Consider the following 72,089-nt stretch of genomic DNA (forward strand, 5'->3'; position numbering starts at 1 on the left):
GTCCCATTAGATGTATTTTTAATCGATTAGGAACTTACCATTGACCAATGAACAGGTTTTTACTGTAGTATTGTCTGTTACTGTTGAAAATAGTATGAACTGTAATAGAATAAAATCATGATTTTACTCGCTTGTACTATTGCTAAACTCTATAATCTTCAGCGGACAGTAATGGAGGTCTGCAGGTAACTGCTGCAAGCTTTGTTAATGGCTCAGTCCATGATTACAATTGAAACTTGGATAATTGAAATGTGTCTGAATAGCAGTTAGGGTAAAACTTATGCCCTCTTTGTTATTCTTTGTCAAGGCATGGGAATAATTTTCAATGAGACTCTGTGGATTGTGGCCAACAAACGGGAGAAAACTTGAAGGATAAGTACAGGCCTCACACTTGTCTGAGGAGGGAAGATTGATGGTGGCACTTTTAACATTTTAGAAGGGGCTCACCCTCCGTTAAAAGGAGGCACTGAGGGAAATGTCACCAAATGAAAGCAGTCAGCTTGGAAATCCTCAGTAGAAGAGCAACAACATCGATCCTATAAACTCAGGAAAACAATGGGCATAGAAAAGCCAAAGACAAACACAGGGGACCCTGCGTCTCTGGATTAAATCGAGGGTCAAATAATAATGATTTTACAGCCTTAAACACAGAGCCATGAACAACATCACATCTCTGATCCAAAACCTGCTCTTGGGCAGATAATAGCCACAGTAATATACTTTCTGTCAAACTCCCTGTTCAGATACAATACAATACAATACAAGCATCATTTAGCTGAAGAGTTTATGGAAATTACACTTGTATAAGTAAATCTGCAGCTCTTATTGCTATATGGAGGTGAGAGAAATGCAGCACAACACATTTGTGCAACAAGTGAACTCACAGATGCCATAAGAGATGATTCAATTATCATAAACTATTCGTTTTTCATTGCACATAATTCACAGAGAGGGTAAACCAGAGTTGAAAAGTGGATATTTATACATTCACTCTAAGAAGATTACCTGAGAGATGTTTATATCTGCATCCACATTGTATATTCAGGAGGTAATTTGATTAGGTCTCATTTATTTTCAGGTGGCTTACAAAAGTCTTGAAGCAGAGGCACAGTTCAAAGATTATGTGTTGAAATCTGCTGCACTCATCAGTGGTTTTATGGCTGAATTACTGGCTCCTATAACTGAGCAACCTAGCACTATCTATAGAGGAAAACATGAATAAGAGCATTTCAGCAACTGAAGGACTAGATCACACAAAACTGACCATTCTGCCATTATTTACATAATCTTGCTGTTCCAAACCTACAATTTTTTTTCTATATATATTTTTTTTTTTTTGTGAAGAAACTGTGAAAAATCTGAACATAGAAATACGTGAAATCATCTTTGCTCTTCTCATAAGACAATTAAATCATTTTACTGAGTACAGTGTCTACATTTATGTATGTATATGTTTATTCATTTAGCACCAGCAGTACATGGTACAAAAATTACTGTGTTGACAAATGACAAACTATATTTCAGAAATGCCCAATACTGTAATTTTTGGTTTCACAATGAGGATGTAATGTTCAAAAATACTTCAATTTCACCTCACTGGAGAATGATACATACGCAATAACCCTTCTATCAGCGCACAACAAAACAAATAACAACCATATGCCAAACTGATAAAGCATTACGGCAAACAAAATAAATGCATTTTTTTTTTTTTTTTACGGAGCTGAGTGTATTGGTAAAGATTGCAATAACAATGCACCCTCAAATTGATATATTAATATCTTTAAATGTGTTTCACTTCATTTTAATTATTTTCATCTCAGGTTTAAGGCATGCTGAACTTTGCCATGATTTTTATTTATTTATTATTATTTCTCTGGACATTCTCTCTCTCTCTCTGTGAATGTGTTCTCCTTCTATTCTGTTGATGGCGACCATGGTTGAATCAACGTTGAATTACCTTTCGATTTGCTAAATTGGATCAACGTTGAAATCACGACGTGGATTCACCGTTGAAATCGTGACGTTGGTGTACGGTTGAAATCAGGGCTGGACTGGTAATCTGGCATACCGGGCAAATGCACATAGTATGTCGATATAATATGATTTTTTTTTTTTAATTGGCCAACGACCGGCCCATAAAGCAGGGACAGCGGCCCATTGGTTCATTTTCCATACTGACACTGGGCTGGCCCAATCATCTCTTAACAGGCTCCACCCCTCCTACTCTGTATCTTGTGTCAGATGCAGTCAGTGGCTCAGAGACAGAAATCTTTAGGATGGAGAAGCAAAAGCAAGGGGGGTGCGGAAAAGTAGCCGGCCAAAAAAATAAAAATTCAACATGTGCACAAATAACCGACATGTTTACTGCTGTAGCTTCAATTTCCAAGCCTACAATAGCTGACGACATTTTACAAAAACAGGTGAATATAGCACATGGAGGTGATTAGCCATGGCAGCAGGTGGAGCAGGAGGAGCAGGTGTCTAAGAGTGAAGTCAAGGAGAGACAGAGTGAGCACTGAGCAGGTATTCATGGTAGCTACATGATTAACAAGGAGGGAGGGTTAATCAGGGCGGGTGCAGGAGGATATGTGATGATTTAACGTTACCTCAATTAATTAATATTATAATAAGACAACATAATCGTTGTCGCTATTATAAAGTTTGTCAGATTGTCACCTACTGCACTAGCCACTCAGCAAATAACACCCAAAACAGAATGAGCTATTTTGCATTGTTTTTGTAGCTAGGTTAGCAGAGTTAACTTATTCAATTGAACTTCGGCTGACTATTCTAATGTTAACCCTTTAAACCCCATAACGGCCGTTCAGCCCTTCTGTAGAAAAACTTAAAATGATGCCATTTGATTATTTTAATTATTAATCAAAATGGCTGCGTATGGCTGAGAGAGAGAGTCGCCCACGACGAGTTACACGTTGGAAGAGAGGTAGCTAACACATGATATTTGGGGAATAAAACTCGCCTTGCATTTTGAAAGCTGTATATTTTTGTTTAGCTGTATATTCAACAAAGTAGATATTTTCTCATGTTTCTAATTAATTTACAATATCATTAATATGCAATATTAATGGTGAGTGAATAATATGAATATCATATATATTATTAGGACGTTTTGTGTGAGTAATTTGGTAGTATAGTTTCATTTTCTTTTTTTTTATGGAAAGTATCTCAACAATGAGAGGTAAATGTTGTTTGGTGTCATATTAAAGAGGGGTTTGTGCTCTTTAAAACAAAGTAGCCTATACTTGCAATTGTAAACTAGTTTTTCTGCTGTCTGGTGCATTGGGAAAAAAATTAGCAGAATTCTACATCCACATTCTATTGGGTTCTAAAGGATTACCTAGCTTTTATAACATGGAGCACATTGTCCATCTAGAAATCCTGCTCTTCAAGAATACAGGACTATATAACCAAAATGGATTCTTACTAAGTGTACTTTTAATAACTCTTCCAACAATTTATTTATCTCTGTCTCTCTGTCCTTCTCTATAGTCAAGCCAGGTTTAGTTAGCAGTGGAGGAGAGCACCTTTGATCACCAGGGAGTCAGTCAAGAGAGAGTGAGTACACTGGTCCATGGCACTTAGTTCTCAGCTTTGTAGGGGTTTTTGGGAATAGAACGGTAGATATGCACATCTACAGCGACCGCAAGGATGGTGTACTGGTTGGTTGTGTCCGACCGATTGTGGTGGGCCAGTCTGAGCAAAAATGCCAGGGCCCTTTTTTTGTCCCAGTCCAGCCCTGGTTGAAATCCCGACGTTGAATCAACGTTGAATTACCTTTCGATTTTGCAAATTGGATCAACGTTGAAATCACGACGCTGTGTCACCGTCTTACCTGCATTACGGGTGAATTAGAGTCGTGCTCCAGACCGGGGAGGAAAGCTGAATGAGGTGTTGATTTTGAAAAGTTAATCAACGTTGATAATACGACGTTCTTTCCCCATCGTACCTTGCACCGTGTATAAATACACCTAGATCCGAGTGGGCATTTAGATCAACAATGTACATGCAAGGCTAAAAATCGAATGACTGGCAGCAATGGCTTTACAGTCAACTTCAATAAACTACCACATGCTCAAAATTGTCAAACAGCAGTTTTATTTTGGAAACATACTGTATAAAACAGATGAAAATAATCCCACTTTATTATGCAGAGTATGTGTGATGGCCGAACCTGTGGCCACACATTGATAAGGGTAACATCAACGCATTCATTCATGATACATACATTCATTCACATACTGATAGTTCTTTTCCCGCATTCATTCACGATACATATATTCATTTACATACTGATAGTTATTTTCTTCCTTTTTATCATTCATTTATATTTGAATTTATAGTATAGGATTTAAGGTTTATGTATAAGAAAATCACTACACAGACTTTGTTTGACAAATTGCAAAGCTTTATTTATACATGTCAGTACTTCGTTCGTTGGTTTGGAGTGCACACTTACTGGCTTGCGTTGTACTATTTCTGTTTCCTTATCTTTGTTTCTATTTGAGTTTAAGTTACCGTGGCATGGAGGTTGGATGAATGGCGTTGACTCAGGTGTGCGTCTTTCCGTCATCGCGGTCTTGACTGACAAAAGACTGAGGCGCGTGCGGCAGTCAATATTTATGGTCTGAGCATTCCACTGGACGATACCAACTAGATGCTATGTCATGGGGGGGTGAAGAAATGAAGTTATATTTCTGATTGGTTCCAATTTATTTTTATTATTAATATTTGTTGTTTTGTATTATTAGATTTTGTTTGTTACTCTATTTACTTTGATTAGATAACTTGTAACTAATTTGTTGATTTATAAAGTGTTGATTGTATGTTTTCCCCTGTCTTGTTTAAGTGAGCTCACCGTCTGTGATAAATACCTGTTTGTTGTCTCATTTAGGGGGTTAGTTTTGTTTTGTTCAGTTCTTCTTAAGTTTCGTTATATTGAATTAAAACTTGTTTTGTTTACTTTATTAAAGTCTAGCTAGATTATTTGTTAGAACAAGTTGATTTATTTTGTAACTGAGACCTTTTTCTTATTTTTGGGTAAAATAAAACCCTTTTTTGTTGGCAATCCTGTGTCCTTGTGCCTTACTACTTGGCGATATCCGACAGTATGCATGGAGGTTTTGCTAAAAACATGTAGTAGAACAATCCAAATACAATTATATTTAAAGGTTTTTGTAAAATAATTTGGCAAATAAATGCATATTTATTGCAGCACTTACAAGACAAACCCTTGTACCTTTATGACCGAAACCAGTGGATCTTTTATTTGGGTGGAAAACTAGTTTCTGTCAAAAACATGTTTTAGTAATGTGTCTCATTACAAGAGTTGTGTACATTTGTGCCGTGAAAATGTGTTGCACAGTTTGAGAAGGGAACCTTCAACCAGTTGATTTCTAACGGGAAGTAAAAGATGAGTCTTAAGATGTTTCTTGAAAATGAGTAAAGACTCAGCAGTTCGGATTGAGATTGGGAGGTGATTCCACCAGCTGGGCACAGTCCAGGAAAAGATCCGTGAGAGTGATTTTGAACCTCTTTGGGATGGCACCACAAGGCGTCGTTCACTTGCAGAGGGCAAACTTCTGGAGGGCACATAAGATTTAACCAGTTTGTTTAGGTATGTTCACAATGTTTCACAATAACTTTGATATTGTGAAATATATTTAGCTGAAATCTGAATGCAAAATAAATCACACAATATTTTCACTTTACAGTTCAGTAACAGTGAGGTTGGAAACAAAGTGGACAACACTATTCATTAAACACTTATTTAATGTATTCAGATGAAAATGTACAATATTAACAAATTATTCACAAGCAGTGTTTTCAGAGCCCCCAGTTACACTGTTTTAATCAGAACACTAACATTACAGTGTAGTAAAATAAGTCAAATCTAATTCAGTAAATTTTTATTTAACTAAGTACAATCAAAACCTATCACAAAAGGTCAAAGCATCTCGAGCAGAAGTGACAGTGCAATGTAGCAGATGAACAATTTCTTACCAATGTTTCAAGAACAAGCTGGATCCTCGATGACTCTACAAGAGGAAAGAAGAAATGGTTTACTGAAAAGTTCTTAAAAAGCAGGATTTCATATTATACCATTTCTTTAAACCACTGGTTCTCAAACTTTTTATACCAAGTACCACTTCAGAAAATATTTGTTATTAAATATTAAGTTCCACCATAATGACCAACATTACATTTCAGCAGCGTAGTAGACCAAACTATTCAGCTACAGGTCTACAGTTAAAAAATGAGGCAGTTTTATTCTATTAAGAATATTAATTGTCAGACACTTTACCATGGTAAATACAGTTTGAACATTAACACTACAACTGTGCTTACATACACAGGTAAATGAAAAAAAGTTTAAATTAAAATGTAATTTTAAATGTAATTATGTAACAAAAGTTACAAAACTGTACTGTACTTTAACTCTAACATACTTAAAGAGTCATGAAACCCTAAACCAAAATTTCTGAGATTTTAACAAGAGGTATGTGTGTTGAACACCATTGAAGACGATGTTAGCATCTGTTAGATTTAATAGTAGGGGGAAAATGGTTAAATTTTAGTTTTTATACGCTATTTTCCTCTTCCGGGTTTAAAATCTTCATCCTGTCCACGTCACAGGCTGTGACGAGTAGATGAGTGAGGCTATCATGGGACGCAAGTGTTTGTTTTCGTGGTGCAAAAGTTCAAATGGGTTTCATATGTTTCCCCGCGATGCTGCCAGGGCTAGACTCTGGCTGCGGGCGGTTGGTTGGCCATCAACCACGGATACATCCAGATTATATGTGTGCAGCAAACATTTTTCGAAAGAGAGCTTCGAGAATTGGAGAATGGTGGACTTTGGCCTTGTTGACTACCAATGCAAGTTACGTCTTGCGATTGATGCGGTGCCAAGTCCCGAGGACTTTTCTATCCTTTCAGAGGTGTGTCTAAAACTTAAACCTATGCGTTTTACTTGCCTTTTGTTAAATAAGCGCTCGTTATAAAATTATTTGATATTTCGATAGTACCTCAATTGTATGCTTAATTCGTGTAATTAAATATGTAATATATTTAAATATGTTTGGGAAGTCTTTGGAAATTAATATGTTTGTATTGTCAGCCTAAACTGTGTTGCTAGATGGCGTGTCAGACCAAACAGCCCGCCAAAAAAGATGCTGCATGTCAAAACCATCCCGACATGAAGCATATGTTAACGCAACATCGCTGGAAACCTGAACAAAGGAGCAAGAGTATGTTGCACACTTTACAGTATTAAACATCATAAATCGTTAATAGTTTCGTAGTTTTTTTTAAGTGTATTAGGCACAATGTATTTATTTCATTTAGAAATATCTAATGTCATAGGCACTCAGGTGAAGCAACAGAAAAGGCATGTTGGTTGCTACACTTCCACACCATTCATACCACTAGAAAAAGGTCCTCTTGCAACCTCTACCCCCTTGAAAAAGTCCAGAAGAGAGGCTTAGGATTCTGATTGTAGTTTACAACCAGGAATGACTGACAGCAGCATCTATACTTCATTACATTTTGTATAATGTCTAAACTAGTGATTTATCGATATATTTTATGTTTTTACTTTTTTATTTTATAATTAGGTACTGCTGCATGTGAAAAGCTCACTCAGGTCTTCTTGGCACCCAAGTTGCTGAAAGACCTAGAGAACCTAAGTTCTGACTTCCAGACGTCAGGACTGGAGTCATATCACAGTCTGATCCTCAAGTTTGCACCAAAGAGCGTGGCATTCTCTTTTGTGGGGATGTTGTGCCGGTATGTTCTGGTTTTAATTCAAATTAAGTTGAATTGCATTCAAATTTTTCTTACAGTTTCCTTTTTTTCTAAACACATCTCTGCATCTTAACTGTTCATGCAGTACCTGATCTAAGGCCGGTGACACACTGGATGCGTGGCGTGTCCGTTTTTATTTCGGCTCCCATGTTAACAGGTTAGAGCTTGCACACTGCCTGCGTGATTCGGGTCTCAGGAAAACGTCTCGGAAAACGTGTGCATGCTAGAAATAGAACCGATGCCTATTTTTCATGCAACATACAAGCGTCTTGGAAGCGTTTCAATGCAAACCTGAATAGGAAAATATGTTTATATGTCATTTTGACACGAATACATATTAATACATGTAATTTTGATGTTTGAAAGTCTGTAGGTTTTGACAAACAAAAATATAAATGTAGCCTAATGTAAACACAATATTATCTGTTTTCAAATACTGCACCTGTCAATACAGAACAAAATATTCTATAGCCTATTTTGACGTCAACACTGCTGACGATATCTTTGCTGCTATATATTTATGTTTAATATGAAGTATAGACCTTCCACAACTCTCTCCCCATATTTCAAATAAATCACCATTGAGGCTCATCATATGTCACCTAGCAGCAGCAGCGGTCAGACACGCTTCTGGTGTGCAAAGACATGGAAAACACCTCGCAAACGCCACGCAGCTGACACACAACAGAAACGCCACGCTCACGCCACGCAGTCAGTGTGTCACCAGCCTAATGTTTCAGATCCTACTTTTTAGGACTCAACTTGCAGCCATGCACTACAATAAAAATAGCGGAAGACCACAAGCAACAACAGCTGCAGGGGAGCTCCGATGGCACATGCAGAATCCACGCTACAGAAGAGGAGAGTACACAGTACGACTTCTGAAAAGAAATCCCACATTTGGTATTATCTATCTATCTATCTATCTATCTATCTATCTATCTGTCTATCTGTCTTTGTCTATCTATCTGTCTGTCTATCTTTGTCTATCTATATTTATGTATCTATCTGTCTATCTGTCTTTGTATATCTATATCTATCTATCTATGTCTTTGTCTTTCTATCTGTCTGTCTGTCTGTCTATATATATTTATGTATCTATCTGTCTGTCTATCTGTCTTTATCTATCTGTAATGTACTATTTCTTTTTTTAATGTTCTGCAGAATATGTTGACAGATTGCAGGATCTGCTTTTTGAAAGTGTGTTGGAGCAGCCACAACTGTTTCAGGAATCTCTAAAAGGACTGCAAGTTCATGACCACCTCTGCACACAGTTTCAAAGACCTGAAAAGAGTGAAGCTGTTGCACAACACACGTCACGATTTAGACCACCTTCTGTCTGTCTGTGATCTAAAGTAAATAAACAAATTAAATGAAAAAATTGAAATGTAAAGTTCTTTATTTTAGTCGAGGGGAGGGGGTTGAAAACCTGAATAGGTTCCAGTGTTGTCAGGGAACTGCTCTCTGATGCAGGTAACAGCACACAAGGGAATCACCACCCTAATGTGTCTGCCAAGGTACCCCCAGCACCACTGGACAAAAATCCTATAGGCCAGGTGTCTGTAGCAACTGAGATTGAAACTTTAGTTTAACTTGTTATGGATCATTACATAAAATACTAAAATGCTACCTGTACTGTAAATGTATGTTAATCTGAAATGATATGTTTAGTTAACACCAGGTAAGAATGTTACTAACCTATTGAGGACTGTGTTCTCCATGTCACCGTAGAGCTGGCGATATGTGCCATAAACAGCTTGCAAAACAAATGTGTTTAGGGCGACAGGTTCAAAACCTGGATGAGCAGTTATGCATGCTGCCCCACCAACCTGCTCACATCTGTGCATCACCTACATGTTAGGAATTAAAAGTAATAATAAAATAAAAGGTGTATTATATGTATGTATATATATGTATATATATATATTACTGCTGTCAATCGATTAAAAAAAATTAACTAATTAATCGCACAATTTTTTAAAATTAATCGCAATTAAAAGACTGAAACTTTTTGGATATGTAAATGTAAAATGTAAATAATTAATGTAAACTCAAGACAAAGAAACTATTTAAATTCAAAATATGATTGTTTATTGGAATTTTTGTTTAACTTGTAACACAGATTTTCTCATGTAAACAACATACCTGCAATAAACCATCAATATCCTCCAAATTAACTGTTGGCTTGAAAGCCATATTTATTAAAGAAAAAAAACACAGGCATGTAAGTACCATTTGAATTTCAAAACAATCAATGCCAAAAAAAACAAAAATGATTTCCATGTTGAATTCTAAGTGGACTGCAAAAAAATTCCAAAGTATAGTCATTGCCAGTGCTTTAAGTGGGCCAGTACGCACCGGTACTCAGTACCGCCACTTCCAAATATAGCTCTTGAGCGTACCGCCACCTCTCCGTGCGCCCAGAACGTGCTTGTAGCGTACCGGTACGCTCATTTGGACATCTGTTTTAATCAAGGGGCAAGGAACTCGACCGGAAGTTGAAGTCGGGTGGGGGCTGCCATCTTTTAGCAGAACTTCACTTGCGTTAGCATTCCCATTGACTCCCATTCATTTTGGCGTCACTTTGACAGCGAATAACTTTACATCTGAGGCGTTTAAAGACTCTGTTTGTCCATTATTTATTTCTAAAGATACACGAAAATGTATAAAGGGCTCCATTACCTTCTATGTTATATTATGGCCCCGTATAAACAGTTTTTGTAAAAAATAGGCTAACGATTGCGTCATAACCACTCGTCTCTCTGTCGCATTACCGTACAGACAGGAGGAGAAGCTCGCAGGCAATTAACTTAATATGGCGTACTGGCGTTACATTTTAAAATACTATACAAAATAATTAATCAGAATACTTACTCCTGCTCACTCACGACAAAGAACTCCCCGTTCAAGCTCGCCGTCTCTGCAAGATTAACGATGGCAGTTTGCACGCACAGCTACTAGAAGATTTACATCTGGCAGACAGGTTGCTGACATCGTCAAGCTTCGTTTGAGTCTGCGCGTCAGAAACGGAAGTGCTAAAAAACGCTAAAACTGGGCTTCATTTGTCTCAATTGAGTTCCAATGGGGTCGCTGTGTCCATTTCTTTTACTGTCTATGGTTTTAATAGAGGTTTTAATCTTTTACCTGCACTGCCGATTTTCAGAGCGCCCTTCACAATGCAAGCTTCCTAATTCATCCCACCCAGAGCAGAAACTACATTACCCATTCACCCTTAAGTTATACAAGTGAATAGCGCATGTGTCGCTTTTCCCACTGTTAAGTAGTATATATTCATATATATATATGTATATGTTCATTGGCTGCAGCATCTTTTTTCTAAGTTCTAAAAAAATACCGTAGACGGCAAGGCACAAATTTAGATATTCATTTATCTAATTAATCTATAGCCTATGCACAAAGACAATATGATCTTTTTGTCCCCTTTTTGTCTTTTTGTTTTAAAGCTTGATGAAGAGAGAGAGCTCAAGTTGCTGCAGAGGACAGTGATGCACGCGCACAGGAGTGATTGACAGTTCGCGGCACTGTGTACAAAAAATACTCCGCTACACAATTATTTTGTTATTTTCGTTTAAGCTTATTAACGTTAGCGTTACAGAAAGGTCTGATTTACGCACTGTTACAGTCATTGTTTTTTTTTTTTTTTTAAACAATGACATTTGAGTTCATGATTTTAATGTTGCTGTTTCTTGTGGCAGACTAAATGAAGAGTAATGTTTCTTGTGGCAGACTGAAGAGTAATCCGGCAGAGTTTTATACTGAAACTTTCCGTCTAAAAGTCCTTCCTTGGTCTTATCCATATTTCTTTGCACGTTGAACACACCTAGGCCACAACTGGAAATAAAAAAAACTGCAACCGCGTTAATTGCGTTTTTTTTTTTAACGCGTTAAATATTTCAAATTAATCGAATGCGTTAACGCGCTAATTTTGACAGCACTAATATATATATATATATATATATATATATGTGTGTGTGTGTGTGTGTGTGTAATGGAAACATGCCCAAAACCTACATATGATAAAACGCCTATTTGCCTATTTTGACTGATTACATACTGAATTGCAATACAGTGAATTGAGTGTCAAGTTGCGTTTACCTGTGCCACCTACAGGACAAGTTTTCTCTTGGAGACAGCCTGGTACAGTGACCACAAGTACACCTGTTGCAAAATTATACGTTTATGAATGAAAACGCTAATTTCATGTCTAGTGCCTGCAGAAGAGTTTTTAGTCTTCTCTGATTAGTTAGCTAGCAGCTAGCTACCATTCTGACACTTCTCCCATCCGCACAGCCTCCGGTTCGTCCATGTTTTCGTCCACAGTCACGGCAGGGGCTATTGGCTCAAATTGATAGGGCAGAGGACCTGCACTGCCATCTAGTATGTCTCCATTTAGCCCTGGGGAATCAGGAGGAGAGAAGTCCTCCACCTCCACAGAGCCCTGCGTACTGCTGCCACTGCAAATTTCTATGTCACTGTCCATCTTTATTTGGGGTTCAGCGGGCGCGTAGATCTATGCTATGTACGCAATGTTTTTTTTAAGCGTTATTTTTTTTTCTTTTTTTTTCAAATATATGCATTCATACTGTGTATATAAACAACTTTATATTTTATAATGACTGTAATTACTCATGTACATTAATATGTTTTAAATAGAATTACGATTACTGTAGGATATGTGTAGCAGGGCATTCAGTAACTCTTGAAAAGACAAAAATAAAGTGTCAGTGTATTTAATTAGATTTTAACTTTACCAGTTTTTTTTTTTTAAATTAGTATTTCCTCACGTTTTACCACTTATTTTTAGTGACAGTCGATATGCATGGGCTACTGGCGATGAGAGTTTCCCCCCTCCCCTCTCCTCTCCTTTCCCATGCCGTACCACACCCACTCCCCTCCCCCCTTCTCACAGCCACCACGCCCATTTCAGTTGCATTTTTCAAAAAGATTGTGAGCTAGACTTGAGCTGAAAGAGGGGGGTTTCATGACCCTTTAACAATAAATGAGCCTGTAACATATTAAACTGAAACCGCTTTATTAGAAAAGGATAAACTGATTAGGAAAAAAAGGATAAAAATAAATAAAAATTAGGGAACTGCAACAAAGCAGAGAGAACGCACTTTCCTCATCTCCGATCACCTGTGAGGCTGAATAGGATTGGAGAGAAGGAAAAGGACAAAAAGACAACAAGGGAAAGACAAGAGCATTAAGGGTAGCTGTAACATATTTAGCTTAATAAAATAAAATTATCCACTTCGTTGGAGGCATTGTTTGTAGAAATTGAAATACGTGCATTTCTGTAGATTAGAGCGCGCCGCCTGCACGTTGAACGTGATATTACTCCAATGAGGGGGATAAGGGGGCGGATTCAGCGGAATGTTTTGACGAATGTTACGCCACAGCACTTATGATTGCACTGATTTGGCTATATCTGTAAGCAGACAGTCTCAATCAATGTATCAGTATCAATGTACACCATAGATGTAAAGAAAACGAAGTTGCTTGTCAGATTTTCCTAACAAGCAACCATATATTCAGTGTGAATCTACAATTTTCATAGTCATGAAAATAAAGAAAACTCTTTGAATGAGAAGGTGTGTCCAAACTTTTGGTCTGTACTGTACTTGTCTTGTACTGTAAAACACTATATTCTTGCACTTTTTAGATCCTGCATTTCATTAGCTCTGTACTTGTACCTCTGCATAATGACAATAAAGTTGAATCTAATCTTATCCAATCTTAAAAAATAAATAATAATGTTTGATTTGCCCTACATTCTCTGCAGCAATGTAGCCTAACTGTGAGCAAAATAGTTTCTTATTTTGTGATTTGCAGATGAGATTTTACACATTCAATGAAGAATTAGGTGACTACTAAAAAATTATTTTCTCTGTGACTTATAATATAATCAAATGCATGTGTGAATATTCTTTACAAATTACACTTTCACGGGTGCTCACTTTTGCTATAATAATACCTACATAGAACATGGTAATTGTTAGTGAGGTATTCTAGCAGGGCTAGTTCGTCAAGGGTTTTAGCCAGTAAACAGGATGGTGTATCGATCAGGACACAGGAATGAAGACGAGGAGATGTAATTTCTTCAATTAACTGTATTGAGATCCAGCAGTGTTCATCAGAACATTCCAATATCCTGCATTGTCATTATAGTCTGATAAGAAACAAATAAATCACCATTAGGTACTGATTACTATGCAACATAAATAATAAATCCACCCAAATAATACAAATCAGATTCATCAAACATAAAGATATCAATAAGCATTGCTATGTCCCTTTAAACATAATCTACTATTACATAATGAGGATATTATTTCCTTCACATAATAGCTTCACCTCCTAGATCACTGACCAGTTTACCTAAACTATATTAAAAAGGGATTTACAGAAGGAGAAATGGCGACATCCTCTGGCCAGAAAGGCTACTGCACAACAGCGTCTGCAAGTGGTCTCCTGAGCACGATATTAACTCTTCTTAATTCAATGTTATAAACGTTACAACGTAATTTAAACATCAGAAAGCTCACATCAGGTAAATTAGTATTTCCTACAGTATTTTACAGCATAAACATTGTTCTATCGCTATACATCTCACTCATCACGCTGGGCATGGTAATGCATTGTAATTCTACAGTGTAGAAACACGAACACAATGAAGTGACCACTTACTTTTTGTCATGAACTCAACACATAAATATTGGAAGCTGGATCGTTCAGAACAGATAAAGAAAACTACACAACACATGTATGTAGGCTGAACTATGCTGCTGAACTTGAACACTTTCCCGAACTCACTATAACCACACTAACTACCCAGCTAACACAGTTACGTCGTGACGACGTAACTGGACCAGACCATATTCGTTGCAGCGACGTCCCAAATAACGTTCCAGCGACGTAACTTTGTGATTCCCATATCCGTCGTGACGACGTTATAGTGGAACGTCGCTGGAACGTGATGAGTACGTCCCAGCGACCAAACTGTCACGTTATGAGGACGTTACTATAAAGTACCATATTGGTCGCAGCGACGTACCATATAACGTACCAGTGACGTAACTTTGTGATTCCCATATTCGTCGTGGCGACGTTATAGTGGAACGTCGCTGGCACGTGATGAGTACGTCCCAGCGACTAAACTGGCACGTTATGAGGACGTTCCTATAAAGTACCATATTGGTCGCAGCGACGTACCATATAACGTTCCAGTGACGTAACTTTGTGATTCCCATATCCGTCGTGGCGACGTTATAGTGGAACGTCGCTGGAACGTTATGAGAACGTCCTAACGACCAAACTGTCACGTTATGAGGACGTGACATTACAGGATCATATTGGTAATTCATATTTTCACCTCACCATTACCTTGAAATACATAAATAACTAATAAACTCAATCCATCTCTGGTGCAAAAAATAAACCTTATGAAATCTAATTGTAATCTAATTATAGGGGATTCATAGTAAATACATTAATTACATACATGCAATGCAAACAAATACAAAAACATTACATTCTAATATAAAATAGACAAAAACACACTGCATTCATTCACAAATCAACATTTATTCAGCACTACTTTCTACAAATACTAAAGTCAAAACTTTTTGAACATTGCACATGTTCTTTAACCATGCAAAGTGTTACTAAGTCATGAGCACAGAAAACTGAACATCAATTCATAGATTACACAATATAAACAATAGAAAATGTTTGTCTTATTAAGGATGGGGATAGTTAATGACATCAGTGAAAATTATATATAATTATCAGTACATTTATTGATACAACTGTACATAATTTAGTGCAACAAAAAATACATGATAAATAGATATGAAACAATTCAGCAGATACTGCACCGAGATACTGCACAAAGTAAAACTGTTTTCGTGAGCATCGTATATGAGGCTCCTGGTATAAATAGTATAAAAAACGAATTAGTAAATCATGGACATGACTTCTTTTTTTTTCTTGCATGTCATGATCAGGGCTCTGTGCTCACTATCAGAGGATTAACCTAAACAATAAAGCAATTACCAAAGAACCATAATTCTTGAGCTTCTCAGAAAAAAAGAAAGCGTAAAGATATGAAAAATGAACAATATAGAGATTTCTAGCATCTCTCCTGTATTATTTGTCCCACCCGAAAAAACAAAGTTTTTTAAGAAAATGAGCATATCGACTTTCTCAGAAGAATCTGTGATCTGTGATTACTGACTGTGGAGAAGACTCTTTCAGACAGTGCTGAGGAGGCAGAGTTAGGTGCTGGACAGCTGATAGAGAAGAGGAAGAGGGTGTTTCTTACCCCAGCAGCAGAAGACAGGCTCTTCTGAGGGAAGGACAGGAGGCTTGATGCAGTGTTTTGCTGTAGAACAAAGCTCCTTCTCAGCACCTGATCTTCTTCAGAAAAGAGTTCCTCTAGTGTAGAGTCAGACACTCAAATTTCTTGCAAACTGGAATCTTTTAATAACATTTAGCATATTACTGTAGTCATGTTCATTGTTTTTATTGTAACACATGGAAAGTTTATGAGAAAATTATTAAATGTGTTCTTCCTCCTCTTCTTCATCCTGGGCCTGCTGTCAACATCCTTCTCTGAGCTGAAAGGGAGGATCATCTTGTTAATGTTGCTCATGTTCACAACCAGTCAAAATCTGGAATCTTTTCTTTATGGTTTTCAAGAGAAGTCTCTTCTGCTCACCAAGGCTAAATTAATTAATTAATTTGAATAAACTTAAACGTATTTATTGAAATAATTATGAGGCAAAGCTGAATTTTTCAGTAACTTTACTCCAGTCTTCAGTGTCACATGATTTTTTCGTATTCACTGATTTGCTGCTTTTTCATAAACATTGCTGATTATCACAAATCAGTGCATTTACATGCACCTAATCACATTATTGCTCTATGATCAAAGTGTGCATCTGCAGTTAGCTTACTACGGTCATTAGTTCCACTGAACTCTATTGGTAACGAAGGAACTTGTGACCACAGTTGGTTTTAGGGAAACGCACCCCATATTAGAAATGATGGGGAAGAAAACTTAGCATTTCTGGAAAGTCAAATTTTTTCTCCATGATTATTTTATAAAACACAAAGTTCAAAACATTGAAAAAAAAAAGGTAATCTTTTGTAAAATTACAAAAGTCTTCTCTACCAATGGTATTCAATTTTATGCATTCTTGCTATTAGGCCCCCCCTCCCCCAAAAAAATTTAACTGTAGTGTAGACAAAAAGTTTGAGCAGCACAACTGTTTTCAACGCTGATAATAATCAGAAAAATTTATTGAGCAGTAAATCATCATATTAGAATGATTTCTGAAGATCATGTGACACTGAAGACTGGAGTAAATAATGCTGAAAATATAGCTGTGCATTATAGAAATAAATTATACTTTTAAAATATATTTAAAACGTTTGACCAACTGTGTACATTGCTACATTTAAATGAAAACTCAACTTGTAATAAACAAAGCACACATTCTCAAAGAACTTACATTCTGGTGATTACTTCCTTCCCTCACTGCTGTCAGTTCCCTTCAGTCGTTCCCAGACCTCCTTGTTTTTAATCTTTCCCTCAAATCTACAGAAACAAACAAATCATTTTATAGACAATTTGGATAAGTCACGAATTGCAATAGTTATATAACTATAATCACAATACTCAATTATATATATAATTATAAATATATATTGAATAGGCACACAAGTATCAGGATAGTATTGATTTGGCAGATTAGCATATCATCCCAGCCCTAGTTACTACAGTCAAAACAACTCTCTTCAAGAACACACAATAACTGAGATTTAAAACTGTTAAAAGAAAAGGCTCAAAAAATTGCACACATATAATACACAAAATCAATATCTCTTCCCTTGGTGTTTTGAACATTTCTATGAGTAATGCTACACGCTGTGACTCTGTGTTGCGTATTAATCTGCGCACTGGTTGTGTTTAAGCACTGCACACTGTATAGGAGCCATACCTTTTCATATTATAATACATTAGCACAATGAAAGATTATTAAGTCTTTCTTGTTCTGTCCCATCTGCCACGTGTTGCTGCCTTCATTACTGTGAAGAATGAAGAAGAAAGAAATGTATTTTACACACACATACATTATATACACACCCACATATACACACCAACATATACATACATACATACATACATATATATATATATATATACACAGTACAGACCAAAAGTTTGGACACACCTTCTCATTCAAAGAGTTTTCTTTATTTTCATGACTATGAAAATTGTAGATTCACACTGAAGGCATCAAAACTATGAATTAACACATGTGGAATTATATATGGAATTATATACATAACAAAAAAGTGTGAAACAACTGAAAATATGTCATATTCTAGGTTCTTCAAAGTAGCCACCTTTTGCTTTGATTACTGCTTTGCACACTCTTGGCATTCTCTTGATGAGCTTCAAGAGGTAGTCACCTGAAATGGTCTTCCAACAGTCTTGAAGGAGTTCCCCGAGAGATGCTTAGCACTTGTTGGCCCTTTTGCCTTCAGTCTGTGGTCCAGCTCACCCCTAAACCATCTTGATTGGGTTCAGGTCCGGTGACTGTGGAGGCCAGGTCATCTGGCGCAGCACCCCATCACTCTCCTTCTTGCTCAAATAGCCCTTGATGCCTTCAGTGTGACTCTACAATTTTCATAGTCATGAAAATAAAGAAAACTCTTTGAATGAGAAGGTGTGTCCAAACTTTTGGTCTGTAGTGTAAATATATATATATATATATATATATATATATATATATATATATATATATACATACATACATACATACACACACACACGCGCACACACACACACACACACACACTTTTGCACATCCTGTCATACCGGTGACTGGGTGTTGCTGCAATAGACTCATTTTGCAGCATTAAGGTTAACGATTAATCGATTAATTGATCGTTAATTTAAACTACGATCGATCATGGAAATTGGAACCCGTACACAGAAGTATAGAAATTCTATATTGATTTTAAAAAAATCCAAAAAACGACACTGATATCGGATCGGAATTACTGTCTCTTCTCACAGTGACAGCCAATCACATTAGTTTTCTGGTATTGCATGCACTTGATTGGCTTGCGTCTGCGCTAGGGTATTTGCATAAGATGTTCTGACTGGAGGACGGCTGCATTGGCGCTTGAAAAGTCTTCAACTTCTATTTAGAATTAATTTCTAGAATTAATTTCACCATGCTTGACGTCACTCCATTTAAAAGTAAACGAGAAGCGTTGACGCCCCGTGTGATAGGGCGTTATATGTCTGGATACCGCTGCACAAATCTATCAACAACGAGAAATGTAGTTCCAGCACGGCCTTACATCCAGAACAGCAGAATGGTCAGGATGACCTGAAACACATAACCAACTGAAATCAATTTAAAAGTATTTAGTCTTGCCTGAGTGATGCTGAAACAACCAGGTTTAGTTTTTCACCCAGGAGAAACTGCTTCCTGTGGAACAGTCTCCATGAAGAATGATCTCTTGATCCTGGATCCTTGCTGCCATCCACGCAGAGATGATTTGGAGGATATGTGGTTGTGTCTAAAGGGTAATGAATCAATGTTACAAGAATACTGATAGCAGCACTATTGATCCTGTAGCTTATGTAAATGTTTTCAGTACCGAACAAGTCAGGAACCAAATTAGTACCAGTTCTTGAAACCCATCTCTACTTGTAATAGTTGTCTTGTTGCTGCTGCCCAGACTGTCTGTTCCCCTGATGATAAATATATGTGTTCATTTTAAAGCAATAAATAATACATTTAAATTACTAGGTGCTAACAAATATATTTCCTTATAAGGAACTCACTGAATCATTGACTCAACTGGTGGCAGTAAGGACCTGTTTTTATACAGTCTATGGTAAAGACCTAAAAAAAAGTTAACAAATTGTTTACTTTTTGTGAACCGAAAGTATCAGATCAATTTGAGAATTAAACTAGCATTAAAAAGCATGCATGTGAAAAATGCCATCAACACCAATAATGAACAGATGACAGAATTTACAAGCCTGCCACTTGAGGGAGAAAAGGGGAAATTATTAATCCCGCATAACGTTACACTGAACATGATTTCGGCAGCCTCGGTCTAATTAACGTTAAACTTTATACAGCGGTTTATATTCAAGTTCACAGAATGGCTAGCATGAGCATCATCAAGCTCGAGCGGCAGGCATTCAAACAAACTAATTAACGTTACTACGGTTAAAAATTGAATAATTAGAAAGTGAATACTGTATAGTTTATAGTGTTAAATTTCAAATAATTTAAAACAGGTAAGGTTATATTCGATTTTAACAGTTAACGTTACCTTAGACCACCTCTGAGACTGCTTTTGAGCTAATTAACCAAACAGAGTATTTATTTATTAAATTGAAAGAGAAAACCTACAAAAATACAAAACACTACTCCTCTTTGATGGCATTTAACGTTATATCAGTTAAAATATATGAATAAAAGTAGATTTATAGGACTTACCTTTCCTCCGTGTCTGTCCGCTGGAAGTTGACCGTTACAAAATGACGGGCACGCGCACGTCGCGCACTTCACTCAGAAAGTGACGTGCGCTGCTAGTTTAAGGTTTAAATGTTCATTTGTCCCGTACTCTCTTTCATTAACAAACATTATCACCATTTGCTAAGTAAATTGTTTATTTTATTTTATTGTTCTTAAACTGATGGCATATATATATATAAAATTATTTTAACATGCTTGATTAATTTTTTTGTATATTTCCCAAAGAATATGCTGTTCAAATAGTATCTTAATAATAATAATACATCTAGTGCAATAATATTAAAAGTTATCTGAAGACCAGCTGACCACGTCGCTACAACGTCCCCAATGGGACTAACTAGCGACGTCTTTTGAGGACGTGCCCACGACGTTTCTGGGAAGTTAGCCAAGATTTCAAAAAATGGAACTTTATCACGACGTCCTCACAACGTTAGCATAAAGTAATGTCGCGCTGACCAAATGACGACTAACTGGCGACGTCCTCACAACGTTCTGTGTTTGCTGGGTACACACTTCCTCCCCGTAATCACCGAAGAAGAGTCTTAAAGCGGCAGGCACCCAGAAACGTCAGAGCCTTTTATACAGTAATAGTCAATCATCCAAGCAAAAGTAGAAAGATCAGTGTTGTGTACTGTAGGTACATCTGTCCAGGCCCACATCTGATGTCTTGATATCTTTAACTGGGGATCCCAGAACACCTGCAATAAAAATAGGACAGTTCAAAATCCCTCATTTTAGCCCATTACAAAGTATCTCATCTGGTACAAAGTATTACAAAGTATCATCCCATGTTCAATTTAAGTTTAAGTTTAGACAATATTTGTGGCATAAAAAAAATATTTTAACTCAATTAACATTTAACATGCTATTTTGTGAAAAGACCAGTGACTGTGTCATGTATTCTTGTACATGTAATTTTCATACATAAATTTCATAATTTTCAGATTAATGGTTATATATATATATATATATATATATATATTTATTTATATATAAATTGCATTTACAAACCTTATTTGGATAAATACAATGAAAATCTTGAAAATCTTGAATCATTTTTACATATGGAAGCCTTTCAGGGATGTGCTGAGTAGAATATTTGGTTTCCTGTTCCTCCCTAAAATCAAAAGAAAAGACATTGACAGCACACATCCATTTTCTTTCTCACTTGTTTACCTTTACCTAAACCATTAGCAAGTATTTACAAGGATACTTGCAGAGGCATGCATTTTGACAATTTCATGTGAGTGTTTCATTTAAGGCACAAATATAGACGTGGAAGTGAACAGAATCCAGTATTCACATGCATCTGCGTGGCTCTCCCCGTGTCTACACCGGAACCATCGTGAAAAAATACTATAGCACCCATTATAATTGGTGATAATGTATAGATGTGGCACGGCATGGCATTATACAACAAATCCCCTGCTGCTGCATTTTATTTATGACAAAATGACACAAAGTTCAAGTGATTTGCAATGATTTGCAACAAACTTTAGCTGTGGAGGTGTGGAGGTGTCACATCCGGTAGACACTTTGTCATGTGTGTGTGTTCAAATAAAACAATCAATATAAATATAATGATCAGTAGGCTATACTAAACATCGTACATCCCGCGATGTGACAATCGTTTAATTGTTGACCCACTGAAACACGTTCAGCTTTTATAAGTAAAAAGTATTTAGCAGTAAAATTATACATACATACCTTTGAGTGGAATACTGTACTGCATGATCTCGGTTTCATTGGCGAACACAGCAAAACTGACCTATAGACATAAAATAAAATATATTAACGACCACAATATCCTGTTGTCATAATATTTCAATGAATTAATATGACTAAGCTTATGACTAAGCTTTATCACTGGTTATATCATTATATTACATCATTATATTATATCATTATATTTGTAGCCTACCTCGTTTAACTGTTTATTTAGCCTACAGGCGTTCAATGATTTTAAAATGTTAACCTACAATCTTTTCAATACAGAAAGCCAAGAGTTCTCATCCACCTCAGATTCCAATACACTTGAATTTTACTTGAACAGCAATTTAGGTTATTTTTTACATGTCATATATTCTGTAACATTACATAAATCATATTTTAAAATAATTTCAATAAACATATAGTTATACTTGGCTTAACAACTCAAATTCTTAACAACTTGCAACAATCTCTTAACAACAATGTGCAAACAATAATGCACATTTATCAGTATATTAAGAATAATTTAGATACATTTGTCTATATACAGATTAGTTATTATTGATTCCTAAGCTGAGAGCTTACCATTCCCTAATAAACAACTCGAATTACTTAAGCAAATCAAAACAGTCAGAACAATAAAACAGATTATAAGATTTGTGAAACAATCAAAGAACTCATTATCGTCTGCCACATCCTCCCTCTTGGTCTGGAGCATAACGCAGCCATCTTTTGACAGTCTCCGAAAACACCGTCACGTCTTTACATTGCAGTGAATTTCGCAATGCACCTGAAACAATAAGGAACCAAATTAAACTTACATGACATGCAGGGGACATAGTTGCAGAATTTTGTGTCTTATGTCTTTTCTTCACACTTATATAATTTAGATATTTTTCTTTCAAAACCTGGTACCTTTTGTTTATTGGTGCAGTTAATGCAAGCTTATACTTCGGGGACGTTGAATACTTAAATCTGATTGGTTGGCGATTATTCTGGAACGTGCAATTATTTTCTGGGAAACGCACGGCAAACGTAGTTAAACATAGTTAACAGTAATAACGGTCACGCAGTTTGCATAAAACTGACAAACTTATCAGTTAGCATATATAGTGTAGCAACTTAAAGGATACACATGGCATTTCTCACTAACGGCGCCGTTTAGAGACGCTGCAACAGAAGATTGTTTAGAGACGCACAGAGGTAAGCTCTCTCTCCTTCTCTCTCTGTCGCTCTCGCTCTCTTTCTAATAACTGCATTAGAATGCAATCAACGGCTAAAACCTCTGTTACCAGCTTTAAAATTAAGTTTTGGAACCAGCAAAAGAGGCATTGGATGAAATGCGGAAGAAATAGTCCTACTCACAATATCGATTTAAGTACAAAAACCTGACAAATCCCTAAATGTATCATCAGATCGATGCCTTGAGGGGTGGTAACCGTAGTATAAGTGCAATAACTGACTCAGGACCGTTGAATTATAAAAAAAAAAAATAATGTGTCGTGCCCATTACACCTAGCATTATTTTTGCATTATTATTCTAATAATTCAATTAGGCTATTCCTTACATATACTGTAAGTCAATTATTCCTTACATATACATACCATATTTTACATGGTATATGCATTTGCAATTCCACTCTGATCCCCTCAAAAACCGTTACGATTCTCAAAAGTTAATATTAAGAGCCAAATTTGCTGAAAAAATGTGGTGGTCATAAATAAAATAAATTGTACTTGAAGAGCACAAGACAAAATTCTCTCAAAAAGTTCACCAGGAGAAGGTTTGGAGATCCCAGGTCTACTGAAAATTTAAACTCTTAAACATAGTATGAAAAGCCCTTTTAATGAATCAGGTGCTAATCTGTTACTTACGGAACATTATTTTTTGAAGATTAGAGGTTTCAAAGCTGCTCTTCTGTCCACGTCCAGCCCAATTAATGACGCTAGTCTGTTTGTAAGCATGTGGCTCAGCATTCTCCGGACAGTGTCCTCCAATTTATGACCACCCAGAAGCGATAGCTGGCGAATCTAATAAAATAGAGGTCAGTATTCATATAAATGCCCTACAAAATTCGCATAAAACCAGACTAGTTGCTGCTGATTTCCTGGGTTTTTCACATACATCTCTATCTAGAATGTACTCAGATTGGTGCCAAAAACACTTATAGACCCCTTAATCGCATACATCACAGTGACGTCAACGCTCTAGCTGGAGGCAAAACCTAAGGCAGAACTCATAGCAGGGGCACTAAAAGTTTGAGGTTTTGACTTTAAAATTTCTTCTCGTTGTGTTTTTGACTGCCAGAATAGAAGGAAAAGCACTCTGTTACAAAACTAAAGTTTTACCAGATCCCGGCAGACATTCCTTCACAGAAATCAATAAGACAATTGTGGTTGAATTAGATCTGAAACAACTAATTGATTTAATAGATTAAAATAAATTATTAAAATAGTTGTCAACTAATTTAGTCATCGATTAGTTGCTAACCAAATTTTATTTGTCATAAGCAGCTCATTTTGTGCATATAAATCTGCGGTGACCAAAGTGTGGCAGTAGTGAGCCACCGCAGGGTTGTATTCAGCCAGTACAGCAGTAGAAGTAGCGAATAGCCAATAGCTTTGTGCGGGATGTTAAACTACTTTAGGAGCTCTAGGGACTGCCATGGTGAAAACATTATTTGAAATCTCCTTGTGAAATTTACTAGAGTATGGATCAGTGTTTGGACTGCAGAAGAGTTTGACAAAGGATTACTAACACATAATAAAACAAAACTCCAGGTATATTTTTGATGAGGATATGACAATGCAAAATGGTTAAAATCTCTAAAAAGTCTATGTTGAATGATAAAAACCCTTTGTTAATAATTTAATTGGAAAAAATGGGCAAAACTAAAATATTAGTAAATAAATATTAATCATAAAAATAATCGACAATCAATTATCAAAATAATCGTTAGTTGCAGCCCTAGGTTGAATGCAATTCGGCATACAGATTGGATGGAGATGATCATAAATAATACTCGTGTTTGCAGTGCAGGCTTCATATCAGGTAAAATAATCTATGCATATGAACTGGTGTGTTGGTTTTATCTAGTAAATCAGCAAGTTTCTGTTTTATAGGTGAAAAGTCGCCAACCTTCAGCGCACTAGCTAGTTTAAATGTTAAACAAACATACAGTGATAGATGTGTGCTATCCTTTGAATGGTCTTTCAAAATAATACACATTGCTAATCATAGTTAGCCCAGCGATAGGTTACATTAGAAAATAAGCCTTGACAAAATTCCCCAAACCACCCAAAAGTAATTCATATGGCCGTATGGCATACAGATCAGTTAGCCTGCTTCCATCCGCGAGAGTTAATTTACAAAAATAGCCATCACGGTCCCGCAGAGTCAGTGACTGTACATATTCGGACAGTTCCGAACCTTCTTCTGCATCCATGTTTAATAAATCACTCCCAAAAAGTGCTAGCTTACGCTTATCAACATTGCACCCACGCCTCTTTTTGCCTCCAGCTAAGCCCCGCCCACCCGGAATCGTTGCAATGTTTACAAACTTTTAAGGGGCCTATAGGTGTTAGAAGTCACAAGAGAATGGCCTGACTGGTTGTAACTGAAAAAATCTATAGAGTAACTCAGAAAAAAATTGCATAACAGAATGCTATTCTTAGATGCTGGTTGGTGCTATTTGGTGTCATAAGGGAAACCTAAATCTGGCCACAAGATTTTTAAATCATCTAGTGTGTCCCGGGCTTAAGGCAAGTGAAAATTATTTGTAATAACATTACAAGACATACTAATCTGTTTTTTTCAGCCTCATCTTCCAACAACCTCTCAAGAGCATCAACATTTTCCAATGACTGCAATGGTAGTGACGTGCTGCATTCTAAGTCATCTGTTATGGGTACAGATGCTCCCTGTAGTTTTTGCAACATTGACCTCTGTTCTTTAAGCTCCGTTTTGATTTCTATTAAAGCCTTCAGAATGCTCCGCTTAAAAGGAGACAACTCTGAAAAGAAAGTAAATAAATGAATGCATATTTAAAGAGACGGGAACTCAAAAAGCCTTTAAACTCATTAATTAAATTAAAGCCTTTAAGAATAATTAAGTGGTTTACTGTTTAAATTAAAACATGAATAAATAATTTATGTTTTTGATTATTACCATTGATAGGCTCATTCTCTGGTCCTTGTTGTACTTGGTGCGCTCTACATGGATTTTCTAAAGAAAACACCACAACAGTTTTTCCATATACTTGAAATTCATCTGTAAATCATTTCATCTTTAACAGCTTAGCACTCTGAAAAACATACCTCCCGAAAAGAGGCCTGAGTCTGCTGGACTGGAAGTGTGGTTTATGTATCTCTCTTAAAAAAAAAAAAAAAAATTAAACAAGTAACATTTAGTTAACAACACAGTTGTAACAACACAGTTAATGGGAGCAGGAAAAGTTACGATGGACATCGAGATTTTACACTTACTTTTTATCCTGTTTCAGTCCCACCTAAAAATATTTTGCCTTTCAAATGAAAATTGGCCATGAAATTTAAAAAGGTGTAGTCTAGATGATCTATTTAAATTTTTTTAAGCAAAAACTCATGGACCGTTAAAAAGGGCATTTTAAAAAAGGTGTGTTCATTACCATTGACCAATTCATTCAGTGTTCCCTGATGTGTTCCGTAACGAACGTCCTGGTTTACTCCGTGGTGAGTGTCCTGGTGTGCGATCTGGTATGCTCCCTGGTGAGCTCCGTAACGAACGTCCTGGTGTGCTCCGTGGTGTGTATCCTGGTATGCTCCCTGCTGTGCTCCGTAACGAACGTCCTGGTGTGCTCCGTAGTGTGTATCCTGGTGTGCTCCCTGCTGTGCTCCATAGGATGTATCCTGGTGTGCTCCATGGTGTTTGTCCTGGTGTGCTCCGTAGCCTGTGCAGATAGCTAATTTGAAAAACTGCGAGACTAAGATTGACATTTTATATAAATTGTACCACATTTTATTTTTATAATGAAAACCACTGAAAGTGGTATAATTCAGCTTACTGTGAAAAACTGTAAAAGAGGCAAGATATTTTTTTCATAACAATATTGAAACACATACCAAGTGAAATGTGACTTGAGACAGCTGGAATGGAGTCAAAATTCATGTGACTTTCTGTGATAAATATGAATCAGTGAAATTATGAGCAGGGTACCTACACATTTTCCATTTCAAAATTCTATAATTTTTAAGAGTCAAATTTCCAAACCTCTTTGTAGATTTTCAGACCATATTTAACAATTATCAGCTTGATAATGTATATGTGATATCATATGTAATGTTAAATATGTAGATTTCTAAAAAAATTTATAGTCATTTACAAAAACTGATCTTGCATTGTTGCTTCAACACTTGTTGACATGTAACATTAATTTTGATTGTTCTGGGTTTCTTTAGACAGGCAGGGTAGAGTGTTGCATGAAGCTTGTTCGAGTAATTGTAAGGTAAGTGAGGTGAGAGTAAATTTCATTCATCATTAATAAGGGTACTAAAGGCAAGGCAAGGCAAGTTTATTTATATAGCACATAAATTCTTACACAATGGTAATTCGAAGTGCTTTACACTAAAGCAATTATAAGTAAGCTTACTAATAAAGCAAAGATTCATGAATAAGGTTTTGACATGCTCTTTCATTGATTATGGCAAAAATAATAATAACGATTATTTTGGTCAGTATTGTAATCGCGATTTTTTAACACGATTGAGTAGGCCAATAATAATAATAATAATAAAGTTTCTTGTGCAGGTTATTTATGATGAAGTGATTTAGAGCGTGCTCCATATATATTTAAGTGCATTTTTACCATGGCAGTCAGAATTGGTCTGTCTTGGGGCCTGATTTGCAGCAACATTCATGTCTAAAAAAAAATATATATATATCAGAATTCGAAGATAGAGAGACTGAATAGTGCTATTATTGCTACTATTATTAAACATTATTAAACTCTTATTAAACACAATTATTAAAATGAATAATAATTAAAATAACTTATTAATTAAATTAATAATTAATAAAAAACAGTTCAATGATTTAACATTTTAATGATTACCTGGAAAATCAATTAAGGGGACAGGTGCTAGACACATTTTTTTTGGTGCCACATCATCCTGGTCAGATTCATTATCCATAAAATCCATGAAGCATGAATTGGGCCTGTGAAGTTCATAACAACTCTTAACATTTATATTACTTCTCAGTAGGACAACACTTATACACAGATTTAGTATTTATCATTAGGTTAACCTCTTCTTCCTTTTGGTTATTTTGTCCTGGCCCTCTTCATCAGATGTTATTTCAGATGTATGGAGATCAGAATCCACATACTTTTTAAGCAACTTTTGTGCTTTCTCTAGGGTTTCTAATAAAGGTAATAGATGATCGATAATAAGATAAGATATATATATATATATATATTCAACAAAGCATGTATAGTATCAGAGCATTGAGATAATAAAAATGCAATTATTTGCGTCCCATTCTTACCACACTTTTTGAGAAGTCGAACAGGCTCAAAGAGTTTCCATCCGTCCTGTACGGATTCTTTTTTCTTTACTGCTGCCTTTAATTTTGGTTGGTTGTAATTGGGCCAATAACATTTTTGTTGGCCGGGGCCACCCCTGAAAGCTCATTGGCCACCCCTGTGGCCACCCAAGAAATGGAAGCTTTAGCCTAAGTTCTGCCAGGAAGACTCAATCACTTCGTCATTAATTACCTTCATCATTATCCAATCACGTCTTTATACTCCTGTATAAAAGATCGTACTTACACATGTTTGAGTTCGCAGATGCCAACGCGACAACAACCACAGATTCCGACGGGATTGTACTTGCTCAAGCTGTTGTGTTTATTCATCTCCTTGCTGTAATTAAGTTCGTGCCCCGCAAACTATCTAGAGTTTGACGTTCCTCTAAGATGCACACGAGATCGTTGGCTTAGCTCCGTGTGGCGGCGATCATCTGCAGTCGTTTGTGTTGGATGATTTACAAGCTTTTCTCGGCAGAGGATGTGAACATTGGCGGAGTTCCGTGTGCTTCCAGGCCAGGGTTGCCAGGTTCTCAAAACCGCCAGTTACTACTATTAAAAAAAAAAAAAAAAAATAGCCCAATCGCGTTCAAAAGGGATTTATCGGTAGAATTCACATTATAGGGGCTATATATAACACTATTGGGGTCACCTCAAACCCAGGACAGAAAAGGCATCCCACAAAAAAAAAAAAAAAAAAAAAAAAACGGTCTTGGCAACGCTGGTGCTTTCCGAGATGTCGCGTCAGTGCTGCTTGGGTCTCAACACCTGAAAAGACTTTGGTCTCAATCAACAAATATTCATCTGTACGCTCAAGTGAACCTGCACGAATGAAGTCTCTCCGGACCAGCAGACAGAATTAAGGCTGCCGGTCTCTTCGGCATCTCGCCTCCATCACTTCACAAGTTCTACAGCATTATAAGTATCATTTCGTTCTATGCACTTGCGGCGCCTGGGCATTAATTTATTCTCTGCAAGGATTTATACTTACACGTTCAATAAAGCACCGGGCGTTTCGTGCTTGTTTATCTAGCAGACTTGCACAGCATAATTAAGATGTTGATCATAGTGCATGCAATTTTCTGAATAACTTCTTCGTAATGAGGCACTTTAAGGTTAATCATAAACGCTACAGTCTTTATACTGATAAAGATTTTTCGCATTTCTTAATAAAAAAAAAAAAAAAAAAAAAAAAAGCTCCGTCTAGCACACTTGAGATTCGCTGTTTTAATCCTATGCTTTAATATTTGTTTATTCAGTCTTTCGTTTGCGTTATTCCTGAAAAGTTCATACTCTAATGGGATTCTATGGTTGCAGATGCAGGGAACCGCTGCTCTCACCTCATCTTTACATGGCTTACTCTTGGGCTAGCGAATTATGAACACTGGATCTACCAAGCTGAAGCGTATGGACCCTTCTTTTGAGTCGTAGGTAAGATTCGGCTCAATGCTCAGTCAGCACCCAGCTAACACAGTTACGTTGTGACGACGTAACTGGACCAGACCATATTCGTTGCAGCGACGTCCCAAATAACGTTCCAGCGACGTAACTTTGTGATTCCCATATCCGTCGTGGCGACGTTATAGTGGAACGTCGCTGGAACGTGAGGAGTACGTCCCAGCGACCGAACTGGCACGTTATGAGAACGTTACTATAAAGTACCATATTGGTCGCAGCGACGTACCATATAACGTTCCAGTGACGTAACTTTGTGATTCCCATATCCGTCGTGGCGACGCTATAGTTGAACGTCGCTGGAACGTGATGAGTACGTCCTACCGACCAAACTGGCACGTTATGAGGACGTGACATTACAGGATCATATTGGTAATTCATATTTTCACCTCACCATTACCTTGAAATACATAAAGAACTAATAAACTCAATCCATCTCTGGTGCAAAAAATAAACCTTATGAAATCTAATTGTAATCTAATTATAGGGGATTCATAGTTAATACATTAATTACATACATGCAATGCAAACAAATACAAAAACATTACATTCTAATATAAAATGGACAAAAACACACTGCATTCATTCACAAATCAATATTTATTCAGCACTACTTTGTATAAAAACATTTTGAACATCGCACCTGTTCTTTAACCATGCAAAATGTTACTAAGTTATGAGCACAGAAAACTAAACACATCAATTCATAGATTACACAATATAAACAATAGAAAATGTTTGTCTTAAAGATGGGGAGATGGTTAATGACGTTATTAGTGAAAATTAAAAATAATTATCAGTAAACTTATTGATACAACATAATTTAGTGCAACAAAAAATACATGATAAATAGATATGAAACAATTCAGCAGATACTGCACCGAGATACTGCACAAAGTAAAACTGTGAGCGTCGTATATGAGGCTCCTGGTATAAATGTCTGGTGGTGATGTGCTTTAATTACACGACATGCAGGAAAAAATTTAGGCTAATTCATGCGCACGATTTTCTATTTCATTCCCTCGATTTGCTAAAACGTGTACACTATTTATACATCAAGAGAACGAATTAGTAAATTGTGCATACGATTTAGCAAATCAATGAAATGTAAAAGTAATCGTGCACGTTTTAGTACATAGAGGGAATGAATTAGTAAATCATGGACATGATTTCTTTCTTTTTCTTGCATGTCATGATCAGGGCTCTGTGCTCACTATCAGAGGATAAAACTAAACAATATAACAATTACCAAAGAACCATAATTTTTGAGCTTCTCAGAAGAAAAACATTCATAAAGCGTAAAGATATGAAAAATGAACAATATAGAGATTTCTAGCATCTCTCCTGTATTATTTGTCCCACCCGAAAAAACTAATTTTTCTCAGAAGAATCTGTGATCTGTGATTACTGACTGTGGAGAAGACTCTTTCAGACAGTGCTGAGGAGGCAGAGTTAGGTGCTGGACAGCCGATAGAGAAGAGGAAGATGGTGTTTCTTACCCCAGCAGCAGAAGACAGGCTCTTCTGAGGGAAGGACATGAGGCTTGATGCAGTGTTGTGCTGTAGAACAAGGCTTCTTCTCAGCACCTGATCTTCTTCAGAAAAGAGTTCCTCTAGTGTAGAGACAGACACTCAGACTTCTTGCAAACTGGAATCTTTTAATAACATTTAGCATATTATTGTAGTCATGTTCATTGTTTTTATTATAACTAATGGCAAGCTTATAGAAAATTGTTAAACGTGTTCTTCCTCCTCCTCTTCATCCTGGAATCTTTTCTTTATGGTTTTCAAGAGAAGTCTCTTCTACTCACCAAGGCTAGATTAATTTGATTAAAAAAAAAAAAGAAAACAGAAAGAAAGAAATAACAGTTTTCATACTCTTTTTTTGAATATACTTAAATTTATTGAAATAATTATGAGGCAAAGCTGAATTTTTCAGTAACTTTACTCCAGTCTTCAGTGTCACATGATCTTTTTCATATACTGATTTGCTGATCAGGAAACATTGCTGATTATCACAAATCAGTGCATTTACATGCACCTAATCGCATTATTGGCGCTATGATCAAAGTGTACATCTGCTCATGACATACATGATGTAAATCACATCTGCAGTTAGCTTACTACGGTCATTAGTTCCACTGAACTCTATTGGTAAAGAAGGAACTTGTGACCAAAGTTGGTTTTAGGGAAACGCACCGCATATTAGAAATGATGGGGAAGAAAACTTAGCATTTCTGGAAAGTTGAATTTTTTCTTCATGATTACTTTATGAAACACAAAGTTCAAAACATTGAAAAAAAGGTAATCTTTTGTAAAATTACAAAAGTCTTCTCTACCACTGGTTTTCAATTTTATGCATTCTTGCTATTAGCCACCCCCCCCCCCCCAAATAAAATAAATAAATAAAATAAATAATAAATAAATATAACTGTAGTGTAGACAAAATGTTTGGGCAGCACAACTGTTTTCAACACTGATAATAATCAGAAAAATGTATTGAGCAGTAAATGATCATATTCGAATGATTTCTGAAGATCATGTGACACTGAAGACTGGAGTAATTAATGCTGAAAATATAGCTGTGCATTATAGAAATAAATTAAACTTTTAAAATATATTTAAAACTTTTGACTCACTGTGTACATTGCCACATTTAAATGAAAACTCAACTTGTAATAATGCACACATTCTCAAAGAACTTACATTCTGGTGATAACTTCCTTCCCTCACTGCTGTCAGATCCCTTCAGTCGTTCCCAGACCTCCTTGTTTTTAATCTTTCCCTCAAATCTACAGAAACAAACATCATTTTACAGACAATTTGGATAAGTCACGAATTGCAATAGTTATATAACTATAATCACAATGCTAAATTATATATATATATATATATATATATATATATATATATATATATATATAAAATTATAAATATATATTGAATCGGCACACAAGTATCGGGATAGTATTGAATTGGCAGATTAGCGTATCATCCCAGCCCTAGTTACTACAGTCAAAACAATGAAACTCTCTTCAAGAGCGCACAATAACTGATATTTAAAACTGTTAAAAGAAAAGGCTCAAAATATTGCACACATATTTTACACAACAATATCTCTTCCTTTGGTGTTTTGAACATTTCTGTGAGTAATGCTACACGCTGTGACTCTGTGTTGCTTCAAGTGCATCATTCTGCACTGGTTGTGTTTACGCGATGCACGCTGTATAGGAGCCATTCCCTTTCGTATTATAATACATTAGCACAATGAAAGATTCTTGTTCTGTCCCATCTACCACATGTTGCTGCCTTCATTACTGTGCTATGAATTTAAAAGAAATGTATTTTACACACACATACATTATACACACACACACACACACACACACACACACATATATATATATATATAGACGGTTTCAACGGCAACAACATAAACAAACGTTACTGCGCATGCGCGCTTTTGTGGACCTAACCTAACCGGTAGTCTTCCAAATAGAATCAATAACAACAGCCAAGTCCCTCTAGAGTAGATATTTTTTGATAACAAACAAAAAATGTTTGCTGCGTGGATCAGGCGGACTTGATGAAAATGCAAATTCATTCTTTGCCAGCAGGAGATGTTTTAAAGCATAGACATAAAGTTGAGGTTTCCCCAGTAACAGCTGTAAACAAAGCAGAGCTACGCTCACACGCTGCTTTATCAGGCATATAACATGCAAGTCTTCCTTCAGAAATACAGCGATATAAAAACACCTGTGCCTCTTTTTGATATTTAAACATATAAATGTTAGGAATTATTAAACGTGCAGTACATAACGTTACTCATGTTTATTTAACGAAGCCTTTTTGAAAATCGATCAGTTTTAAAATTGTGGCGAGTCTCCAAAAATAAATAAATGTATGGGAAACATATCCCGCAGCACAACCACCTGAGCCCAACTTCAGTTTACTCATCACCTTGCCTTTAACTGTGTTTGTAGAAGGCACTGCAGCCAGACCGATATACACAACACAGACTGGAAGTTAACTTAGGTCCAGGCGCGTGCATCCGATGAAACCGTCTAATATATATATATATATATATATATATATATATATATTAGGGGTGTAACGGTTCACAAAATTCACGGTTCGGTTCGATACGATACACTGATGTCACGGTTCGGTTCGGTTCGGTTCGATACGTTTTAGATATACAGCAAAATGTAAAAACATCTCAACTTTTCAGAATGCCGCAAGCGCACCGCGGGTCATGTGACAAGAACCAACCAATCAGCTTCATCCTTTCCCGTAACAAGGTTGAGAGCTCAGCCAAGATGAAGGAACAGCTGATCATAGTTGTATATGGATTGCAATTTTGAAATAAATTTAGTAGCAGAGCTACTGCAAGCGATTTTTAGAGCAGGAAATCTATTTATCCTTCGCTGAAATTTCCGCGTCTCATGGAGAGAGCACGTCATTGTTGCTTAGCAAAGACAGACGCCTCATGAGCGAGCCCGAGCGCTTCTGCCCGAGCGCTCTCTTGCCATCACCATTATAGCTTAAAGGGAATCCAAAGTGCACCCAAACACCAGACCTGTTGGTTATTGGAGGATCTTCTAATTTCTAGTCTGTTAAACGCATTGGCTATTTTGCAACGAGCCTTCAGCGCGTACTTAGTGAGCGAGCGCCTGCTGAGTAGCCTAACATAAACATATAAGATGGTGTTTTTTTCTTCTTCGGGAGTGTCAGGGGCGTTGCCTGTTACGTTGTTTGGGTTATTGGGCTACCTTGTTGAACGCATATCATTATATTTCTATCTCTCTCTCTTTTTTTTTTTTTCCAAATATAATTAATTACTCCAACGAACCGTTCGGTATACATAATGCGTACCGCGTACCGAACCGAAAGCGTCGTACCGAACGGTTCAATACGAATACGCGTATCGTTACACCCCTAATATATATATATATATATATCAGTTTGAGACCAAAGGTTTGGACACACCTTCTCATTTAAAGAGTTTTCTTTATTTTCATGACTATGAAAATTGTAGATTCACACTGAAGGCATCACAACTATGAATTAACACATGTGGAATTATATATGGAATTATATACATAACAAAAAAAGTGTGAAACAACTGAAAATGTCATATTGTAGGTTCTTCTTTTGCTTTGATTACTGCTTTGCACACTCTTGGCTTTCTCTTGATGAGCTTCAAGAGATAGTCACCTGAAATGGTCTTCCAACAGTCTTGAAGGAGTTCCCCGAGAGATGCTTAGCACTTGTTGGCCCTTTGTCCTTCTGTCTGCGGTCCAGCTCACCCCTAAACCATCTCGATTGGGTTCAGGTCCGGTGACTGTGGAGGCCAGGTCATCATCACTCTCCTTCTTGGCCAAATAGCCCTTGATGCCTTCAGTGTGACTCTACAATTTTCATAGTCATGAAAATAAAGAAAACTCTTTGAATGAGAAGGTGTGTCCAAACTTTTGGTCTTTACTGTAAAATATATATATTTACAGTTTTATATATATATATATTATATTATATATAAGGTTAACGATTAATCGATTATTTGTTCATTAATTTAAACAACGATCGATCATGGAAATGATTGAAAATTGACATCCCTACACAGAAGTATAGAAAATTCTACATTGATTTAATTTTTTTTTTGCAAAAAACGACACTGATATCGGATCAGAATTACTGTCTCTTCTCATAGTGACAGCCAATCACATTAGTTTTCTGGTATTGCATGCACTCGATTGGCTTGCGTCTGCGCTAGGGTATTTGCATAGGATGTTCTGACTGAAGTCTTCAACTTCTATTTAGAATTAATTTCTAGAATTAATTTCACCATCCTTGACGTCACTTCATTTAAAAGTAAACGAGAGGCGTTGACGCCCCGTGTGATGGGGCGTTATATGTCTGGATACCGCTCCACAAATCTTTCAACCACGAGAAATGTAGTTTCAGCACGGCCTTACATCCAGAACAGCAGAATGGTCAGGATGACCTGAAACACATAACCAACTGAAATCAATTTAAAAGTATTAAGTCTTGCCTGAGTGATGCTGAAACAACCAGGTTTAGTTTTTCACCCAGGAGAAACTGCTTCCTGTGGAAGTCTCCATGAAGAATGATCTCTTGATCCTGGATCCTTGCTGCCATCCACGCAGAGATGATTTGGAGGATATGTGGTTGTGTCTAAAGGGTAATGAATCAATGTTACAAGAATACTGATAGCAGCACTATTGATCCTGTACCTTATGTAAATGTTTTCAGTACTGAACAAGTCAGGAACCAAATTAGTACCAGTTCTTGAAACCCATCTCTACTTGTAATAGTTGTCTTGTTGCTGCTGCCCAGACTGTCTCTTCCCCTGATGATAAATATATGTGTTCATTTTAAAGCAATAAATAATACATTTAAATTACTAGGTGGTAACAAATATATTTCCTTATAAGGAACTCACTGAATCATGGACTCAACTGGTGGTTGTCAGGCCCTAAGAAAGTGAAAAATGTGTTTACTTTTTGTGGAACGAAAGTATCAGATCAATTTGAGAATTAAACTAGCATTAAAAAGCATGCATGTGAAAAACACCATCAACACCAATAATGAACAGATGACAGAATTTACAAGCCTGCCACTTGAGGGAGAAAAGGGGAAATTATTAATCCCACATAACGTTACACTGAACATGATTTCGGCAGCCTCGGTCTAATTAACGTTAAACTTTATATTTAACGTTCTATCGGTTTATATTCAAGTTCACAGCATGGATAGCATGAGCATCATCAAGCTCGAGCAGCAGGCATTCAAACAAACTAATTAACGTTACTACGGTTAAAAATTAAATTATTAGAAAGTTAACACTGTATAGTTTATAGTGATAAATTTCAAATAATTTAAACTAGGTAAGGTTATATTCGATTTTAACAGTTACCGTTACCTTCCCAGCCGGCATTTCAACGTTGATTCAACGTTGAAACAACGTCAGGTACCATGGTTGAATCAACGTTGAAAAACCTTTCGATTTTGCAAATTGGATCAACGTTGAAATCACGACGTTGATTCACCGTTGAAATCGTGACGTTGATGTACGGTTGAAATCACGACGCTGATTCACCGTTGAAATCCCGACGTTGAATCAACGTTGAATAACCTTTCGATTTTGCAAATTGGATCAACGTTGAAATCACGACGTGGATTCACCGTTGAAATCGCGACGCTGTTTCACCGTCTTACCTGCATTATGGGTGAATTAGGGTCGTGCTGCAGCCCTGGGATGAAAGCTGAACGAGGTGTTGATTTTGAAAAGTTAATCAGCGTTGATAACACGACGTTGTTTCCCCGTCGTACCTTGCACCGTGTGTAAATACACCTAGATCCTAGTTGCCATTTAGATCAACAATGTACATGCAGGGCTAAAAATCTAATGACTGGCAGCAATGGCTTTACAAACAACTTCAATAAACTACCACATGCTCAAAATTGTCAAACAGCAGTTTAATTTTGGAAACATACTGTATAAAACAGATGAAAATAATCCCACACTTTATTATGCAGAGTATGCATGGAGGTAATGCTAAAAACATGTAGTAGAACAATCCAAATACAATAATATTTAAAGGTTTTTGTAAAATAATTTGGCACATAAATGCATATTTTTTGCAGCACTTACAAGACAAACCCTTGTACCTTTATGACTGAAACCAGTGGATCTTTTATTTTGGTGGAAAACTACAGTTTCTGTCAAAAACATGTTTTAGTAATGTGTCTCATTTCAAGTTGTGCACATTTGTGCAGTGAAAATGTGTTGCACAGTACGAGCAGGGAACCTTCAACCAGTTGATTTCTAATGGGAACCCCCCGGACTGTGTCTTCTTTACCGTGGGGAATGCAGAATGAGATTTCTACCGCAGGGCACTCTAAAATGTTAGAACCAGCAGCCTTAGTGTATACAGTGTGGTTGTGCTTCGGGTGATCCTTGAAAGTGTCCCAGCGCTAGGTCCTTTCTGACGCCGTCCCCTCCACTCTCTCCCACTTGTGCACTTTCTGTACCGTCCTGTATAAACATTTACATTTAATCATTTAACAGACGATTTTATCCAAAGCGACTTACAAATAAGAACAACAGAAGCAGTCAGGTGTACAAGCGAACAACAACAGGATACAAGTGCTATGACAAGTCTCAGTTAGGCTAGTACAGAACGCATAGCCAGGTTTTTTTTTTTTTATATATATATGAAAGACAAGAAAAGAAGGAAAAGTGCTAGCATTAGTTGGTTAAGTTCTGGTGAAAAAGATGAGTCTTAAGATGTTTCTTGAAGATGAGTAAAGAGATTGGGAGGTGATTCCACCAGCTGGGTACAGTCCAGGAAAAGGTCCTTGAGAGTGATTGTGAACTTCTTTGGGATTGCACCACAAGGCGTCGTTCACTTGCAGAGGGCAAACTTCTGGAGGGCACATAAGATTTAACCAGTGAGTTTAGGCATGTTCACAATGTTTCACAATAACTTTGATATTGTGAAATATATTTAACTGAAAACAAAATAAATCACACAATATTTTCACTTTACAGTTCAGTAACAGTGATGTTGGAAATAAAGTGGACAACACTATTCATTAAACACTTATTTAATGTATTCAGATGAAAATGTACAATATTAACAAATTATTCACAAGCAGTGTTTTCAGAGCCCCCAGTTACACTGTTTTAAACAGAACACTAACATTACAGTGTAGAAAAACAAATAAAATCTAATTCAGTAAATTTTTATTAAACTAAGCACAATCAAAACCTATCACAAAAGGTCAAAGCATCTCTAGCAGAAGTGACAGTGCAATGTAGCAGATGAACAATTTCTTACCAATGTTTCAAGAACAAGCTGGATCCTCGATGACTCTACAAGAGGAAAGAAGAAATGGTTTACTGAAAAGTTCTTAAAAAGCAGGATTTCATATTATACCATTTCTTTAAACCACTGGTTCTCAAACTTTTTATACCAAGTACCACTTCAGAAAATATTTGTTATTAAATATTAAGTTGCACCATAATGACCAACATTACATTTCAGCAGCGTAGTAGGCCAAACTATTCAGCTACAGCTCTACAGTTAAAAAATGAGGCAGTTTTATTCTAATAAGAATATTAATTGTTGTCAGACACTTTACCATGTTTGAACATTAACACTACAACTGTGCTTACATACACAGGTAAATGAAAAAAAAAAGTTTAAATTAAAATGTAATTTTAAATGTAATTATGTAACAAAAGTTACAAAACTGTACTGTACTTTAACTGTAACATACTTAAATGTGCAAAAAAAAAAACTTACTCAAAGATTAAGTTAAAATATATTAACATTAATTAGTTTAATTTAGTGATTCACCTGCATAACAACTAGAGGGGGCCTGACACTTTGAGAACCATGGCTTTAAACAATCCTTTCTTTTTTTTTTTCATTTTCATTAATTCATTAAAATTATATTACTTAAATACCGACATTTGCACTTATATGTTGCAGAAAACACTTTGAAACTATTACAAGCATACAAACATATATAACACACCTAATGCATGGGATTCATATCAGGAAAATATGGGAAAATCTCTAAAAGACAGACATTAACACATAACTCACCAGCAACACATTAGGTGAGCATCTAACTTGATCATCTGTGATAAAGCAATGTAAAAATAGACACACGGGTATTTATTTATCTGCAGGTTACATGTCCTTTAAACTACCCATTTGTAAACTCTGGTAATACTTTACTATTTTCAAAAGATAATAAAGATAACGTTAGCGATTTTCTTACCTCATTTTGCCAGGATGTTTTCAGGACCTCGCAGAACACCTGACCCTTCTTGTGTTCACAGTTTTTGTTCTCCATTGACATGTCACGACTCAAATTCGCTCAAAATAAATAAAAAATGTACAGGCAAATATGAAATAATTCGGGACCGACCGAGCAGTAAATTATAACGAGCAGCAGCTCACAGTTAGCCGCCTCACTCACAGAAAGACGACAATAACGGTCATATTTTAAAATGTAGAAAAGCGCGAACCGATTCATTGTCCAGTTTCCTGAATGACAGCCAGATTAACCAATCATGATAGAAGTAATAAAATAAAACTACCAATGGGAGTTGTTTCAGTGTGATAAAGCAGCGAAATGTATAGTTTTATTGTTGTTAATGATGATAATATTTAACATATACCTTTAGATTTTAGAATAGGTATCATGACTAAAATATTTTTAAATGCTATTAAAATAATAATTAATTTAAATAATTTAATATAAATAATTTAAAAGCTTGTTAACCTTTTTCTACCATTTAGCATTAAACATTTTTAACGTTGTTTCATTAAAACAACTGACCTTATTTCAACCATATTTCAATGTTGAAAGTTGGTCATGTGCTGGAAGTTTTTCAACAGTTCATCTTTAAACGTTGAATCAACGTTGTTTCAACGTTGAAACCACAACTGACCTTATTTCAACCATATTTCAACTTTGAAAGTTGGTCATGTGCTGGATGTTTTTCAACCATTCAGCTTTAACGTTGAATCAACGTTGTTTCAACGTTGAAACCACAACTGACCTTATTTCAACCATATTTCAACGTTGAAGGTCGGTCATGTGCCGGCTGGGTTAGACCACCTCTGAGACTGCTTTTGAGCTAATTAACCAAACAGAGCATTTATTTATTAAATTGAAAGAGAAAACCTACAAAAATACAAAACACTACTCCTCTTTGATGGCATTTAACGTTATATCAGTTAAAATCTATGAATAAAAGTAGATTTATAGGACTTACCTTTCCTCCGTGTCCGTCCGCTGGAAGTTGACCGTTACAAAATGACGGGCACGCGCACGTCGCGCACCTCATTCAGAAAGTGACGTGCGCTGCTAGTTTAAGGTTTAAATGTTAATTTGTCCCGTACTCTCTTTCATTAACAAACATTATCACCATTTGCTAAGTAAATTGTTTATTTTATTGTTCTTAAACTGATGGCATATATATATATATATATATATATATATATATATATATATATATATATATATATATATATATAATTATTTTAACATGCTTGATTAATTTTTTTTGTATATTTCCCAAAGAATATGCTGTTCAAATGGTATCTTAATAATAATAATACATCTAGTGCAATAATATTAAAAGTTATCTGAAGACCAGCTGACCACGTTGCTACAATGTCCCCAATGGGACTAACTAGCGACGTCTTTTGAGTACGTGCCCATGACGTTTCTGGGAAGTTAGCCAAGATTTTAAAAAATGGAACTTTACCACGACGTCCTCACAACGTTGCCATAAAGTAATGTCGCGCTGACCAAATGACGACTAACTGGCGACGTCCTCACAACGTTCTGTGTTTGCTGGGCAGGCATATGTTACTCCACGTGACACGAGTTGCTGCTGACCTTATTTCAGAGTAGTGACATATCTCCAGTTTAAACCGAATATTAATTAGCAGGCATGGTTTGTTTGCACTCCTGGTCTCCGTCTCAAGGCGCGGTCACACTAGACTTTAAACAAGCGAAATTATTTCGAACGCCACTGCGAATATGGGCGGGAGCAAGATAAAACAGTCTCCCCTCAATTTTCACAAGATGGATTATTATGTTTCTAGCACTGTGTCTTTTGCAACGGCGTCGAAAGCGTTTTATATTGTAACGTTACTCTGTATCTCTCTATAAATATATACACCCTAAGGGGAGGAGGGGGAGAAGAAAGAGAGAGGAAAAAAAAAAAAAAAAAAAAAAAAACTCTTATAAAACGTTGTCATTCCAATTATCACCTGTTCCCGTCGACACCACAAACCATGCAGCTTCTTTTCTTTTATAAATCTTTTAATGTATTATAAAATAGGACGCTGCGCAACAGCTAAAGTTATAGCGCTTCCTTTTTGAATTTTGTACAGAGAGGTCATGCAGCAATGTATCGCTCTTCTACTGGTCCACATCCTCACGTTATGCAAATTCCCTGGTCAGAGTTCACCAAACTTGAACTTTGGAACGCAGCGAAATGCAAAATTTTTCGCATAAGCTTGCGTTTCCGGTCCGACGCATTCGCATGCGTATGAATGGAAGTCAATGGAGAGAAAAGTGCAGTGTGACCGCCCATCACTCATAACTAACTAACGGTTGGAGGGGCGCGTTAAGTAGGTTCTGCTCATGCTGTCAAACTGACGTCATCAGAAAAATTATTCGTTACAGGGTGGAAATTTTCAGAATTTGATAAGATTGCTAAGACAAACAATGTTTAATTGTTTACATCAAGATTAGCAATGTGTGCTAGTAAGCTTAAGTCACTTCGATTATGCGTATTTTAAACTTAACCTCCGATACCTCAACTTAATTATAAAAAAAAAAAAAAAAAAAAAAAAAAAAAAAAACAATTGGGGGAGTGACAGTTAAGGGGTTAAGCTACAATCAAGGCTTGTTTATATTCGCGCATCTACTGGTGTTGGTTCATCACTCTTACTCGGCTGTTGCGGCTTTCACTTTACACTTTTAAACTTTCAGACAGCTGTGCCCTCAGCCAACCCGGATTCTTCAGTCTGCCCTCCGTTAGCAGACATAATACTAAACGAAGTGCTTACGTCAGCTGGAAATCACATTTCTAAGGCGTTGCTCCCTCTACAATCAAACCTACACGTTTGCATGGTCCGCTTCTAATGTTTTTCCTTCCAATTTTTGCGTTCCTATTCTAATTTCGACCGTTGCTCCTTCCTTGTCTTAAAAAAAAAAAAAAAAAAAAAAAAAAAACGCAATCTTAATTTCTCTATTCGCAGACTCCTTGCCAGCATCTAATCCACGCTAAATTTTATAATCTAATTTTGAAGCCTTTTTGGTTATTCAGTTCTATTACTACTTGAGGGGTTAGCTAAATCTTCCAACAAATTAAAGACAAATGTCTGCATATTACCCTGCCCATATTGCAAAATTAATTACTTCCTTCTGCTACGGCCTTCCTTCGAAGTACCTCAATATTCTTCTGGAGGCAGTGTTTATCTGCCTTCTACAGGTTATGCTTCCAGGGGAATTCACTTCAAACCAATCCATTTGATCCTGCTCGCGGCATTTCCTTCAGATCTATGATTCGGACCAAAAATTCTTCACACTCTCCTCAAGCACTCAAAAACCGATGTGCAAGGTTCTGGTGTCACCTTAACAATTCTAAAATCAATAATCCTGTCCCTTCTCTGCATGGTGAAATTTCTTAAAAATCCGACCTAGAATTTCTAAAACGCACCAGCTCTATTTTTCTAATGGAGCCCCCTTTCCAAGGCTGTTTAGAACTCGCTTAACCACTGTTCTCAAAGCTGCAGTCTTTCTACTGGCCATTCATCAGAATTGGGGCAGCTACTTCAGCAGCTGAATGAGGGATCTCTACATCAGCTGTTAAGATCATGGGCAGATGGTCTTCCTAAGCATTTGAATCATACATCAGACCTGATTCAAAACCATTATTGAAGCTCAGCAAGCTCTCCTGTAACTAATCAGGTAAATTCATGCAATTACTGGTGGTGGTGTTACTATATCTGTATGGTCTATCAAGGCCTGTACATGTCTGGCCTTTGTGGCTATTTCTGTATGGTCTTTCGAGGCCTGTCTGTGTCTGCCTATCGTGGCTGTCTGTGTCTGCCTATCGTGGCTATTTCTGCACGGTCTATCGAGACCTGTCCGTGTCCGGCTATCATGGCTATTTTTCTGTATGGTCTATCAAGGCCTGTCCCATGTCTGCCTATTGTGGCTGTCTGTGTCTGCCTATCGTGGCTATTTCTGCACGGTCTATCGAGACCTGTCCGTGTCCGGCTATCATGGCTATTTTTCTGTATGGTCTATCAAGGCCTGTTCCATGTCTGCCTATTGTGGCTATCTGTGTCTGGCCTATCGTGGCTATTTCTGTACGGTCTATCGAGGCCTATCTGTGTCTGGCTATAATGGCTATTTTTCTGTATGGTCTATCAAGGCCTGTTCCATGTCTGCCTATTGTGGCTATCTGTGTCTGGCCTATCGTGGCTATTTCTGTACGGTCTATCGAGGCCTATCTGTGTCTGGCTATAATGGCTATTTCTGTACGGCCTATCGAGGCCTGTCCGTGTCTGCCTATCGTGGCTGTCTGTGTCTGGCCTATCGTGGCTATTTCTGTACGGCCTATCAAGGCCTTTCCGTGTCCGGCCATCATGGCTATTTTTCTGTACGGTCTATTGAGACCTGTCCTGTGTCTGCCTATTGTGGCTATTTCTGTACGGCCTATTAAGGCCTGTCTACGTCTGCCATTGTGGCTGTCTGCGTCTGGCCTATCGTGGCTATTTATGTACGGTCTATCGAGGCCTGTCTGCGTCTGCCTATCGTGGCTAATCATGGTCTATCGAGGCCTGTCTTGCGTCTGCCTATCGTGGCTGTCTGCGTCTGGCCTATTGTGGCTATTTATGTACGGTCTATCGAGGCCTGTCTGTGTGGCTATCATGGCTATTTATGTACGGTCTATCGAGGCCTGTCTGTGTGGCTATCATGGCTATTTATGTACGGTCTATCGAGGCCTGTCCGTGTCTGCCTATCGTGGCTGTCTGCGTCTGGCCTATTGTGGCTATTTCCGTTGGTCTATCGAGGCCTGTCCGTGTCTGGCTATCATGGCTATTTCTGTACGGTCTATCGAGGCCTGTCTACGTCTGCCTATTGTGGCTGTCTGCGTCTGGCCTATCGTGGCTATTTCTGTTGGTCTATCGAGGCCTGTCTGTGTCTGGCTATCATGGCTATTTTTCTGTACGGTCTATCGAGGCTGTCTGTGTTCTGCCTATCATGGCTATTCTGTTTGGTCTATCGAGGCCTGTCTGCGTCTGCCTATCGTGGCTGTCTGCGTCTGGCCTATCGTGGCTATTTCTGTTGGTCTATTGAGGCCTGTCTGCGTCTGCCTACCGTGGCTGTCTGCGTGAGGCCTATCGTGGCTATTTATGTTGGTCTATCGAGGCCTGTCTGCGTCTGCCTATCGTGGCTGTCTGCGTCTGGCCTATCGTGGCTATTTATGTACGGTCTATTGGGGCCTGTCTGTGTCTGCCTATCGTGGCTGTCTGCGTCTGGCCTATCGGGCTATTTATGTTCGGCCAATTGGGGCCTGTCTGCGTTTGCCTATCGTGGCTGTCTGCGTCTGGCCTATCGTGGCTATTTATGTTCGGCCTATCGGGGCCTGTCCGTGTCTGCCTATCATGGCTATTTCTGTTGGTCTATCGAGGCCTGTCTGTGTCTGGCCATCATGGCTATTTCTGTACGGTCTATCGAGGCCTGTCTACGTCTGCCTATTGTGGCTGTCTGCGTCTGGCCTATCATGGCTATTTCTGTTGGTCTATCGAGGCCTGTCTGTGTCTGGCTATCATGGCTATTTTTCTGTACGGTCTATCGAGGCTGTCTGTGTTCTGCCTATCATGGCTATTCTGTTTGGTCTATCGAGGCCTGTCTGCGTCTGCCTATCGTGGCTGTCTGCGTCTGGCCTATCGTGGCTATTTCTGTTGGTCTATTGAGGCCTGTCTGCGTCTGCCTATCGTGGCTGTCTGCGTCTGGCCTATCGTGGCTATTTCTGTTGGTCTATTGAGGCCTGTCTGCGTCTGCCTACCGTGGCTGTCTGCGTGAGGCCTATCGTGGCTATTTATGTTGGTCTATCGAGGCCTGTCTGCGTCTGCCTATCGTGGCTGTCTGCGTCTGGCCTATCGTGGCTATTTATGTACGGTCTATTGGGGCCTGTCTGTGTCTGCCTATCGTGGCTGTCTGCGTCTGGCCTATCGGGCTATTTATGTTCGGCCAATTGGGGCCTGTCTGCGTTTGCCTATCGTGGCTGTCTGCTTCTGGCCTATCGTGGCTATTTATGTTCGGCCTATCGGGGCCTGTCCGTGTCTGCCTATCATGGCTATTTCTGTTGGTCTATCGAGGCCTGTCTGTGTCTGCCTATCATGGCTATTTCTGTTGGTCTATCGAGGCCTGTCTGTGTCTGCCTATCGTGGCTATTTCTGTCGGTCTATCGAGGCCTGTCTGTGTCGGCCTATCGTGGCTATTTCTGTTGGTCTATCGAGGCCTGTCTGTGTCGGCCTATCGTGGCTATTTCTGTTGGTCTATCGAGGCCTGTCTGTGTCTGCCTATCGTGGCTATTTCTGTTGGTCTATCGAGGCCTGTTTGTGCTGCCTATCGTGGCTGTCTGTGTCTGCCTATCGTGGCTATTTCTGTTGGTCTATCGAGGCCTGTCTGTGCCTGCCTATCGTTGCTGTCTGTGTCTGGCCTATTGCGGCTATTTCTGTAAAAAACTTAAGAAGTTTAATCTAACGTCATTTATACTGGTCATGCTAACTCTCTTTCTATTTCTTCCAGGAACCTTAGGATTCACAACTGGTGGGTATACTTCATCTACTTTTTTGGGGGGAAGGCTGGCCCCGTCTGGAGGTCTCATAATCCACCTAATTTTGGGGGTCTGCTGCGCCCCTGCCTTCGTCTTCAGGCAGGAAATGCAGATTCGCTACCCTCGGATTACGAACCATGGACGGGGCCTTCCGCCAAAGAAATTTATAATTGTGCTCGCTGAGCTGTCAATAAATGTATGCTTCGTACATTCCTCTATCTCCCGAGTCTTTCTGGTAGAAATGGAAGCTTTAGCCTAAGTTCTGCCAGGAAGACTCAATCACTTCGTCATTAATTACCTTCATCATTATCCAATCACGTCTTTATACTCCTGTATAAAAGATCGTACTTACACATGTTTGAGTTCGCAGATGCCAACGCGACAACAACCTCCACCCTCCCCACCACCACCAGGATGGTCCTGTCCTTACCTTCCAGGGGGGTCTGCTGCGCCCCTGCCTTCGTCTTCAGGCAGGAAATGCAGATTCGCTACCCTCGGATTACGAACCATGGACGGGGCCTTCCGCCAAAGAAATTTATAATTGTGCTCGCTGAGCTGTCAATAAATGTATGCTTCGTACATTCCTCTATCTCCCGAGTCTTTCTGGTAGAACTGATTGCTAGTTGGTCAAGTTCGTCAACACAAGAAAGGAGAAATGCTGTCAATCAATGATGACAGCTGATTAACTGATTAAGGGCCAGTTTTACATTTTTAACTAACACAGTAACGGTTGTGCGGAGACTGAGAGCTGATTTCTGCTCAGCGGACGTTTGGCCATGCAGGTCAGGTGACCCGTGAGATGAGCGCGCGCGGAGGCAGGAGGACGGTGATACACAGTGTAGCAATGACAAAAACACTGGAATCAGTCGATTGAGATGTATGGTAAATCAATGTTTAGTTATATCGTAGTTCTCAATGAATGTGTAGGAAAAATGTATCTAGCATTAAGTAGCAGCTTAAAGTCGAACTATAGTAACCTGCAAACTAAGTTAAGCATTGAAGGTTAGCAGCAGTCGATCTGTTCCCCTCAAAATGTCTTTCCCTTTACGCAAACATAGTCAAGTCACCTTTATTTATATAGCGCTTTTAACAAAAAGGATTGCGTCAAAGCAACTGAACAACATTCATTAGGAAAACAGTGTGTCAATAATGCAAAATGACAGTTAAAGGCAGTTCATCTTTGAATTCAGTGATGTCATCATCTCAGTTCAGTTGCCGAGTATGATCAGTACTAGCGAGCGCTAGAAGCAAGACTGCATGTACGGCAAGTCAAATGGTTCAAAATACCGTCCTAAATCCTAAACTTGAAAATAATTTTGCTTTTTTTAAAAAAAAAATTTTAAATCCGATTTATTACCGATTTCAGTGTGATGCTTCAGGCTTTGGCTATTTTGTTTTATACTGTCTTATTTATTTATGCTCATTTATTTTTGTATTATATGCCTTGCTGTTGTTGTATATATATATATGCACTGAAAGCTTAAAAAATCTTTGTGTGTGGTGTGTATGCAAAACATACACAAGAATAAGTACCATAAAAGTTGTGTATAAATCAAAACCATATGCACACATGACAACTTTAATTCATAGTTTCTTGACGAGCACTGACTTTTTGTTATTATAAAGTGTTGGTTTTTACTATGAAAAAATGTGTCAGTGTAGAGAAGTTGCTTACCATCATCTTGGAAATTGGAGGAACATATGCAAGTGAAATATTTCTGTTCTTTTTTTTTTTAAGACATGGATAAATACCTTGAGTTTTGTAATTTAGAATTTCCTCATATAGGTTTGATCTATATGAACTATATTCCAATGTATCAGTAAGAAGGTAAACAGATTAATCATAGAATATTAGTTAAAATGTATTGTTGCTCTATATGGAAACGTCAGCATGGACAGATTACACTAATTTGCAATGGAAAAATTAAACCGCAAAAACTCGGACATAAGACAAAAACAAAGGAACAACTGCAAGATGAAGAAAAATAATAACAGAACATTAACTGGAGTGTGAGAATCATTTTACTATGCTGGAGTGTAGCAAGAGATTTGTCCCTTTTTGCTTTCCTTACATCCAGTTGTGTTTGGTGTATTTGCAGGCGGCACGATTTAGGCTACTTTGGGGCAATGTTTGATCAACTATTTGGTTGGGTTTATTACACAGACCTTGCAACCCGAGAGGAAACAAGAATTCAAGAGGGGAGCAGAATCAACTGCTGCGCCATGAAATATGAAAAGCTATTTTCTGGACTGAAGACTGAGGGTGTTTTTTTGCAGATGTGTGTGTTCAGTAGAGCTAATGTTATATTTTTGGCCAACCAGTGTGTGAAATATAGTGTGACAGCCTAGATTTAAGTAACTATAACACAAGAACAAGCTTTGACTTATTTATTTGCTCTGTGATTAAAGGGCTGTTTAAAGTCTTTTTGTCTTGAAAATGTCTACAGCTAAGTCATGAAATCACAGAAAAGGCGATTAGAGCACAGTGCACTTATACTATAAAATATGCTAAAATTAAACCATTTAAATGCATAAAAACTAATTCTACTGTTATGTTGATTTCTGGCCTTTTTCACATTTTTTTTTATCATTGCACGCCTCATCATGATTAATGTTGAGGGCAAGCATTTACGAGTTTTGAGAAGCTGAATGAGCAATAAAACTAAAGTGAGCCCCTTTATTAAAATACCTGGAGGTGAGGAATAATACAAAAATTGTCATATTCACCCAGTGTTACTTGATCTAAGTTGCAAATTGCAATCTCAATTCAGTTAAGTAGAAATTAATTGTACTCAGTTGTGTTTAAGGCACTAAAATAGTCCAGTAGGCCTACGTTATAGTCAAACACATTTTTTATATAAGATTTCTGTGCCACCCCAGACTGGTTGCTGGCCCTTCCCTGGCCACCCCTATAAAAACATCCTGGCTTCGCCACTGCTGGAGAATCTATTAATGCATAACACTGCTTCACTTTATCCATTATTGTCTAGGAAAAGATAAAATAGTCTAATCAGAAGAAGCCCTCTTTTATCCCTTACTTTAAGATCTCTTATGTGTGTATATTTGAATTCATGTATAATTAGTTGTGATTAGTTCTGGGTTGCTGCGTGTTCAGCTCCCATACTCATTCTAACCAATGTGGGGTAAGAGTTAGATTTGAATGTATTTATTTGTGTGTAATGTCAGTATGTGAAAATAACAGGGAAAGTGAGTGTGTTATCAGGCCTCTGAAAAAAATATGTATAACTTATTCTAAATCTATAAGACTTTGGTTCATTTTGGAAACACCTTATATTTTTTTATGAATTCTGAGAGATTTCAGTCACTCCATTGACAGTCCAACTAGCAAAAACTTTTTAGATCCTAAAATGTATTGTTGTCAAATCATTGAAAGATGAATTCATTTGAATAAAATGTAATCCAAGTATTCTGAAGAGACACAATCAATAACTTTATATGATAGACAGATTTAATTTAGCCATAATAAACATTTTTGCACATGTACAGTGCATTGCATAAAAGTGCTTGTGTGTGTGTATGTGTGTGTGTGCGTGCTTGTGCCTGTGCATGTCCCACGATCCACTGAGGTTTGTTCTAGTGTCTTTGAACTTACTTTTACAAAATTTTAACCACTTTCTGTGTGTTTAAGCAAAATTTACAAAGAATTGAATGAAAGCATTAAATCTTTCCACTATTTGATGTGTCTCTTCAGAAGACATGGACTAAAACCTTTTGATCCATATGGATTCATTTTCCAGCCCTAAGATTACATTTTTGGACAAAGAAGGCTTTTGCTAGTTGGACTGTTAATAGAGTGACTCAAATCTCTCAGATTTAATTTAAAATATCTTTAAGACATGTTTCTAAGATGAACAAAAGTTGTATGCATTTGGAGGGATAATAGAATTGAATTTGGGAAACTAACCTTATGATATAGTACTACCAATTTTGAACAAATTATTTCTGCTTTTTCAATATTTTATGTTCACTTAAATTGAAACACTTTTCCAAAAGCCTGACACTACACCCGCCATATGTAATTTATTTGCTGTCGAGAAGGGGTATTGCGAAAAAAAACATTCTCATTTTCAGGAAGAAGGACATATTTTTGTTTCACACTGGATAAAGCTACCAATTCAGTGTTTTCTTGCAAGATGGAGACTCTGTGACATCCGATTGCAGAGGAGTTGCACGGGTAAGTGTAAAGCGATTCAGTTTTTCGGGAACCTCTGACACACTAAAAGGACACTTTCATTCTATTTGATTATGTCCTTAATTATAGCGATGTCTGTGTTGATTTTAATGCATTTGTCTCCTTGTTTAGGTGACAAAACACAATCAGAAATATGTGCCTTCTTAAGCTCTTTTGAACTTGATGAGAGATGGGATTCATCATTTGATTGGTAAGTTTCCTTTGGAATCATTTCTGAAAGTCTTTTGACAACCTGCTGTAAAGGACGATCTGGTTTTCTAACCAATCGTTTCAGTCCTCCAAGGTAATTCTCATATGGAAATGCAGATACGTTATCAAGAGGGCCGAATGCTTTATACACCTCTGTCAAAGAACGAGGCTTCCTGGCAAATTCTTGGGGCATAAAAGAACGGAGAGCAACAAGTCTGTCCGAAATCCCTTGGATACGGTGTGATGGCAACCTTGTTCTAAGGTTTTTTCCTTTCATCCACATTTGTATTAATCTCCTTGTCACTCCGAGGCAGCAGGTGTGCATGTAATCTATTGGGAACTGGGTTACCATTTTTACTAGTCCGGTCAAGGGGCTTAAGCTGTTACTCAAATGGTGTTCTTCATTTTTCATCATTTCATAATCAAAGTCTGTACGTAAGAGGAGCATCCGTTTCAGGGTATGTCATTTTATTTGACCATACTCCAGTCTGTGATCATTTGTCACAACCAAAGTTGCCATTATGAGACTTCACTTGTTTAACAAATGCTCGTGCAGGGGCATCACAAATAAAGGAGGAGACAGCAACTTTAAACCGAGTACCATTCTTCACAATACCTTCATGCAGAACCACTTTCAGTTCTGCAATGAAATCTCTCAAATACTCCCAGACTGAGCTTGGTTTAATGTTGCCACAAAACAAACCAATTATAAATGGAGATCGTGTTTTATCACAGTCAACTGTTGCAAGAATTGGCCAAAATTGTGTTCTGGAGCTTTTAAACAGGGGAATGCCATCAATGTTGAACTGCGAAGCCAGAGTTGTTACATTTTTAGGGATACTGGAGATGCGGCCTAATATGTTTTGCAAGCCATTTATCAGGCCAAAGTGGTAATATTCACCATTGCAAATGTTTGCTAATGGGTACCTTTGTCTGTGTACCAAGAAGGGTCCTTGCATCTTTGGGCAAATCAGGAAATTCGGATCTTAAGATTGAAAATAGTGCTGTTAGAGCTACTAGAGGAATGCAAAAACATACTGCCCATGTTTGCAGGTTTATTTGCAACTGATTACATGAATTGTTGCTACTACTGTCAGATTCTGCATTTGGTTGGTCTGAATCAGAGATACTACCAGGATCAGAGGGAGCTTCCGAATCAAATGAAAAATCAGTATTAGTATTTTTTTCCAGATCACACAAGTTCTCATGTGTGGGCGCAAGAAAGGAAACTATACTACAAAAAGATGAGGGATCCCTAGTTCCAGAGTTTTTTCTCTTTGACCAAGAACACTAGATTCATCACTGTTTTCAGTTTGTGTTTGGTATTCATCCAAAATATCCTTTTCTATCTGTAACCTAAAAAAAATTAATAGTAATAAAGTGGCTTCACTGCTAATTGGAAATGTTTAGGAATTAATAAATTAAGATTTTATTTTCATTTTGTGTTCTACAATAGAACATTACATGGTACTGTCCAATTTTGCATGGAATGGATGTATAATCTTTCCATTGGTGAAACCAATTGTTTGTTTTTATCATTACCTTTCTGGGACATTTGTCTTAATTTAAAACTTTTAAAGGGTTTAGTGACTGAAAATTTATTATGATGACCTTCATGGACCAGCTTGGCAATTGTTTATCAGTAAATAGGGAAATGGCCTTTTACTGTAAAATGCAGTTGTGTTCAAGACTGACAACAACATGGATCTTTCAAAGATGCAGGATGATAGTTTTCATAAAGCTATATGCCAATACTGTCTTTATCAAAACATTTCTGTTGATTAGCTGGCCATATGATGTAGCTTTAATAAATCTTTTAGTATTAATCAGTAAAAATATACTTACAAATCTAAGATGCTCTGTGTTTGGATGGCTTGTATAAGAACCTTTGGGGTTTATTGAGCTGCTTTTGACAAACAGAGGAGAAAAAGAAGAAACATCAACGAATGTGAGTTGGGTTTTGCTTTACAAACTAAAATGTATTTTTTTTGTTTGTTTATTTGTTTTTGGGTGTTTGTTTATTATTATTATTATTATTTATTATTATTTTATTTTTTTACCAATTATTATTGTCTAATTCTCCAGACAGTGAATAAATTGTATTTGTCAGGTTTTGTATGAGGCTAAAGTTTTACTATGACAAAAGGGAATGTTTTTGACTGAAATATTTGATTGTGACAGGTAATTTTAGGTTTGTACAAGTTTGTGTGAAGTATAGTTAAGTATTGTGCTTATAGTTGCGACAATTAATTATTTAATGAATTCTGTGTTAGCAATTGACAAAAATGTAAATGATAATTTATGTAAGTAAAAATGTAATTATCTATGAATAGAAAAATAACTTATTTTTTACTAACTTTCCCTAACCAAAGAATATATTTAGAAAAGTACTGTCAAACACCAAAGTGACTATTGTTTTCAAAGAAGATTTGGACATAGTGTGGTCTTGGTATTAATGGCAATTATTCCGTTAGGTGGCGGTGTAGATTAGCGGTGCTTCGTCTTCGTCAAATAAATTACTGAAGAAGCCTTGCCAAGATGCTTCGGACTTGACAGCAGGGTGCAGCGGATATTGGACATTGTTAATGGATTGAAGCATTTAAAGACTGAGACAGGTAAGCATTTTACTATGTTCTTATTATATTTAAATTTGTTGACAAATCGGCAAGCTTTGTATCGAAGTTATCGATATATTGTAAATTTACATATCGGTAACGTTATGCATGTCGCAACTACGGACTGCGATAACTGAATGATTTTATACTGCATTCGTGTGTCTCCCAATCGATGAATGGCTTCTCAAGTCATATTTATTACCGTAAAATAACTTTTCATACCCGGGCAGTAAATTATAAACGTGATGGGTGAGGGAACAGTTGTTGTCCTGACAGCTAACTTTACGTTTTATTTTTCCCCACAATTTCCCCTTCGGTTGATTTTTCTTGCCGTTATGTATAATTATTTGCATTAATAATCATTTGATACGTATTCTATGTATTTTAATAAGTGAAAACAACATTTATTTATTTGGCTCTCCAAGTACCAAGATAATGACAAACGTTAAAATACAGTAGCATATTAGGCCTAACTATTCAGCTACAGCTCTGCACAGTAAAAAAAAAAGCAGTTTCATTCCTAATATGAATATTTATTGTTGTCAGCCACTTTAACATCATAAATGCGTAAAATAAAATGTGTTGTACCTAAAAGATAATTTCAAACTGTACTGTACTAAAATGTAAGATGAAGAAAACCCTCAAATAAAAATTTACTTCAAATGTATTGTTTTAACATGGATTTATATTTTATTAAGTGTTACAAAAGTAGTTTTGACTGAAATGAATGAATGCTAGATTGATCACTTACAAAAAGCAGGCACAATTGACACTGAAAACAGAGAAGCCAATATTTATTTTCATGGTATAAATTCACAAAAGTCAATAAATATGTGTGGTCACTTATTTTAGATCAAGTGTATCCATTTAATTCAACTAGTGAGTTTGGTCTGACTCAGATTTAAGGGCAAGGGTGTCAATCTCTCTTTTTTTTTTCTAACCAGTTAATTGTTGGATGAGGGTTAGAATTAAACTCGTAAGAATGTCAATATTGAATGTAAAAAAAAAACTTTAAAATTATGTTTATATAAAATTGTTAGGGCCCAATTCTTTTCCAACTGATTATATTATTTTGATTTATTAATTTAATTATTTATTTAAGGTCTCAGGTTTTTTGTTTCTGCTAAGATATGATGGTCCAGTGGTGCCTTGTTCATTTGTTTCCTTTAATTATCCAAAGGATGGTGGCCAATAAAAAGAAACAGGGTGAAACTACATTCTTTTTAAACAACTAACAGAAAAAAGAAGAAAAAAAAGGCTGAAAATGGTAAATTAGAGATGCAAGATGGTAGTATTTATTTATTTATAAGAATTATCTGTTTAATGTCTTCATTAAGACATTAGTATATTGGTGCATGGTGTTGCTTTAATTGATTTAACCCCAAAACTGACTGACAAAATATATACTTACAAAGCCAAAGACGTTCTTGTGATGTAGGTTAGCTCTTAAAAGAGCCTTTGTGGTGTATGTAGCTGATGTAGACATAAGCCATAGAGATAGAGAGAAAAAGAAGATTAAATATGAGTGAGATATGTATATGTCTGTACAAATTAAAATGTTTTCAGTTTCATCAGTGATTATTAATTCTTTAGTATGTTATGTAAAATCTGGCAAATTAGATAGTTAGGTTGACTATTTTCACTCACAATATTCAGACGGCAATCAATGCTGAACAAAGAGAGAAAATAATTATTATTCTCATGGTAATAATAATAATTATTATTATTATCATCATTATTATTATTATTATTATTATTTATTTATTTTTTTTACAAAATGAGGGATGACCGATTTCCAGTCTTTTGTGTCTTGTCTCTCTCTCCAGCGTGTGCGAGAGAGAGAGAGAGAGAGAGAGCAAGACCTCACGTGCTCGCAGATAAACCTGTGACAACGCACTTCATTTCAGACAAATATGAAAATATTATTAAGAAAAAATTTATAATTGGTCTCTTTTTAAGTAATGTTAATAAGATAACTCTGAAACGAAAGAGCGTCTCTCAAACGGAGTGGATTGGCTCCATTGACAGTGACGTCACACTGGTGTAACGACATTTAACAGCAATGATTAGCGGACTGTAAATAAAAAGCCGAAAAATCGTTGTCTGTGTGAGATATGATACATTTACCGGAAAAAACAGTGCAATTTTTACAACAATGTGTTTCATGAGTGAAAACGCCTGCTATGTATTTAAGTAGTTAAGTTATAACCCTTTAGAAAAACAAATTGTTCCCTCAGACTGTTAATACTACTAGTATAATGATAATTCGTTTTTATTACTTTATTTATAAATAGTTTAAAATGTAATGTACTTTTGTTGTCGGCCAATACTTTTAAAAAGGAATTTAACTAAATTGGTTAAGTAAAAAGTAATTTACCTCAGGGAAACACACTGCTGTGGATGTCACTCAAAGTGGAGTCCGGCTGTGCGCGAGATGGACATGGACCCCGACTTATATAGCAGCTGTTACTACACAGAGCTGTTGTTAACTGAGAAGATGCGCCAATAAACGCTGAAAATGAAGTGGATTTGCGCATCTTCTCTATTAACAACGGCTCTGTGTAGTAACAGCTGCTCTATGTGAAATCAGGCACCTGATGGAATTAACCGCTGATAAGAGAACCAGCTTTACTGACGAGATGCGCATTAACGATCGGCCGATCGTGATCGGAGCACCCCTATATATTATGTCAAAAATCCCACCATGGCCCTGCCCTGCAACATCAAGCCCCACCCCCCCAGATAAAATATGTTCCCATGGCTATGAAACATTATCCTATAGTAAACTGTGGAGGACAAAATAAACATTTAATCTAAATTTGAGAAGTTTGATGTAACTTAAACATTGTCCAATACAGGTCTGAGCAGGACAAAATTTATAATAATAATAATGTAATAAAAAATTTTAACTCCTAAAATAACTAATTGGGGTAGTTTGATGCAACTCATTAGGTTTAATTTAACATTGTCCAATGTTAGAGAGAGGGCAAAATAAATAGAAATATTTAAATAACAACATGGAGAAGTCTGATGTTACTCATAAGGTTGAAGAGGATAAACTGTGATAATGTGAGAAATGTTGAAGGTGTCTGAATACATTTTGGTTTGATTGTGTATTTTATATTAATTTTTTACAGTGAAGACTATGCAGTGCTTCTTTACATTTGATTATTTCAGTTTCTGACCTCCTTTTTCTTTTCTGTTTCTAAACAGGGAATTCTATCAAGGATACTAGAGGTTACAGTTTGGATCCAGCTTCACTTGTGAAGACTTTAGATGGCAACAATATTCACGAAGAGTTCAGATGATGGACAGACTGAACTGCCAAATGTTATATTGTAATTATTGAGTATGTTTACATGAGCCCTCATATTGCTATTTTAATGTGATTTAGGTAATTTTGAATAATTTTGAATAACCTTCTGCCCGTAGTGTGTACATGCTGTACTGTAGGCATTTAATGTAAGTGGACAGTAGTAACATGCCTAATGATTGTGGGTTCAGTAATTGCCAACAACACTTCTTGTTGAGGAATCAAAATAAATAAAATTGCATGGTATCTGGAGTGAAGAGGATTGCTCATGTCATGAAAACATCTCACTGTTATTAAGTCCTTACTTGGATTATCAGAAATAACTGCATTATTGGTGCACGTCAGTCCTAGAGAGCCACAGTCCTGCAGAGTTTCACTCAGACTCTAATCAAACACACCTGAACAAGCTAATCAAGGGTTACTAGAAGGCTTCAGTCTTTTTATCAGGGTTGGAGCAAAACTCTGTAGGTCTTGTGGCTCTCCAGAAACACCAAAACATCCCTGAGGGTAAGTTCACTGATTTTCAACCTGCTTATTGTTACAATGTTGGTAATAAATATTTAATCAACAGTGTTAAAGCAAGGCAAGGCAAGTTTATTTATATAGCACATTTCGTACACAATGGTAATTCAAGGTGCTTTACATAAAAGAAAGTAAAATAATCATGAAGAAAAATAAAAATACAAAATAAATAAAACAAGCAATTTTAAAATTTAATATGATTAAAAAATTTAAAAACAGTTAGAAAATGATTTTACATAAAATAAAATAAAAAATAATAATAAAACAGTGAAAATATAGTGCAATCAGTTTCGGACATTGCACAGTGCTCATTCAACAAATGCACAGCTAAAAACATGCGTTTTGAGTCTAGATTTAAATGTGACTAGTGTTTTAGCACTTCTGATCTCTTCTGGAAGCTGATTCCAACTGCGGGCGGCATAGTAACTGATGGAGGACTCCCCTTGTTTTGTGTGAACCCTTGGTATTTCTAACTGACTTGATCCTAGTGATCTGAGTGCTCTGTTAGGTTTATATTCAGTGAACATATCTGCAATATATTTTGGTCCCAGGTCATTTAGTGACTTATATACAAGTAAAAGTACTTTAAAATCAATCCTAAATGTAACTGGAAGCCAGTGTAAGGACCTGAGGACTGGTGTGATATGCTCAGATTTTCTGGTTCTAGTCAGAATCCTGGCAGCAGCGTTCTGGATGAGCTGCAGCTGTCTAATGGTCTTTTTGGGAAGGCCTGTGAGGAGCCCATTACAATAGTCCACCCTGCTGGTGATAACGGCATGAAGAAGTTTCTCCAAGTCTTGACTGGAAACAAAACATCTAATTCTTGCAATGTTTTTAAATGATAGTATGCTGATTTAGTTACTGCTTTGACATGACTACTGAAACTAAGGTCTGTCTCCAGAATCACACCAAGATTCCTGACTTGATTTTTAGTTGTTTGACCCCTAGAGTCAAGGTATGCATTCACCTTGAACACTTCATCTTTGTTTCCAAATGCAATGACTTCAGTTTTTTACTTGTTTAACTGAAGAAAGTTCTGGCACATCCAACTATTAATTTCATCAATGCATTGGCAGACGGAGTCAATGGGGCTGTAGTAATTTGGAGATAAGGCTAGGTAAATCTGGGTATCATCAGCATAGCTGTGATAGGCAATTTGGTTCTTTCTCATTATTTGACTTAGTGGGAGCATATACAGACTAAACAAGAGCGGTGCTAGAATTGAGCCTTGTGGGACTCTGCATGTCATGGACGTCCACTTAGACTTATGCTCTCCTAGACTCACATAATAGCCTCTCCCTTCTAAGTATGATCTGAACCATTTGAGTACCATCCCAGAAAGCCCAACCCAGTTTTCCAGTCTTTCTAGTAGTATGTTATGATCGACAGTGTCAAACGCAGCACTGAGATCTAGCAATACCAGCACCGATATTTTGCCAGAGTCACAATTTAAGCGAATATCATTTATTATCTTAATGAGTGCTGTCTCTGTGCTGTGATGTGGTCAGAAACCAGATTGAAAATTGTCCAGGTATCCATTTGAGTTTAAGTATTTGTTCAGCTGATTTAAAAACTACCTTTTCTATAATTTTGCCTATAAAAGGAAGATTAGATATTGGTCTAAAATTGCTCAAAATTGTGTTATCAAGATTGGTCTTTTTCAGGAGGGTCTTTACAACTGCAGTTTTTAGGGAGTTTGGAAATGTCCCAGAAAGAAGTGAGGCATTCACCACTTCTAAGAGATCTGCTTTTAAGCAGTCAAGCACACTTATTAACTCATTCTGAGTTATACATGTACTGAGATATCACAAAACTCTGAATGATGCAGAGTGCATAATTTTGTCATTTTGCATTATCTGGCAATTTACTTTCAAACAAACAAGGATATCTCAGTGTATTATCTGAGAAGATTTTGAAACTATATTGTGAAAATTGAAATGCATTACAAAAAATTAAACATTGTTAACCAAACTGTAGAAAACATTACTGGATTTTTGTATTATTGTTTTATTATATGTATTATTATTATTTATATTATTATTTTTATTTTACATTTGCAAAACAAACCAAACGTTACATGTACAATTAACTGCAGTTTTCAGCTGAAATGAACATTAGAGGTTGTAAAACTCTGACCGCTTTTATCCCTTTCACACAAAGTATGATTTACAGGTGCAGAGTTTTGATGAATAAAGCCTAATTTTCACACAATCACTTGCAGAGATTGTTATGCGCTGCATTTGAGTGATGAGCTCCGGTTCCAAAGCTGTAAAGGGTTCGACAAAACTTCAAAATTCGTATAAGGAAGTTAAAATTTCATGGCTAGATTAACGAATCATATTTTATATTACTTTTACATTTGTTTACACTGTCAGGTAGGTTTAACTTTACATAAATACATTATTTTTAAACCACAAATGTAGCCTCAGTTTTAGTTTTGTAGTTGTGACCCCCCCTGCATGTGGGATAAACCAGCACTTTTATAGGTTAAGATTTTTATTATGATTATTATTATTATTATTATTATTATTATTATTAACGTACACTCAGCCTCCTTGCATGTAGACCAGGTGTGGGCATTTAATTTTCCTAGGGGGGCACAGAAACTTGGGCAGTTAGAGGGCCGAAAATTTTTTACGCATATTTTACGTCAATGTGACTCTCCATTACGGACTTGGAGAAAAAAAAAACTGAATTTATCCAGCTATGGAAACGCATATGAAATGCTTTAAAAACTTTAACAGAGACATCTGGTTATTTAGCTGCCCCCAGTCATTCATTGAACAATAAAACTACCGGAATTATATGGAATTGCATAGCAGTCTTACTTTTTTTTCTTTTTTTTTTTTTTCTCTCTCTCTGTGAGTGGACGCGCAGATCTCCGATTCCTCTGATCAAGTTTCAACATATATTAGACGTTAGGATTTCGATCAGATGCGTCGGCTGTGTCGGTTGATGAGTCAACGTGATTTCGACGTTGAATCGATGTCTTATTTTCCACTAAATAACGTTCTGATGTTCCAACCCAATACTGAACGTTGATTCAACATCGAAATTTGATCGACGACCGATACTGACCTTTACAACCAAAAATCGACGTTGAATCAACGTCTGCTTGCTATCTGGGTAGGTGTATGGTTTTTGTTTAGTATGTGATTCATTTCTTAATCGATGAGTTGAATGTATTTTTTTTTTCATAGATATTAAGCAGATGTAAACATTTGTTCAGATCAAAATATTATAGCTGTATTTCAGGGGTCTCCAACCCAGCTCCTGGAGAGTTACTGTCCTGCAGATTTCAGCCCTAACCTCAATCAAACATTTGAAGCAGCTAATCAAGGTATTCTGGACTACTTGATAATTACAGACAAGTGTGTTGGACCAGGGTTGGAATAGAAGTCTGCAGGACTGTAGCTTTCCAGGAGCAGGGTTGGAGCCCCCTGCAATACATGGTACAATTGTAAAAATAAATTGTCTCATTTGTTGAAAGAATTGGCAGTAGTAGTGCAGGTACTTCTTGTACAATGGAAGACACAGCAAGCAGAAGCACAGAAGATTCTGTGTTTGAATTGGAGGGTGACGAGGATGTTTATGGTCGGTGAGAATGGGAGACAAAGCATTAAAGCAACAATGGGGAAATGCTGTCCCCTCAATGTTAATGTAAACCCTGGTTGGATAAGGATTCAAAATTGGATATGAAGATGAAATCTGACACATAGCTTCATTGTTAAAACTGATAAAATAATTGCTGTCTGTGATTCTATATGGGCTGTTGCAATAATTTTGAAAAATAATAGCTCGCAGCAACATATGGAAAAAAAGAACTATGAACTAGTTCATTTTTGGAACTGTGAATTTAACTTTGAACTAGTTCATGTAGAAAGTGAACTTTCCCAACAATGGTTATGGAATAACTCACGGTCGGAAACTGCATTGGTAGTAAAAACACGGCATGGTTTTGCAGCGTACAGTGTCACAAACAGAATGAGGCAATCCACCGGAAAAAAGAATGAATGAAAAATAGGCGGAAGATATTACTGCATGATCACGGCTATCAAAGTGAACGCGTTTATGTGAATAGAGAGAGTCGATTATTTACTTTGGCACATTTGTGTTATTACCATCCGTATAAGTGGCCATAAGCACTTATTTGCATAATTCATTGTAAAAGATGCATTTCAAGCAATCTCAGTATGTTCTATAACTGGCAAACAAAGTTAAATCTTTTTTTAATTTTTCTTATTATTCTTATTTTTCTTACTCAAATTATTCTTGTTGTATTTTTCTAGTGCTCAAATAAATCACTTATATGATGTCTAAGTTTCTGTCTAGTGTTTTATAATTGAAAAAAAAACTATGCAGTGGTATGTTTACTGACTAAATAGTTTGTAGAAGCCTTCAATACTATTGGGAAATATATTTTCTTATATTTGGGGTGTGGGGGGTGTAGACAGTCTCATAAAAATATTTGCAGGAGTCTCATTTTTCATGATATTTTATTCAGATTTGAAATAGGCTTAAAGTTACATGTCTCATGAGTTTCTATTACTTTTCTAGATTGCTCCAGGACTCATTTCATGTATTTTTATATCAAATAAAAAAAAACATTTAAGAGTGGTAAAAAAAAATTCAAGGCACTTCAGTGTCTATAACTTTTAATATATTTGAGCATTATCAAATCTGGTTGATAAAAACTAAAGCCCAAAGATTCTTCTTTCTAAAGACACCACAATTATGTTTGTAACACACTGAAGTTCACGAGTTCACCCTTACATCTAATCTGAAGGCGAATAGTAGGCATATTTTGGCGTGCTGTCCTGGGGGAGGGGTCCGGGCCCGGAGCACAGCCCGAACCCAAATAACTCCCCCTATCCCCAATTTGGGATAAATAGATTAGAAGTGAGGAGTTGGGGTGGAGGAGGGATGCCGAAAAAACTGTCGAGGGACAGGATATATATATATATATATATATACACGCTTGTGTGCTATTTAAGACGATTAGCTAAACGAGATGCACCTGTGCCAAATTGGATGATTATCTGATCGTGCTTCTCCTGAACTTTGTTAATAAAACCACATTAGGAAACTATAACAATTATAATCAGCTGTGAGTCCCATATTGCTGGGTGCTGGCTAACAGGTTAAAACTCTGGTTCTACAGTCATTTTCTGCCAGAACTTTCAGTCTGCTTATGTTGTATTGAACTAAAGCCTCCCCGTGTCTTTGGACCAGTGGTTTGGGTCATGTGTTTTTTTTTTTTTTTTGTGCTTTAGACCTCTCTCCACCTGCATTCATCCTGCTACGCCCATTCAACAAACTAATCTCTCTGCTCTACCAACATATCTCTGGCCTGTTTGGTTTCCAGTGCATATCTTCTAACAGTCTTCAACAGCAAAGGAGAGATGGATTTTGTTGCTTGACTTTTAGGAATAAACTAATTTTATTTGCATCATTTTTAGTCTGTGTTCTGCTTTTGGGACCAAAACTGGTTTGGTTACAACAGAACAATCTGGCTAAATCATGGACCCAGCAGAAGCCAATTCATTTCAGAAAGCTCTCTCTGGTCAAGGTGCACTTTTGGGACAGCATGACCTTCAAGTTTGAAATCTCAACTTGAAATCTCACAGGCCCAATCAGGCCGCTTCTGCAGCCCCACCATTACCACCTTCTCAGACTGCCTTTACGTGAGACTCATATTCCAGATCCTGAACCACATTCTGTTGTCTTGGGAAAATTTAAGTCCTTTTTGCTTCAGTGTTCTGTTTTATTTGGTCAGCGGCCTCTGACATATTCTACTGCTGGAATGATATTTCTCTTCAGGAGGTGTTTCCTAATGGACTCAATGATCGGATTAAAGATGAACTGGCTGTTTAAGACAGATGTGACTGTCTAAATTCTCTTGCTTCTATTTCCTTAATTGTAGATGTAGCGCCCCCTAGTACTAACCAATACCAGAACATTATAATAAACCAAATGAAACCCTGTAGTTGGCTACAAATCATTAGTGTGCCATTAGTATTTAACTCCATTAACTAAATGTTTTAAAACCAACTAAAATGAATGTATGGCACTTTAGTTTCAACCAAGCTATAAATCCTCCTTAATACAATGCAAACTATTAGCTTGGCACTTAGCCATTAATGATTAACGGTTAGCGATTAGCTAACAGCTATCTTTTGAGAGCATAAGTACAATGATACAATATGCACCAAAGTACACTGAAACATTAAACAACAGTCTAATAACCCCGATTGTTTTTCTTATGTTAAGTATCTGAACTTTACAGTGGTTTTTCTGCTCACTGTGGTTAACAACAGGCTAGCAAAATAAATGTTTAAACTCACCTGAGTTTCAAACTGCAACAACCCGACTGAGGCTGCTCCTCTCTTGGTCAAAGCTGATGCTCTACTAATGAAGAGGCTTATCAGTATAGATACGTGTATATAATCAAAGTTTCACACTATTATGTTGCGTTACATACCGGCACTTGTTCACAGCTTGCATGCGGTTTCAGGAAGAGATCTACCAAAACATGAAAACTGCGTGTAGCAATCTCTACCAATCCTGAAACAGTCTGTTTATGGCGCTCTAGTGTATTGCGTTCTCTGGTGGGAAAACTGAGAACTACACCTCTAAACAACATATATGGTTTTAATAGCCCTATATTTCATATGCGTTACATAGATAACTGTCTCAGAGAAAACCGCAGAGAAAGGGTCAGCCATTCTAACTCTTTAACCTTTTCTCGCTCCACCACCTGGTCTCTGGCTAAGGATGTTACTGAATTACCACCCAGTCCATATGCTCCCACAAACCTTACACCAGGAGATTAACCTATGCAGTTGGGTAGGGCTCCTTTTACACCAACTGAGCCTTTTAGGAGATTAAAGGCAGGTGAGTGTATTTATTGTGGTAATCTGGGCAATTTCCTTGCCACAAGAAATGGCTCGCCAGTAGATGAGGGGTTACTGGTAAACCAAACTATCTTTTCCTCTGTGTTCAAGTTCATATCTGGTGATGCCCTTTGGACTTACAGATGTTCCAGCAGTGCTCCAAGCTTTGGTCAATGATGTCCTCAGGGACTTTCTCTACCACTTCCTATTTGTATACCTGGATGACCTTTTAATCTTCTCCCACAGCATCTCTGAACATATCAGCCATCTTCGTTTAGATCTGCAAAGACTTCTTGAAAACAAACAGTTTGGTAAAGTGGAGAAGATCCAGGCAGTGACAGAATGGTCAAAACCTTTGTCCCAAATGCTGTTCGTTCCCAGGTCCTTCATTGGGCCCATACATCTCGCTTTGCCTGCCATCCTGGTTATAGTCACACTGTTAACCTAATGAAACGACATTTCTGGTGGGCCACGATGGACAAGGATACTTGAGAATTTATCAAAGGTTGCTCTTTGTGTGCATGTGGAAAAACTTCACATCTTCCCCCGCCAGGTTTGGTTCATCCTTTACCTATTCCCAGCCGCCCCTGGTTACACATTGCTCTTGATTTTATTACTGGGCTGCCTATTTCACAAGGCAACAATGCTATCTTAACTATTGTGGACCGTTTCTCTAAAGCAGTGTATTTTGTGGCTCTTCCTATATTGCCCACAGCTCGTGAGACCGCTGACCTATTTGCCCAGCATGTTTTCCATCTTTATGGCATTCGTCTAGATATTGTCTCAGACCGTGGGCCCCAAATTACACCTCAGGTTTGGAAAGCCTTCTGCGCTCCGTGCTACTGAAGTTTGTCTTCTGGTTTTCATCCTCAGTCTAATGGGCAAGCAGAGCGGGCTAACCAAGATTTGGAAGCAGCATTATGGTGTGTGGTGATAAATAATCCTTCGTCTTGTTGTACGCACTTCATTTGGATTGAATATGCTCACAATTACCTGTCCAGCTGAGCTACTGGCATGTCTCTATTTGAGTGTTGTTTGGGATATTTGCCTCCTTTGTTTCCAGTACAGGAGAATGACATTGCTCTTCCATCAATTCAAGTCCATATCCGTCACTGCCATAAGATGTGGACGGAACCCCAGTCTGCTCTGCTCCTTTCAGCTGATCGTACTCATACTTCTTCTAAAGACATTCCTTTAAAGACAGATTCTAAGAAATGCTCTCCTCGCTGCCTTGGAACTCTTGAAATTGAGAGAGTCATCAACCCCTCTGGGGTTAGACTCAAACTGCCTAGAGCCATGAGATTTCATCCCTCCTTTCATGTTTCCAACCAGTTCATGTCAGTCCACTTTTTGTACTTGTGTGTTTGTGAGTTGGGGTTTCCCGGGGTGTGGATATGCACTGTGAGTATCTGTGGCTGATTGCTGAATGTGAATCACTTGCTGCCAATCAACTCATCTGTGTCCAGTATTTAAACTCTGGGTCTTCAGTCATTTTCTGCCATATCGTTCTAATTCTTCTTTTTTTTTTGTGCTTTATACCTCACTCCACTTGTATTCATCCTGCTCTCTGCTCTACCAACATATCTCTGGCCTATTTGGTTTCCAGCCCATATCTAAGAAGAGATAGATTGTGTTGCTTGACTTTTGGGAATAAAAAAAAAAATTGCATCATTTTTAGTAGGGATGCACCGATTGACCGGCCGTATTACAGTTAATGTTTTCATTTAAGGCCAGTTCTATGTAGTTTCAACCCAATTCAAAAACAAAAGCTAAATGCTGATGTCTGTACCATCTGTTTGTACTGAATGTAGTCTACTTACTGTACAGATACTGCCGTTAATTTCAGATGGTTATGATTATTGTTTTCAAGGCCCCACTTTATATTAGGTGGCCTTAACTACTATGTAGTTACATAAAAAAATAAGTACAATGTACTTATTGTGTTCATATTGTAATGTAAAACACTTTTGCTGCTATTGAGGTGGGATAGGGGTAAGGCTAGGGAGAGGGTTGGAGGTATGGGTAAGTTTAAGGGTGGGTTAAGGTGTAAAGTATGGGTCAACAGTGTAATTATAAATGTAATTACAGAAATTAAATACAGATGTAATTACATGTAGTTTTTTTTTAAAATATAAGTACAATGTAAAAACATGTATGTACACAATAAGTACATTGTACTTAATTATTAATTAAAATGTAAGTACATAGTAGTTAAGGCCACTTAATATAAAGTGGGTCCGTTTTCAATAGCCCAAAGCCAGTTTTGCCTATTAAATACCAAATAAACATCTAGTTTAGTTTATGCATACTTTCCTTCTTTCTTGTTTGTTGCTTAAAGGAAAAATAAAATGGAAATCGGTATTGGAATCGGCCAGTTTGCTTGTAAGAAAAATCGGTATCGGAATCAGCCATGAAAAATCATGATCGTGAATCCCTAATTTTTAGTCTGTTTTCTGCTTTTGGATCCAAAACTGGGTTTGGTTACAACAGATGTTTACAGATGTGATGGCTGATTTTAGTAAAAGGATAAAGATCTTTGTGAAGACCCTGATGAACTGCTTGTACAAGGACCTCCATGTAAAAAAGACAGACCTGTCATTCAGCCAGACATTTGGAAGAGTGAATACTGTACACACACTGAAAACATTCATTTGATTTACTGTCATTTTTAAATTATAGAAAGATGCTTTTAATACAAATTGTTTCCTTTGTACAGAAGTTTACATAGTGGTTTTATATTCAATTGAGATAAACAACATAATAATGCAGCAGAAATAATTTTTTTACCTATATATTTTTCTTGTGAATCCCAATGCTCTTTACTGAAATCTGCCCAAATAAACAGTATGTATTCCACAATAATACAATGAAATTATTTCATATGAATTATATTGTTATTAATTTTAATAAAATAATTATGTATTCATATAATGTATTGTTTATTATTAATAATAATAATACTCTTGCTATATTAATAAAAACAACTGATTTATTCAATAATTTAATTCAGTCACTAAAATAAATCTTAAAATAAATTATAAACCTAAAAAGAAAATATAAAAGATTAAGATTAAATTAAAGTTTTAAAAGTTTTTTTTGGTAACTACCCAAAATAAAATAAATTAATTTTATTTCAGTTTAAGTCGTTATAATACATCAGATTATTTGTAATTATACATATTAAAACTAATGCTAAATATATATTTGTACATTAATAAAAATGACGAAATTGAAAATGTAAGTCTGATCAAATAAGTAGTCTTCAAGGGTTTGTAAAAAAGGATATGGATTTCTATTATTCTAACCTCGCTCTTAAATATCTCCTTCTGCATGTTGAGACCATAGATTCTAACGTCACCTGTAGATTTATGAAGAGCAATATTGAAGCTCAAATAATATGTATTATAATATTATTATACTTAAAAAGTTTATAAACAAACATCTTCAATATTGTGAGTGCTAGAGTTGCAAAATAATATGTATTATAATATTATTATGCTTACGTTTATACACATATCTTCAGTCTTGGGAGGGCTAGAGTAACATTTGTTGTTATTAGTACGAATTTGAATCTAGGTTTGCTCCATTTCTTTATATTTAAGGGGTAAACTTAACTCTATGCGCATGCGCTCTGGTACCTCAGACAGCGTGGTGCTACACAAGCTGCATGGCTCTAATAAGAATTGCAGCCTTCTTTGTATTGCTACCTATTTTTTTTTGGCTAATGTTCATTTTTAATCATTAAGCTTAATCTATTGTGCTGATATTGTTTATATCACTGTTTTATTTTGTAGAAAACCCACAGCCATGACTCACAGTCTGTTTAGTGGTGACAATAAATGGTTTGTTCTCATAAAACAAGTGTGTGTTTGTTTCGTTTCTTATTGTCTTTGGTAAGTCAGTACCCTGAGCTGGTAAATATATACGGTGAACAGCTACTTTTCAATTAAATTAAATTTTATTTGTATAGCGCTTTTTACAATACAAATCGTTACAAAGCAACTTTACAGAAAATTAATTTCTACAATATTTAGTAGTAGCTTATGGTGGTGACTGTCAGTTTGTGCACGTTTGACAGCATTTAAAAAAAAAAATTATACAAGACGTAGTCAGCTAGACGATGAACATTATTAATATTATTATTATATGATGCAGTCACACATGTAGCAATAACTGTTAGTTCTGTTTGTTGATTCAGGGTTACTAAAGACAACCATTGCATATTTTCTGGGATTTGTGATATCATAAATATCGATGAATGGGACGAGACCTGGTTGAGCTGCATTAGAGAATGCAATGATTGTTATATCACTATGTCGAACACTTTCTATCTTTCCCAAGGCAGATGAACTGGGAATGACATTTCCTGACCAGGCACAGAGTGCTGCCTATCACAACACACACTGGCCCAGCTAACCAATTACAACACACACTGGCCCAGCTAACCAATTACAACACACACTAGCCCAGCTAATCAATCACAACACACACTGGCCCAGCTAACCAATCACAACACACACTGGCCGAGATAACCAATCACAACACTAACTGGCCGAGCTAACCAATCACAACACACACTGGCTGAGCTAACCAATCACAACACACACTGGCCCAGCTATCCAATCACAGCACACACTGGCCCAGCTAACTAATCACAACACACACCGGCTGAGACAACCAATCACAAAACACACTGGCTGAGCTAACCAATCACAACACACACTGGCCGAGCTAACCAATCACAACACACACTGGCCGAGCTAACCAATCACAACACACACTGGCCCAGCTAACCAATCACAGCACACACTGGCCCAGCTAACCAATCACAGCACATTTCACAGCATAATATTTGGTAATATTGTAAAATATGTGAAAAATAATGCTTTGAACATCCTAGTATGAGAGCCTGTTGTAGTTCACCCCCAAAGCAAAATCAGTACTTTGTAAAAGAGTATAATAGGACCCCTTTAAAAGCACTAAATACACTTCTGTGTCTTTCTAAAGAAGGGCTGGATGTACCTCTTATCAAGTTTCATCTTCAGAAAACCTCTTTAGCTTTTGGTTTTATTTTCTTATCATTTTATTTCTCATCAAACAGAAAACAAATTGAATCAAATTATAGTGGCAGGAAATGTTCTTTAGATTGTGTTTATATCCATTTATTTGCATTAAACACCAAGCTGATGGAAGGAAAGTAATTTAAAATAAGCCACAATTAAACAAGAAGTAAATTTTAAGTTTAAATATATATATATATATATATATATATATATATATATATATATATATATACATATATATATATATATATATATATATATATATATATAGCCGCACTGGGTTGTACATAATTATTAACTCAGATGATATATAGGGAATTTGAATAATTAATCAAGAATATGATTAATATATATATATATATCTCATATGACAGTTACATTAATATTATTGATTATGAAAAATAGCTCAATTGCATGTATCAATAACTCATTACAGGGCACTGTAATTTACTCATTAATATGTCAATATTCCACTCTTCATATCAATTATAGTGATATCTCTTACTTTAAATTACTGCAAATCAAACAGTGGTTTGTCCAGCAAACAGCCGTAAGATTAACTTATCAACTTTCAATAAAGTTATCACTTCTTATAATTCATGGAAAATATTCTCTGGCCATGAAAACATTATCCTATCATTATGAAATTGTTTACTAAAAAGTAAAGAGCGTGTAGCTAGATCAGACACTTCATTGACTCGTAATGTGAGCGGTTCAGAGGCAATCATGAATATATATTGGTCTTTAATAATTGAACTAATAATACATCAAACTACAAAGCACACAGAGTAAATACGCGTACGACAATACAGACAGTAAACTTTGTACAAGACATAACGGAATCCAAATGAGGGAGAGAGAGAGAGAGAGAGAGAGAGAAAATGAATGAGAGAGAAGGGGCGAGAGGGAGGTGAGAGAGAGTGCGTGATCACAGAATGAGCTCAGTTATGCAAACTCACAGACAGTAACCTTTGAAAGACAACAACGAATCAAATCATAGACAAACTTTAAGCAGCATTTAAATCTCCATAGAGAATAATACTTGCATTGGTCCAGCGTGCGTGAGCGTGGTCTTTTGAAACCAGCGTGCGTGTGCTGGAGCAGCGTGGTCCTTTGTGGCAAGGAGTGTTCGTTCGTCTTCCGGGCTGCTGCGGAACCGCGTGGTATTTGAAAGTTCCAACAAAAAATATTTCAGAATTCGTCTACCTCGTGTGGAGAGGCGAATAGGTGAATAAACTTAGTAATGAAAAGAAACAAAAACAATGGAAATGAAAGCTCCCGAAGGAGCCATGAGAATGGCTGTCCTCTCAGCCGCCGTGCTGAGAGGGACGGCGAAAGGAGCACGGACCGAGGCTGCGCAGAAGGACGAGCAGGGTCAGAGAAAAAGGGCATGAGGGTCGAAGAACAAGGACCGAAGAGCTTCCTGGGTCAGCTCTTATGGCTTGAAATGGTTCACGCCTCTGTTCGCGTGAACAAGCAATGAACGTCCGCGATCTGAAGCGGGAAAAAGTTCCTTTGTCTCTGTGGAAACACCCACTCTGGCTTATAGCTTTTCAGTAGTGATATTCTAGCAAGTTCGTAATTCCAAATTAATGTCTTTTTCATTAATTTCCTTCATATAAGTGAGTCCGTCAAAGCATGACGATTAAAAAGATACCAATAATAACATATATAAATGATCAAAACATGAAGTTACATTCAAATGCAGAATTACACACATTTAAAGTTTGATTAACACACGATAAAACTGCAGATACTCCAACTTATATGGGGAAACATCTACTGCCCAAAAAGGCAATATTTAGTAAATTTAGCATACATTGAGAAAAAGGTACTATTCTCTTTTCTAAGAGTTAGCTTTCCTGTCCTGTTTGTTAGGTCATAAAGTTTTAGGACCTGGTCAGGAGTAGGGTTACAGAATTATGACTCTATTCGAGAACATTAAAATTAGGAGAAACATTTCCAATTTACAAGTCAACAAATTATAGTCCTCGCATAACAAGGATTAACCATTTTTTGCAATGCACAAACATATTCAAAATACATATCATTAAGGACTTATTATTAAGAAAAGTTTGTGTGTGTGTTTAGGAATGTGGGGGGTTTCGTTTCTCCTTTGAGGCTGCTCACGTGACTCTGGAATTTCTTGTCGTAAATAATTTAAATCCAGCCAGGCTGGCAACAGGCCAGGCATTTAGTGTAAAAAGGTTTCATTTTATATGCCTGAATTTAACCCATGAATCGATGACCTGCATATGTTACATCTCCCCCTTTTCGTCGGATGAAGTCCCTGTGTGGACATCATCGGATGGCAATCATCAGGATGGGCAGATGACAGGTGAATCATGATGGTCATGTAGCAGGTGGATCATGATGGCAGGTGGTTCCTGGAGCTGAGGATTCAGCTTGATGAGGTTCGGTGTTGTCTTTGACTTGGCACCCCCTATCCGGGGATTCCATCTGAGACCTCCAGCCACAGTTGTCGTGAGTTTGGCTATAGAGGTTTGCATCTCGTTGAGTATCCTTTATAGGATGAAGGTCACGCCAAGGGTCAGGGCGGGACCAATAACAGTGGAGATGCACTGTGCAGTGTCGGCAGCAGTCCAGGCTCGGACCGCAGATGACTGGTTCAGAACGGGCTGTCGAGACAGTGCTTGGAGGGCTGTGTCTACGGGAGTAATGTCAATGTGTTGGGTGGCACCTTTAAGTACTGGGTCA

General features: G+C 37.0%; 2 protein-coding genes and 5 long non-coding RNA genes across 15 annotated transcripts in view; 3 read left to right on the forward strand and 4 right to left on the reverse strand.

The window, feature by feature from the left end:
- The window catches only part of LOC127953340 (NACHT, LRR and PYD domains-containing protein 3-like), a 70,836-nt gene extending 70,710 nt beyond the window's left edge, over positions 1–126 (forward strand). For all 5 annotated transcript variants that reach the window (XM_052552504.1, XM_052552506.1, XM_052552508.1 and 2 more), the window contains one exon: positions 1–126. This exon is cut by the window's left edge and continues 1,918 nt beyond it. The gene's annotated coding sequence lies outside the window, so the exon portion shown is untranslated.
- Positions 127–5,435: 5,309 nt separating this feature from the next.
- On the reverse strand, positions 5,436–40,181 carry LOC127953492 (uncharacterized). Of its 2 annotated transcripts, none has more exons than XR_008153250.1 (4): positions 39,963–40,181; positions 39,785–39,819; positions 6,025–6,059; positions 5,436–5,603 (listed from the first exon to the last, which is right to left on the reverse strand). It is a non-coding gene; the product is annotated as an uncharacterized LOC127953492 (long non-coding RNA). The 2 variants fall into 2 exon arrangements; XR_008153251.1 differs by lacking the exon at positions 6,025–6,059 and adding an exon at positions 39,011–39,045.
- LOC127953442 (uncharacterized) lies at positions 6,657–9,974 on the forward strand. Of its 2 annotated transcripts, XM_052552693.1 has the most exons (5): positions 6,657–6,959; positions 7,139–7,268; positions 7,635–7,806; positions 8,579–8,727; positions 8,989–9,974. In XM_052552693.1, exons 2-5 carry the CDS (start codon positions 7,157–7,159, stop codon positions 9,171–9,173), a joined length of 618 nt encoding a protein of 205 aa, XP_052408653.1. In that variant the 5' UTR covers positions 6,657–6,959; positions 7,139–7,156; the 3' UTR covers positions 9,174–9,974. The 2 variants fall into 2 exon arrangements, 1 of the variants encoding a protein (XP_052408653.1); XR_008153166.1 differs by having other exon boundaries at positions 7,384–8,727.
- Positions 13,843–35,629, reverse strand: LOC127953457 (uncharacterized). 2 transcript variants are annotated; one of them, XR_008153182.1, is made up of 5 exons: positions 35,364–35,629; positions 17,850–17,937; positions 17,361–17,446; positions 14,533–16,463; positions 13,843–14,014 (listed from the first exon to the last, which is right to left on the reverse strand). It is a non-coding gene; the product is annotated as an uncharacterized LOC127953457 (long non-coding RNA). The 2 variants fall into 2 exon arrangements; XR_008153181.1 differs by lacking the exon at positions 35,364–35,629 and adding an exon at positions 18,325–18,532.
- Positions 19,302–20,939, reverse strand: LOC127953459 (uncharacterized). The gene is made up of 3 exons (XR_008153185.1): positions 19,715–20,939; positions 19,528–19,621; positions 19,302–19,446 (listed from the first exon to the last, which is right to left on the reverse strand). It is a non-coding gene; the product is annotated as an uncharacterized LOC127953459 (long non-coding RNA).
- LOC127953484 (uncharacterized) lies at positions 36,205–37,068 on the reverse strand. Of its 2 annotated transcripts, none has more exons than XR_008153236.1 (3): positions 36,610–37,068; positions 36,450–36,516; positions 36,205–36,341 (listed from the first exon to the last, which is right to left on the reverse strand). It is a non-coding gene; the product is annotated as an uncharacterized LOC127953484 (long non-coding RNA). The 2 variants fall into 2 exon arrangements; XR_008153237.1 differs by having other exon boundaries at positions 36,401–36,516.
- A 1,743-nt stretch (positions 40,182–41,924) lies between the features above and the next one.
- LOC127953527 (uncharacterized) lies at positions 41,925–47,147 on the forward strand. The gene is made up of 2 exons (XR_008153293.1): positions 41,925–43,679; positions 46,536–47,147. It is a non-coding gene; the product is annotated as an uncharacterized LOC127953527 (long non-coding RNA).
- The last annotated feature ends 24,942 nt before the right edge of the window (positions 47,148–72,089 follow it).

This window comes from Carassius gibelio, chromosome B3 (assembly GCF_023724105.1).
Source record: "Carassius gibelio isolate Cgi1373 ecotype wild population from Czech Republic chromosome B3, carGib1.2-hapl.c, whole genome shotgun sequence".
Classification (NCBI taxonomy): domain Eukaryota; kingdom Metazoa; phylum Chordata; class Actinopteri; order Cypriniformes; family Cyprinidae; genus Carassius; species Carassius gibelio.

Bases quoted from the DNA above. Each gene is read 5' to 3' on its own strand.
- LOC127953442 (XM_052552693.1), top strand. From the start codon at position 7,157: ATGGCGTGTCAGACCAAACAGCCCGCCAAAAAAGATGCTGCATGTCAA. The intron at 7,269-7,634 runs GTATGTTGCACA...TTTTATAATTAG, and splicing joins ACCTGAACAAAGGAGCAAGA to GTACTGCTGCATGTGAAAAG. The intron at 8,728-8,988 runs GTATTATCTATC...AATGTTCTGCAG, and splicing joins GAAAAGAAATCCCACATTTG to AATATGTTGACAGATTGCAG.